This window comes from Capra hircus, chromosome 19 (assembly GCF_001704415.2).
Source record: "Capra hircus breed San Clemente chromosome 19, ASM170441v1, whole genome shotgun sequence".
Classification (NCBI taxonomy): Eukaryota; Metazoa; Chordata; class Mammalia; order Artiodactyla; family Bovidae; genus Capra; species Capra hircus.
In genome coordinates, this window is record NC_030826.1 from 31915995 (window position 1) to 31987857 (window position 71863).

The 71863-nt window shown below is 46.9% G+C and overlaps 1 protein-coding gene across 1 annotated transcript; it reads left to right on the forward strand.

Annotated features, from left to right (window-relative positions):
- Positions 473-43443, forward strand: LOC102184089 (heparan sulfate glucosamine 3-O-sulfotransferase 3B1). The gene is made up of 2 exons (XM_018064682.1): positions 473-1042; positions 39645-43443. Exons 1-2 carry the CDS (start codon positions 495-497, stop codon positions 40261-40263), a joined length of 1167 nt encoding a protein of 388 aa, XP_017920171.1. The 5' UTR covers positions 473-494; the 3' UTR covers positions 40264-43443.

Below are 71863 nucleotides of genomic sequence, written 5' to 3' on the forward strand. Positions count from 1 at the left end.
TTCTGGTAGGTGGAGTGACCCATCACTCCCGGTGGCCGGGCCCGCCCACTCTGCCTCGGTCTCCGGCGCTCTTCCTGCGCAGTCCTCCTTCGCAGCCTCCGCGGGGAAGCGCCGGGGCTGCGCTCAGAGCTCGGTTCACGGGACCGCGAGGAGGCAGCCCCGGCGAGCGGCCGTGCGGCGCGCACAGTCGGGAGGGGTCGGAACGCCGGAGTGCAGAACTCTGCCGGCCCCGAGCGCGGCGTCGCAGCCCCAGGCCGGCAGTTGCCACCACCCGACCTTCGTTCCAGTTGTGGCTCCTCCCGGCAACATGTCAAAAGCCGCCGGCCGTGCAGCTGCCGCCGCCACCTGGGGCAGAGCAACAGCGGCGACCGCGGGCGCGCGGGGCCAATAAGCCGAACCTCCCGGCGTCCAGGGAACTCTCGCAGCGCTCCCTGCTCCGGCGGGCCCTGCGCCATGTGCTGAGCCATGCCCCTCGCCGCGCGCGCGGGCAGCGCATGGGGCAGCGCCTGAGCGGCGGCCGGTCCTGCCTCGATGTCCCCGGCCGGCTCCTGCCGCAGCCGCCGCCGCCCCCGCCACCGGTGAGGAGGAGGCTCGCGCTGCTGTTCGCCATGCTCTGCGTCTGGCTCTACTTGCTCGTCTACTCGTGCGCCGGCTCCTGCGCCGCCGCGCCCGGACTGCTGCTGCTGGGCTCCGGGTCCGGCGCCGCCCACGCCCCGCCGGCCCCGGGTCCGGACGGGCCTCCCCCGAGGCTGCCGTTCCCGGCGGCGCCAGCCACCCAGTCGGCTGCGGGCGGAGAGGTGGCCGAAGGCGCCACGAGCCAGGAGGAGCAGAGCCCCGAGACGCCGGACTCCCCCAGCCCCATCTCTAGCTTCTTCAGCGGGTCCGGGAGCAAGCAGCTGCCGCAGGCCATCATCATCGGCGTGAAGAAGGGCGGCACGCGGGCGCTGCTGGAGTTCCTGCGCGTGCACCCCGACGTGCGCGCCGTGGGCGCAGAGCCCCACTTCTTCGACCGCAGCTACGACAAGGGCCTTGCCTGGTACCGGTGAGTGTCCCGGGCAGGGGCAGGGGCTCCAGCCGCGATCCTGACGAGGAGAGGACGCGGGCGTGGCATGTACACCGGGGAGCTGGCAGGGGTACAACTTCGGACCACCGGAGCGGGAAGGGGAGCCGAGCGACGACCGCGCGGTGCTGGCCCGCAGCGCCGTACGGGGTGCGCTGCTTCCGCTCTCGCCCCAGTCTGGAGACACTTCTCCAGACTATCTGGCGGCTCAGCGGCCCACGGTGCCTAGGGATTAATCCGGCTATCTTTCCTCAAGGAAGGAGGCCAGCAACTGGGAAGGTGCTCAGAAAAGCGCGCAACCCTCTAACTGCGGCTGCCTCCCAAACGAGTCTCGTGTTTTATTTTTCCTCTCGGGTCCGGGACGGTCTCCGCCCCAGACCAACTTCTAGAGCAGCTTCTGCTGTCCGGATGGGGATGGAGTGGGAGCGACGCCGTGCTGCGAAGGCCGCGGGGAGTCCGTTCACTTTCCGAAAGGGTCAGACCGCTCGCGGCCCGGCAGCCTGGGCTCCGGAGGGCGAGCGGGCAGGCGCGCGGCGCGTGGAGCGGTGCTGGTCCCTGTCGGGCAAAGGCGCGCACTGCAGCCGGCGGGAGGCGCGCCGCTTTGAAGGCTTCCCAGGCGCCCGGGGCACGGCCCACCGGTTTCCGCCTCCCCGGCCCGGACGCTGAGAGACCCGGGGCAGGGTCGCCTGTCTCCGCGGGCCCTTGACGCGCCGGGGTGCAAAGAATATTATGGGTGCATGAATTTGAGAAATGCGGGTTGCGTGGGCTTCCGTAAACTCGGTTCTCGGGTCGGGTTATGGGTGCGGTTCCAAAGGGACATTGCCCCTCCCCCCCGGGGGGGTCATAATCACGACCTCTTACCAAGGCCTCCCGCAGTCTTTGGGGGTGAGCGGTTGGGTTGGTTGAGCTTCTGGTGAGGCGCGGGTGAGCAAGGGATCCAGACTCCGGTGTCGGGAAGTCTCGTCGCCAACCAGGGGACCGGCCCTTCTCCCCGGTCACTGCCTCCGACCCCCACAAACATAACTCCCTCGACTCGCCGGCACCCCTCCAGGCCCAACCAGCCTGCAAGAGGCGGGGGATTTCGGAAAACAAAAGAAGAGAGTCGAACCAAACCCCATCCCTGCCCCCATCCCCTCTTTGGGGACCGGGAGAGCTCGAAAGATAAAAGGGAGCTGGGCGAAAGGATTAAAACCGCTCTCTCCCCAGCCTCGCCCTCCCCTCCCTTTTGTCCTAACGTTTTTATTATTGTCAGGAGTTGCCCAAGACTCGAGGTTTAGCCAGCCGTGACCATCACCCTTCCCACCGTCCCCAGGCCCTGGACACCGGTTGTTGCGAATGGTGGCTCTGGAGCCCGGCGCCTGGATGCTCGTCCCGACCCTGGCAGCTAGCTGGGGTCCTCGGCGCCCTCACCTGCGCTCCGGGCGGCGCGCGGAGGAGCGAGTGCGCCGGCGCGTGCGGGTGTCTGGCTGGCAGATGGGGGCCGCGCTAATTGCCGGCTATTGTCACCGACTGTATTGTTGTCATTATTCTAGCCACCACCGCTCCTCCTCCTAGGGGGATAACGATTCCGGGGGCTGGGCAGGCAGGCTTGTTACTAGCGCCCTCCAGGTAGAACCCTTCGGAGGCCGGAGGCAGTCTGGCGTTTTCTGAGATCAGACGCGCCAGGGGGGCGAGGCGGGGCGGGGCGCGGGCTGGGAGGAACTGACAGGAAAAGAACTGAATCCTTAATGTCGGGCGGTTCCAGCAGCACCTGGGCAGGCAGTGGAAATCCCCACAGGAAGACTCGCGCAGGCTCCTGGGCGGCCGCCCTCCACCTGCCACGTTCCTTTTGATTGACTCAAAATGCTTAATAAAGAACGAAGTCGCCCTGGAAAGGCTGGCCGCGCGCCTGCAGCCGCTCGCATGGTGGCCCCCGAGGTGGCTGGGCTTGGGGGACGCGGGGGCTTGGCCGGGCCTCGGGGCGGGAGGGGGTAGAGGGGGCGGGCGGAAAGTGCCTTTCCCCCGGTAGTCACCTGGCTACACTGATGGGCCAGACTGTCCGGCCCGGAGGCCCAGCGCCCGCGGCGATGACCCCGCGGAGCGCGGCGGGAGGAGAAAACTATAAACATCGCAGCTCACCCCCAAAGCTGGGTTCCGGGGCTGCCTCGATCCTCGCTGGGCGTGGCCGCAGGGTTAGTGGATTAAGGAATCTTTTCAATGCCATCTGCTTACTTACAACTTTTAAATTAACTTGGAATATTCTGAATGTCTGGGCAAATATGTGGACTTGATTATTTTGAAGGCGGCCGTTTTAACTTGAAAAGCAGACCACACCGGGAGAAGAAGCCTAACCCAGAAGGCTTTTCCTAAAATCCGGTGTCCAGGGAGCAAGCCCCCTTCTTCCCCCGCCCCGCGGAGTTCTGTCCGCGGGCCCCAGTCTTCTCGCTAGAAGAGCTCTGCTCAGCTCGGTCTGTGCCATCAGACACTGGATTGGAGAAGAGTATAAATAATAATTAGCCGGCGTTGCAGTTCAGAAGCAAGTAGTTAAATCCTCAAAGCTGGAAGATAGGAAACAGGGGAGACATTCCGAGGGCAAGGATGGATGTTTGAATCCAAGGGTCAGCATCGGTCATGGGTTGGAGAAGGAGATTCTGCCTGTGTGCGAGCGGTTAGTAAGTTTCAGGGACTGATACACAGCCCGGGTGCGGGCCTAACCGTAACCCAAGGCCTGGGCAGATTTGCTTGAAGGCTCCCAAGTTGATTGTAGTTCCTTTGCCCTGGCAAAACGAGACACGGGGCGGGATCGTGGTGGGATGGAGCCCACAATGGTGGCGATGCGGGGCTGACCTGCCATCCACCAGAAGTCGGGAAGTTTGCCACGTCCTTCGTGGGTGCCTGCTCAGTCACCACTTTCTTCACTGCTGCCCTTCAACCTAAGAGTTTGTTTTAGTCTGGGATGCAGACTCTTCTGGGTTTACTTTTCCAGTTCATCACTCAGCTTACTCTTGAATCTGGCCTCCCAAATTTAGCAGGTACTTATGTGGATCCCGCCGGAGGGGCTTATCTGGACTTCTGGTGAAACTGGCCCTTACCTTCTGTTGCAGGGGGTGATATTGTTTGAAAAACAGAGACAGGTGGTTTAAGAGAATCTCACACTTGCCAAGATGGAGAAACACCCACCGGGTACATTTAGGCTTTCAACATTGATTTAAACTGTGAACAGTCCGTCAGTACTGTCTGGCTCTTTGCAACCCCCATGGACTGTAACCCTCCAGGCTCCTCTGTCCATGGGTTTTCCCAGGCAAGAATATTGGAGTCGGTAGCCATTTCCTTCTCCAGGGAATCTTCCTCATCCAGAGATGGAACCCAGGTCTCCTGTATTGCAGGCAGATTCTTTATCATCTGAGCCACCAGAGAAGCTCAAAATTAAGTATATATTCTTTAATAAATTTCTCTTTTTGATTTGGTTTAGGTTTCGTAGATTGTCACAAATTTGAATGACCTCAGTTTGGGATTTAAGTTAGCCAAATATGGTGTAACTTTTTTTTTTTTAATATATGGAAATATTCCTTAGACTTTCCACCTTGACTCTTCTTTCCATGTTTGGCTATAAAAACTAAATTGACATTTTAATGCTGTGGCCACATTAAAAAAAAAAAAGTGCAGTGTGTGTAGTTTAGTACGGTTGGCAGCTAACACTTACTGAATGTTTTCCCTATGTGCCAGGAACAGTTTCAGGTTTTACAGGATTAGCAAATTTAATCCTCATCATGATCCTGGGAAGCCTGTACTTTTGCAGATGAGAAAACACAGGCACAGAGAGGTTAAGACACTGGCCTGAAGTCTCACAGCTAGAAAGTGGCAAAGCTTACACCAACCCAGGAGTCCTGCTCCAGAGGCCACTCTGTGCCATTCTCCCTTGCTTAAGCGACAAAACGTGATATTGGTTATATATGATAAATTCATATGATGAGTTGTTTTTTTTTTTTAAGGGTTTGAGTTTTCTGTTGTACCTCCAGTGACCTCAATGAGGGTTGCTCACTTTGTCATTCAGGGTAAAAAGAAGACCAGCTCCAGAACAGGATAGTAATAGTAAGGACATCCAAAGTTGGTTTATAACCAAAGTGAGGATAATTACATCACCCGGGCCAGTTTCCTTTCTCTGCCTGCACCAGACAGCAAGAATCAATGGAGTCACTAAAATGACAAAAATATCCCCAAGCATAAAGACGGAGAAAACATGGCAAGTGTCCCCACTGAAAGTAAATTTATTCTCCTCCATTTGTCCTCTTTTAATGCTGGGCGATGTGGGAGAACACAGGGTTAAAGGAGATGTTCCAGAAACTCCTGGAATGAATTTATTCATTTAAAAACGTGCAGTGTTTCAAATCAAGACTGAAAACATGGGCTTCTTAGCCGGAAGACCATTACAGAACTTACATTTTGAGTAGAGTGCTTTAGTATTAGAATCTAAAACCCAGTAACTTCAGAAATCTCTGTCTGGAAAGCTTATACCTGAAAATAGCAACTTTCCCTACATTTTAAATTTAACAAATGCTGAGAAAACTAATTTCTCCCCTCTTTATCTAGTCTGTTTTCAGAAATTTGGTGGCCAAGACTGTTTCTGTCTTCCCTAAGGGAACTTTAAGATAAGACCTGATTGGGGATAATCTTTTTTGCAGTAATTGCATTTTTTCATTCCAGTTTAAATCAAATATGCAGCTCACTTCAAGCTGCTGAGTGAAGATCAAAAATCTACATTTCTATGCAACAATTTGAAATACAAACCATCTTGTTACAAAGCTGTCAAGATTTATTAGCAAGACAGTGTAGCATGTGTTGGATTCTGTTTTCAATTAGGCACCTAAATTAGACCATAAAATGGTTGATTAATCTTTTACAAGTTGAGGGGAAAATATAACATAAATTAACCTAATCATAAGTGTTTTCCCAGATGCTCTGAGTTAATAAAATAGTCAATATTAAATAGCAACCTATTTGTTTTAGGTAAATAAAATGCTGAAGTTCATGAATTAAATTACACTTATTATTTTCCAAATGATATGCTATTATTGAACTCATCTCTAAAAATTAGGTTGCAACCCACGTTATTAAAAATATGTATCAAAATAGAATACTACAACTTGACTAAGCTACTAAACTAGATTTTGCTTTTTTAATGGAGCCAGATTATTGAAAATTTTCAACTTAATGTAGACTAATATTTTCTTTCCCAGCTAAAGTTGTATTTATTGCTAGATATTTATTAAAGTAACCCATCACAAACTTCTGTTTTTTTCCTGCTTTGCTGTTATTATTTTTTTGTCTGAAGAAAAACTTTTGATAGTTTGAAAAATCAATATGTCACAAAAACTCACTCCAGATATATATGCTGATGTACTGTTTTGTTGAAAATGTTCTAAGACATAAGGTTTTCTGATTATATGAGATGACTCTTTGAATCACCAAAATTATTTAGAATTAAAAGCACACCAAGAGTTAAAAAAAAAAAAAGAAAAAAACATTTATTTAAAGCTTCAGGACTGAAATACATGACCAGGACTGCCTGCCCATGGCTTTCTATGTCAGTGGTTTTTGAATACTTTATGCTCTTAATTCTGTGAACATGGAAATTAAGTTGATTGACAGAAACACAAAATGTCCAGTCTCAAGGCACAGCATAATGAGCACTTCTTTTGCTGTGAATAGACTTAGTTCCCAAATAGAGTGCTACTTCTCTCTTTTAACAGTCAGTGATTCCAGAGTAAGGGAAATTTCAGTGCTAAGCTGTTGGGATAGTCAGGCATCTCAGCAAAATGAATTCCCCAAGTATGTGGCATATTTTCAAGGGTAATGAATACAATATGCTGCCTACCTCAAATGAAAACATTTACCATGACCAAAAAGAAATAAGATACTGATATCTTTGAAAACTCTTTGGGAATAGAATGTAAAACTTTAAAATATATATATATATTTAAAAGATGACATTGTTAGAACTCTCATTCTCCTCAAACTATACCAAAATAAAACTAACATCAAATAAAACTGATATTAGCGTATGTTGCTTTTTCTTTTGGATTTTAGATTTGGGGAAGTTTAGGATGTTAGGAGCAATTACCAGCTTACTGATAGGTTAATGAATAATTTTCATTCCAGCCAAAAGACTGTGAAAATACATCTAATGCTAATAAAATCCCCCATTAATTTTCTCAGTATGGAGATAAGAGTGACATTGGTTTCCTTTGTATTATATCTGAAATTCTTCCCTAAAAACCCATTTTGTGACCTGAAAAATATTAAAAGTAGCCTAAGTTTACTGGGGCATTAAAAAATTGTGCTTCACTGTGTCAAGTATGAAGCATTTTTAAATTGCAAAGCTTAAGTGCAGTTTGTTGCCTCCCAAAGAGAGCTGTTTTAAAAATTATGAGTCCAGGTCTGGAGAGAGAGAGCTGGCATAAAGAGTACTACCAGCAAGGCATTTATATTTTCTGTGGCATTTTAAAAGTGTGTGTGTGTGTGTGTGTTTGTAGACAAGAATTTGCTGTGACTTTAAGTTGATACATTTGTTACAGAACAGATAAACTCTTGGCACAAAATACTTTTGTCCTAACTATGGCAGATGTGTTAAGGCTCTAATTTTTGTACACTGCATTTCAGCCCGAGCTAGACGACTGCCAAGGGGTCACGTCTTTTAAACTACCCTTTGAGTAGATGTGAATGATGCCATATGCGCACATCACGCAACTTGGGAGCACATGATCCAGAATTCCTGTTTTTTCCCCCAGATCTTTGCCACACAATACTTAACAGGATTATACTTAGAAACTCACAAAATTTGTAAAGATAGTTCTGGGCAACATGAAGCTTGGGGCAACAAACGGAGAGTGGAAGGAAAAAAGGTACATATACATTGGGAAGGTAAGGTTTTTCACGCACACTCGACTTAATGAATGGGGGCGGGAGGGAGGGTCTGGTGACAGAAGTGGCCAACAAGTCCCAGCAGGCCCGACAGGCCACGTGTCTGCTCTCTGGCAGCCATAGCGGTGTTTGCGAGGAGCCCCCGGATCTAGAGGGGGTGGGCGATGCGCAGTCAAGGGCGCGAGACGCGGCTCCTTGGCCGGCTGGCCTCGGGGACTAGAGCGCACGGCCCCTGGGTCGCGTGGGACCCCCGCATCTGGTCGGAGGAAGCAGATGGCGGCGCCGCCTCGTGTCGGGGGCGGGGCCCGCGGCCCGGCTGCCCCTCGGCCCAGCGGGTCGCCGGCCGCGGCCACGTGACCAGCCGAGACGCCGCGCTCCGGCTTCACCTGTTGGGCGCAGCTGGGTCAAGCATCCCGCGCTCGCGGGGGGTGGTGCCGGCGGGCCTGGACCCACGCTGATTGGCCCGAGCAGGAGCCTGGAGGCCAATGGTAGCCCGTCTTAGGGGTGGCCCCGCCCAGAGTGGGGCGGGCCCGTCTGCGGCAGGGCCGGGCTTCCTAGCTGCTGCGCATCTTTCCCGCGAGCTTCGCAGATGCTGTGAGCCGCTTTACAAACTGGGCTTTACTGCTGATCTGTGTCTCTTAGAACATTTGCCTCTGTTGGGTGGAGCAGTGAGGACGCCGGAGTCTGAGTCTGCCTTTCCATTGTCCTCGGTGTCGGACGTGGGTCTGAATGAATGAATTCTGTACATCTGGGTGTGGAAGCTTTGTCTTTTTAGGGCCTTATTGTGGGTGAGGAAGAGAGTGGGACCTTTTGCAACCTGCATGGTTCTTTGCTTTCTTCTCCTCACCACCACTCCTCACCTTTCTCTTTTGGGGATGGGATGGGGTGGGCTGGGGAAGAAATATGCAATTCTCAGTTCATTGACTTTTATAAGGGATATTTAAAATGCAATTCAGCAAGTAGAAAACCAAAAATAGGTTCATTCCTATAATGTGACCCTTTAAGTGACAAGATAAAGAGATGGAGAAGACTCCAGAGGATAGAGAGGAGGGCAAGGAAAAGCCAGTAATTATCAGCCCTTTTACGAATCCTGGGTCTCTGCTGGACTGAGGTCAGGGCTGGTCCTCCCCAGCCCATCCCCACGGCGCCCTTGCGGTCCTCGGGGACACGCTGTCCCAGGCACCCTCGGTCTCTCTGCCCCCTGCCCGCAGCCTGCAGCTGCCTCTGCCTTTAAGGGGAAGGAATTTCTTCACTGGCAGCCTGGAAGCCGCCTTTCTGCTCCTCCAGCCACACCGGCGGGCATCTGGGAAGTGGGGTTAGGGGGACCCTCACTAATAAGCTGACCTTGTTCAGGCAAAATCTGAGCTCCCCTCGGGATGAACTTTACACGGTGGCGCTGAGAATTCTGCTGTGGGTTTGGATGAGGGAAGTCATGGCTTTCTCAGGTGGCGCGCAATTGGTAAAGAATCCGCCTGCCAATGCAGGAGATGTAAGAGATACGGGTTAGGAAGGTCCTTTGGAAAAGGAAATGGCAACCTACTCCAGTGTTCTTGCCTGGAAGGTTTCATGGACAGAGGAGCTAGTGGGCTACACCCCATGAGGTAGGAAAGAGTCAGACACAGACACTGAGCACACACAGCTTTATCCTGAAAGATTTTTGGAGGTGCAGGAGATGACCTGTCCTAAAAGTGCAGGAACTCATTTAGGGCATTGCTTACTGCCACAGGAGATGCTGAAGGAACACAGGACGTGGCCCACATGTCCATTAAAGTAATCTCCCTGAGGGAGACCACACACCCAGCCGACAGAGAAAGGTAACCTCCAGATCACTCCCAGTGCCTCTCCCTCATCCCCAGCTAAAAGGTCTCTCCCTACTAGTCCTCCTTCTGGCTGGAAACCCTCCCCTTTCTCCCCGTTTCTCGCTGGAAATGCACCCTGGCTCAGCATGCCCAGCGATTCCAGTTGAATGCTGGTCCTTGCTCTGACTGTTTCGTTCTCCAGGCACTTAGCGTGTGCTGGTGCTGCAGTTAACACAGATCGACAAAGAAATAAACATCCTGTCCCAGCAAAGAGTGTTTATCGATGCCCAAGTATGTGTGTGTGATCTGGGGTAGGAGAGCAAGGTAAGGAGCTCTCCTCACATTGACATGGAGTTGAAATGCTTATTGGAAGAAGGGAAAGGTGACCATTTAAAGTCTTTTTCTATCGTCAATGAGGGCTTCCCAGGTGGCACTTGTGGTAAAGAATCTGCCTGCCAATGCAGGAGACACAAGAAATGCAGGTTCAATCCCTGGGTTGGGAAGATCCCCTGGAAAAGGAAATGGCAATCCACTCCAGTATTCTTGCCTGGAAAATTACATGGACAGAGAAGCCAGGAGTCCACAGGGTCAAAAAGAGTCGGACATGAATGAGCATACACTATACTGTTACTTAGTCAATGAATAATATGTTCTTATAAATCACGTGTACCTGGAAAACTTAGCCAGCAAACACTTACTTCGTTGTTGTTTAGTTGCTAAATTGTGCCTGACTTTTTCGACCCCATGGACTGTAGCCAACTAGGCTCCTCTGCCCAAGGCATTTCTTAGGCAGGAATCCTGGAGTGGGTTGCTATTTCCTATTCCAGATGATATTCCAGATCGAACCTGTGGCTCCAGCCTCATTTCCTGCGTTGGCAGACGGATTGTGTACCACTGAGCCACTGTGCTTACTTTATATATAGAGGGAGAGAGCTCGCATTTATTTATTTGCTTATTTGCCACACTGTATGGCCTGTGAGATCTTAGTTCCCTGACTAGGGATTGAACCCTTGCCCCCTGCTATGCAAGTGTGGACTTAACTGCTGGACCACCAGGGAAGTCCTGATTGAGTATTTCCTTTTAAAAATATATCCATAGTCTTTATTTTTTAGAGCAGTTTTAGATTCACAGCGAAATTGAGTGAAAACACTGTGTACACCCTGTGTCTCACAAGTACCACACGCTCCACCCACCATCACCCTGCAGCCCCAGAGCTGCACTTTTGTTCCCACTGATGAACCACCATCGTCCAAAATCCTTAGTTTGCGTCAGGATTCACGTCTGATGTTACACATTTTCTGGTTTTTGACAAGTATATAATGACACAGATCCATCTTTAGTGTGTCATACACAATAGCATCAATGGACATGAGTTTGAGCAAACTCGGGGAGATAGTGAAGGACAGGGAAGCCTGGCGTGGTGCAGTCCATGGGGTCACAAAGACAGGACTTAGTGACTGAACGACAGCAGAACCGTATCGGTGCCCTTAAAATGCCCTGTTTGAGCATTTCCTTTTATCAAGGGCTCTCCCAGGCAGCACTTGAGGTCCCAGGGAAGATCAAGAGACATGAGCTTGTCCTTGAGGGGCCTGTGTTCGTCGGTGAACTAAAATCTACAGGTTCAGAGAGGTGTCAGAGCAAGTTCAGGACAAAAACCATTAGTCCTGTTGAACCACTAATACATCTAAAAATCATTGGAAGGAGACAAAGGAGTGTGTAATAAAATAGTGAAAATTAAGAAATGTGATTTTGTATTTCACTTTTCTGGGGATGTTCCAGAGAAAGCTGAGAAGAAGGAAGGAGAGGGGATGTCAGTTACTAGCTGATGCAGTAGGGAGAGAAAACAGATCCTCCTTAGCGAGCCAGGCATGCTGTGTGCCAGCCAGCGGCTGGAGCCTGTTTCATCTTAGCAGCCTGTTTCTTGTGTGACTTCCTCTAGTCTGCAGAGGAGGAAAGGGGCACTCATAGAGATGACCACTGTCATCCACCTGTGTCTGTAGGTGGCTCAGCCCCTTGAACTCAAGGCCTTCCCTTGAGGGCCCTTCAAACTCTACAACTAGAAGCTTCTCTCCCAGGCTGAAATGCAACAGGACATTCCTTCTGGAGCAGATTAAGCCCTGTCCTTTGTTGTTTCTTACCCACCCCACCCCAAACACAGGCTTTTCTATATAAAAGGGTCCCCAAGATTATATTTTTTCCCTCTTTTTCTGCCCCAATTTATGCTCAGCCTGAGCCTTGTCTCTGTTGCAAAGACATTTGCATGGGTGCTGGTGGTTTTCATGCATGTCACTCCTGCACTGACCCCAGCCTCTGGCGTCATCCCCATGCCCTTCCGAGATAAGGTCTTTATCTCTGATGCTCCTTTTCTGACCTCAGCCCCCCTCCATATCCCCATTCGCCAGCCCATCTCTTTCTTTCACCTGTTCTGGAAGCTGCCCACCATGAGCAGAACACTGAGGTTCTTAGTTCTCAAGATGACTCTGAAACCCTCTGCGATCTTCTGCTACATCATCATCTGACACCTAACCACCCTTGCCCACGCTCTGTACGCTCCCTGTTGTGTATCATCCCCAGTAGCTGGCAGAAGAAGGTCTTCCCCCAGAGCAGCCCTGGCCCATGGAGTTCCTACCCTCCACCAAGAACTAGGACCTTACTCTTCAGGTCATTAGCCCTGCTATCACCACCCCTGACCCATGCCAGAACCACCACGTGCATTGATCCTTCTGAATGACATCCTCTGCCTGCAAGCACCTGTCAACACATCTCACCCCAGCCCCAACACTGGGAGAAACCGTATAGAAATTGAAGCACCTGAAGGAATTCTGCTGTTTTAGCCACCTCTCTGCATGGCCTTGATTCCTGTATACTTTATCCAAAACATCCCTCCATTGTTTCTAGGAAGTGTACTCTCTTTTCCATATTATTTGAAGAAAATAATATGTAAAGAAAATAAATTTTATCTGTATATCTGATCTATATCTGTGTGTATATTTACATATATATACTTAGGCTTGCCAGGTGGCTCTAGTAGTAAAGAACCCACCTGCCAATGCAGGAGGCACAGAGATGTAGATTCGATCCCTGGGTTGGGAAGATCTCTTGGAGGAGGGCATGACAACCCCCTCAAGTATTCTGGTCTGGAGAATCCCCATGGACAGAGGAGGCTGGGGGGCTATAGTCTCTGTGGTCTCAAAGAGTCAGACATGACTGAAGCAACTTAGCACACGCATATATACATCTATATGTATTTCTTTGGTAACTTTTATTCATATGCATATGAAAAAGTGTACCGATCGTTAAGTGTGCACCCTGATGAATTTTCACAGGCCACATCCCTGTCTAATGGTGGTGCCGGAGTCCCCAGGGCCACACCCATACTCCCTTCTGGACACTGTTCCTGTACCAGGGATGACCACTGTCCCACCTCTTACCACTACTGATTGGTTCACCTGTTGATGGACTTAAAGTAAATGAAATCTTTGAATGAATATTTATCAGTTCAGTTCAGTCACTCAGTGTCCAGCTGTTTGCGATCCCATGGACTGCAGTACGCCAGTCTTCCCTGTCCATCACAAACTCTTGGAACTTACTCAAACTCATGCCTGTTGAGTCGGTGATGCTATCCAACCATCTCATCCTCTGTCGTCCCCTTCTCCTCTTGTCTTCAATCTTTCACAGCATCAGGTCTTTTCCAATGAATCAGTTCTTCACATCAGGTGGCCCAAGTATTGGAGTTTCAGCTTCAGCATCAGTCCTTCCAATGAATATTCGGGACTGATTTCCTTTAGGATTGACTGGTTTGATCTCCTTGCTGTCCAAGGGACTCTCAAGAGTCTTCTCTAACACCCCAGTTCAAAAGCATCAATTCTTCAGCACTCAGCCTTTATAGTCCAACTCTCGCATCCATACATGACTACCAGAAAAAGCATAACTTTGACTATACAGACCTTTGTCGGCAATATTTATAGTGTTTTAAAAACATGCAAATTTATTGCCGATGTTGACAGATTTGGAGATTGCACATACGAATGCAGATTTTCTGTTCTTTTAACTTTTACTTTATATTGGAGCATAGTTGATTAACAATGCTGTGTTAGTTTCAGGTATACACAGTGATTCAGTTATACATGTATCTATTCTTTTTCAAATTCTTTTGCCATTTAGTTTATTACACAGTATTGAACAGAGTTCCCTGTGATATACACTAGGTCTTTTGGTTATCTATTTTAAATATAGCAATGTGGGACTTCCCTGGTGGTCCAGTGGTTAAGAATCCACCTGCTAATGCAGGGAACATGGGTTCAATCCCTGGTCCAGGAAGATCCCATATACCGCAGAGTGGTTAAGCCCACGTGCTTAGAACTGATGCTAAGCAAGAGAAGGCTCTGCGTTGAGAAGCCCGTGCGCCCCAGCTAGAGAGTAACCCCCGCTCGCCACAACTGGAGAAAGCCCAGGCACAGCAATGAAGATCCAGCACAGCCAAAACGACGCCCCTGCCAAAACCCCTCCCCTTTAGGAAAATAAATATAGCAGTGTGTGCATATCAATTCCAAACTCCCAGTCTATCCTCCCACCCCCAGTTTTCTGTTTTTGAAGAGGGATCTGACAGTTCTGGGCTTGCCTTCCTCACAGCAGCAGCTGGCTGGAGCTGGAGAACAGCTGGGTCTGTGAACCGGGGTGGGGCACGCGTCTGTCTCTCCCCTTGAACACAGTCCACACTGTTCCTTATTGTCTCACAGTCGGATCTGACTACTAGCTTCTTTCGCCAGCTTCCATCGCTGTGCCCTCGGCAGGCTAATTGCCGGTTCAGCTTTCCAAGAAGCTTATGATGTCTATTTTCAAAGGTAAGGGGTCGTCTCTGCGCTATTTATACAGAGCAGGATGTCTGATGATGCTGGGCAAAGGGGCGAGGCTGTTTTGCACCCTGCCTGGTCCAGGGTCACCCCCATGGTCTCCATCTGTGTTATCATCACCCCAGGCTGACTGTTCTCCCCGCACAGAAGCCTGAGAAGTAACTGCAGGGCCATGTGGAAACACTGGGAGCCTTGAGCCGCAAGCAAAGCCGATAGCCTTTTTTCTTAACATGCATTTTCCCCTCTTTGTGTCAGGGCTAAGGAGGGGACACTTAGAAGTCTTCTTTGGTGTCCCAGCGCTGGAAACGAAGGAAACTTTCAGATTGGGTGTCGCTGGCAAGGGAGATGAGTGAGACCTTTTACAGAGTGAGATGGGGATTAGGTTCCCTGTTGGTACAAACCTGGAGTTACAGGAGGGTGGATCTGCATTTCCCTCCGTGCGCTCTGCTTGCTCCAACGACCTTGTTATCTCCTGATGCACTTAGCAAGGACCCCTCCTCGTCTTGGGTGAAACCCGAGTGCCTGCGTGCATGGCCCCTTCACCCCGCCTGGAGGTGGGAGAGGAGTCTGGCTAGGGCATTTCCCATGGTCTGGAGGTGAACAGTTTCACACCATAGTGGGGTCCTCAAAGGTGTATTCTTGACTAGCTTTTCACTCTTATCACACTTCCTTTCCTATAAAGTTACGTATCTTTTACCGGGACACTTAATACCCACCTTCTCTTTCTGTGGGGGACACTTAATACCCACCTTCTCTTTCTATGGGGCTGTGAGCATCAGGCAGTAATGACACAGCCTTCCTGCCAAGTCATGACCAGAGCGTCTGGGTGGCCATCCTAATGGGACTTCCCTCGTGATTTGATTGCATCCACCAGACGGTTTGGAACAACTGGGATGGGCCAAGTGGTGTGAAAGTACTTGGAAAAATTAGATGTTAAACTGTTGTTAGTCACTTCAGGGAGCTCATGGTCTTATGCAATGGGCCGTAATGATAGATAATATAGAACAAAATGAGAAATGCCAGAGGAACAGAGAGAAAAGGGCCCAAAGGAGAGGTCACTGTTGAGCTGGGCTTTGATGTATGCATAGGAGTTTGTTGGCTGATTATCCCAAAAAGCATTCAGGGTAGAGCCGCTCTGTGGAAAAGGCCCAGAGGCCCAGAGCAAGGCCTGGTTGAGTGCTACGGACACATTGGGGATGGGGAGAGGGTGCAGGAAGCTGTCTCAGAGGCAGAATGTTATGTTGAAACTGGGCCTTCAACTCACTGGGAGATTTGGGAGTGAGCAGAGCCTCCCACACTGAAGAAATTCAGACTTTATACAAATTATGCATGAATCATATGAATGTATTTTTAAGGAAAATGAAATGATTTGGTCTTTCCAAAGCAGAGAAAGCAAGAAATGTATATGGATGCTTTTCTGGGGTGGACAACACACAGCCCCACTGGATGGTTTGTGCGAGGCTCTTGGAATTCCAGGATGAGTCTGTGTCTCCGTGGTGCTCAGAGGTGGACCAGAAGCCAGCATTCGTCTCTGGGGACTTGGATGACTGTCCCAAAGGGCTTTGGGGGAAAGACAGCCCTTCTTCCCAAGTCCCAACTGGATTGCAGATGTGGGGAAGGAACAGATGGCTGCAGCCTACAGGCAGGACCGCCCACCCCCTCCTCTGGTTCCTGGTTCTGCAGCGTGGTCAGCCCTGCCATCCCTCTGGGGTGAGGTTCTGAGCAAGCAGAGAAAGCCCGGGAAAGATGCCATGTGGCCCCTGCTCCCTGGCCCTACTGGGTAGGGCTAACCCTGGCCATTGTCTCAGAACCTGGGCGGATCTGAGAGAAGCATTCTAGGCTCCTGGTTTCCAGCGTCTCCAAAGTGATAATAGTCCTATTCCCACCACTTACCGTGAAGGAACTCAGTTAAGCTTGGGAGTGGCCCATGTTGGCTTATAAAAGTGATGGGAGTTATTGATCAAGCCTGGCTTAGAATTGCATTTCCCTGATCCAGAGGCTATTTCAGTTTAGAAGAACCAGAGCCAGAGGTCAAGGGGTGGATCCAGGAGAGTCTGGCCAGGGGCTCTGGGTAAGGGGGCTGCCAACGTGACCAGTGTCAGACCCTGTGCACCGGCCCCGTCTCTCTCCATCCGTCCCCTCCGGGGGATGTTCTGTCACTCATGGTTATTTTTAGGGTTGTTTTCTTACAGTCCCAGCTGGAAACAGAAGCAGGGAACAGGCCCGTGGCTTTGTGTGTGTGCTGTTAAAGGAGCATTTGTGCGGGAGAGAGAATGAGTGCCAGTTTCCTCGAGACTCAAGCTTGCATGTGTTTTGAGAACCTACCCCAGATGGTATCTTCGGGGGACTCATTAGCGGATGGGAAGTGCCAGGGCTTGGCACCTAGGGGCGTGTATCCTCCATGGTTGCTCACCCCCTAGCTGTGGCAGATGGGAGGCAGGTCCCAGATGCTGGAGCTGTGGACCTGGCACTAGTGGGCAGCTGTGGTCTGGGCAGCAGGTAAAGATGCTCTCGGGTGACAGCACCATTCAGGTTCAGCCTCACTCATTTATAGCACGTGACCTCCCTGAAGAATTTGCTGGCTGCTGGTTGCTTGTCGATTACATTCTAATTGAGATTTGGGGCTGTTTTGTCTCGACTCTAAAATCCTTTGGCTTCTGTCTCCTCAGTGAAATCTCTCAAGAGGACCACCTGGGGGTGGCAGGCATTAGGGGTATCTCCACAAACCTGATGCTGAAGCTGAAGCTCCAATACTTTGGCCCCCTGATGCGAAGAACTGACTCACTGGAAAAGACCCTGATGCTGCGGAAGATTGAGGACAGGAAGAGAAGGGGGCAACAGAGGATGAGATGGTTGGATGGCATCACTGACTCGATGGACAAGAATTTGAGCAAGCTTCGGGAGATAGTGAAGGACAGGGGAGCCAGGAGTGCTGCAGTCGATGTGGTTGCAGAGAGTCGGATATGACTCGGCAACTGAAGAATAACCACAGCACCAACCCTGTGGATTGTGTCGTTTGAAAACCAGCTCTGGGGACAGAGAATTCTGGACAAATCCAGTTGGTTTCACTTAGCTTGTGGTGTCCCTGGGTTAGAATGGCCACAGATGTCAGCTTTTTTCCTTATAGTTGCATATTGATTTTATTAATTTACTGAGCAGCTATTCTGTGCCAGACTCTGTGGATGCAGCCACTCATTGATCTCACAAATATTATTGACTGCCTGTTTTGTCAGCACTGATCCTGCCCTCCTATCACTTACATTCTACTAGGGAGATGGGTGAGAGACCGATACGCAAGCAAACTACCAGAAATAGAAGATCCCCTGCGGTGATAGGAGCCGTGAAGAGACATAAAACAGAGAGAGGGGATGGAGAGTTGTGGGGGAGAGGATGATGGGAGAAAAGGGCGATTTTAGGCCTTTTTAAAGGAGTGATGTTGGGCAGAGACCTGAAGGAAGAAAAAGGACATCTGAGGTCCCTGGCGACAAGAGCAGGCCCCTGTGAGCGGCCACTGTGGTCGAGATCAAAGAAAGAGGGCAGGTTAGGGGCAGAGAGGAGGCTCTCTGTGTTCTTAGCCTTGTTCTTAGTGTGAAGTGGTGCCCGTTGGGGTCTCTGTAAGTGAGGGAGGGGACAGAGATTAGCCTGTGATGTGGATATTGGGTATAGAATGTGCGAGCAAAGGCAGGGGGTGAGGTGGCTAAATACAGTCATGTGTAATGCAGGCAAAAAGAGAAGGGTGCTCAAGGCAAAGAAATATTGCAGAAGAAGGAGCGATTAAATCTAAGTGGGAAGGAGCTTCCCTGGAAAGGCTTCAGAGAGGAGGGTTTTGATGGGGGGGGGTTGACGGATGAATAGGAGTTCGTGTGCAGACCAAGTAAGGAAGGAGGTCTTCTTGGCAGAAGGAGCACACATGAAAAGGCAATGAGGTTTGTGTGAAAAAGTGTCGTGGATGAGGGAAGGATCAGAGGAGGAGAAAGGAAGGTAAGGAAAACAGCATCAAGGGGACTGAGGTCTTTGGTGAGCAAGCCTTTAACAATCAGGGGGCAGCTAGTACAGTTTATTGTGCATCTTTCTTTTCCTCTCTGTCAAGTATTTCAGCTTGGAAGAGGTATTTACAAGGTGCTGCTGAATAGTATGAAACAGGAATTGTTTTGCTGGTGATCAGAGAAGATGCCATCCAGAAAAAAAAAAAAAAGGCAAGCATTAGGAGCCTCTCAGGATGAGCTCGAAGGCCTATATCCTCTTAGCTGCGTGCTTTTTGCCTGCCTGGATGGAGCCTGTCATTAGGGTAAAGCCCAAAGCCGTGTAATTAGAAATTCTACTTCTCGGCTCACGGACCCGCGGCAGGAACAGCCCTGCAAAGGCTGGTTCCTGAAATCTTAGGATCTGCGTGGTCCCGGCTGCCAGAGCCAAAATGCCAAACCTGGTAATTATGAGGTGGCTTTGCAAGCACACACCTGTTGTGAAGGTGCAGGCAGGACCTGCTGCCCCCTCACTGGGCAGACGACTGTGCATGGAGCATCCCCAAGGATGCTAGTTGTGTGTGTGTTTATCCTCTCCCTCCTCACCCTCCCCTCTCTAATCTTTCTTTCTTTCTAATCATCTGAACTCTTGTTACTCTGTCTCTTTCTGAATGCCACATTCCTGACCATTTCGTCTCATGAAGCCACCTCTTTGGTTATTTTACTAGGAGCGGCCCTGGTGAACTGTGCTTTTCTCTGAAAACCAGAACCAAGAAAGTAGTCTTGCCCCTTTGGCTGTGTTGTTTTCCTCATCGTTCAGAAGAGACGCTGCACCAAGGGGCCCAGCTTGGAGGGTGGGAGTAAGCTGCTTGGGGGGTGGTGTTGGGTGGGGAGTTTTTTTCCCCAGGATGGTTCATCAGATACTTTCCACTCGACATTCCTGGTTTATAGCCAGGCTAATTTAATTTCCAGCGGAGAGGCGACTCCCCACATGATGGTAATCTCAAATAGTTAATGAGCTAGAAGAGGAGGCAGCCTATTGAGTTGATTCTTGGGGGCTCTGCTCTGTGGCTTCGCAGAACTAATTTATCAGACTGTTTTTCTTGGTTGAAGAGACTTGTTCAGCCTGGCACAGCTTTGTGTATCTCCCCGCTTCTAAAGATGGATTGAGCCATGACTTCTGGCCTCTGGACATTTAGAACCAGCTTGCTTTGCCTTCTGCACCTGGTTTGTTTAAAGAGAAGAAGGAGAGCAGAGTGGATGCAGCCTCTGTCTGTGGTACCTGAAAACACCTTGTGCGCAATCCTGGTTCTTTCTTTGTCCCCAGCAGAGTGGGGAGCAGAGCATTCTGGGCGAGCTGTATAGAACCATTTTGGTCTTTGAGGTTGTTCTTAGGATTTGGGGCAAGTGTTTTTTTCTCCTGCAGAATGCTGGAATTTGGAGAGACTGTTTTCTTTCTTGGCCTCACTGTGCAGCATGTGAGATCTTAGAGATTCCAGAGAACACAGCCCTTTCCCCAAATTCTCTGCAACCCCTAAAAGTGGGAGCACTCTGCTCTGAGGGCACGACTCTGAGCTTTGCATGCCCGTTTTGCAGGCAGCAAGGGTAACGTTCTGTAATGATAATTAATAAGCCCCATTTCTGACCTGAGTGAGAGGAGAACCCTCTCTCTTCAGAGGAGGAGGGGCCCCAGGAAAAGGGGTCCTTTCCTGGATAGACACTGTATTTGTCTCATAAAGAAATCTCTCAGAATTACACATTCATGGAAACAGCTTAAGGAGATGTGGTATATACATATACAATAGAATATTACTCAGCCGTAAAGAAGAATGAAATTCTGCAATTTGCAACAGCTTGGATGACCCTGGAGGGTATTATGCTGAGTGAAATCAGTCAGAGACAGACAAATACTGTATGATATCACTTTTATGTGGAATCTAAAAAATAAATAAACAAATGAAATTAATAAAACCAAAACAGACTCACAGAGAACAAACCAGTGGTTACCATTGGGGAGAGGGTGGGGGAAGGGGCAAGATAGGAGGAGGGGATTAAAAAGTACAAACTACTACACACAGGAAATCTGGCCAATAGTTTATTATTACTTTAAATGGAGTATATGTATGAAAATACAGAATCACTATATTGTTTAACTATAACTTACATGATATGTATCCACTATGCATGCTAACGGAGAAGGCTATGGCACCCCACTCCAGTACTCTTGCCTGGAAACTCCCATGGATGGAGGAGCCTGGTGGGCTGCAGTCCATGTGGTCGCTAAGAGTTGGATATGACTGAGCGACTTCACTTTCACTTTTCACTTTCCTGCATTGGAGAAGGAAATGGCAACCCACTCCATTGTTCTTGCCTGGAGAATCCCAGGGACGGGGAAGCCTGGTGGGCTTCCGTCTATGGGGTCACACAGAGTCGGACACGACTGAATTGACTTAGCAGCAGCAGCAGCAGCGTGCATGCTAAGTCACATCAGTCATGTCCGATTCTTTGCGACCCCATGGACTGTAGGCCACCAGGCTCCTCTGTCCAAGCAATTCTCCAGGTAAGAATACTGGAGTGGGTTGCTATGACCTTCTCCAGGGGATCTTCCAACCCAGAGATCAAATCCCCATTTCTCTGTCTCCTGCATTGGCAGGCAAGTTCTTTACCACTAGCACCACCCGGGAAGCCCAATGCTTCAATTAAAAAAAAAGGGGGAAGAGAAAAAAGATGGTCAGGACTCCAGTTCTTGGCCTCCTTACACAGTCAGTTGATTCCATGCCTCATTTTGGTACCTGGCGGTCCTGCCTGCCTCCATGTGACAAGTTAATTGATAATGCATTCAGCCAACCCAGGGAAACGGTGTCCTTGGGGGGAGTAGCGGGGGAAGGGAGGTATATTAACTTCCCAAATGTGCTAATGGGGCAGCAGAGAGGGCTCTCTTGTTCTGCTCTTTAGGAGTGTTTGCTCACAGGCTTAGTGCTGTGTGTTCCCAGCCCTGGACTTGGAAGTGGATTCATTTGGGAAAGTAGCATCTTAAAGGTCTTTATTTGGTTTTGTCAGTGAATGGAGGGCAGTGCTGAGCGTTGCAGGGAGAGGCAGTCATTGTTCACGACCCCGGCCTCCAGGCTGGCCTGCCAGGGAGCCTCGCACACCACCTGGGCTAATCTGTCTGGACCCAAAGCTAGCTTAGAATCTGGGGTCATGTTCACCTTATCTCCATTTCTGCTTTTTACATAGACACTGAATCCTAAACCCTCTTGTGTTTATTTCATTTCTGGGCTGAGCACCTTCATTGTGTCCTGACTTCCATCCTGAAAAATGGATTGGAAGCCACAGTTTCTGTGGGTGAACTCAGAACCCATAAGCGTCCCGCCCTCGATCCATCTTGCTTAAAAAACTGAAGGTCTTTCCTCATCTCTAACCTGCTTTCCTTTTTTTTCCTTCCTTCAATGTGTTTTCCAATCAGCTGTCCCGTTGTTTTTGCCCCCACACCCGCTTCCCATTCAGATCTACAGAATTGCATTTATTCTGTGTCCACCTTCTTGAACACGTACTTCAGGTGGTTTTTGAAGGATACTTAAAGGGCCACAAACATGTGAAATGTGAGAGTAAGAAAGGAGAATCCATAGTGGGGGCCACAAAGTGGACGTGACCTTCAGCTTCATGGCAGCCTTCACAGACAGGCCTCAGTTACACAAGTCATTCAGACAAGCTGTTTGCTCAACAGAAAGCGTGACTGTTCTTGGTACTAAGATGGAAAGGTGGTTGGTATCAAGAGGATGCTGTGGGGTAAAAACCACTGGTGTGGATAGTACTCTTTGTTTATATTTATTTTATTGAAGTATAGTTGATTTACAATGCTGTGTTAATTTCTGCTGTACAGAAAAGTATATATATATACATTCTTTTTTGTTTTCCTTTCCATTATGGCTTATCACAGGATATTGAATATAGTTCCCTATGCTATATAGTCAGAACTTGTTTATCCATTCTATATGTAATAGTTTACATCTGCTAACCCCAGCCTCCCACTCCATCCCCCCCCTCCTCCCTAGCAACCACAGGTTTGTTCTCTATGTCTGTGAGTCTATTTCCGTTTCATAGATAAGGTCATTTCTGTCATATTTCAGATTCCACATATAATTGATATCATATGGCATTTGGCTTTCTCTGAATTACTTCACTTAGTATGATAATCTCTGGGTCCATCCATGTTGCTGCAAATGGCATTATTTCATTCTTTTTTATGGCTGAGTAGTATTCCGTTGTATGGATGTATGTATGTACATGTATGAAACTGAAAGTGCTATTCACTCACTCATGTCTGACTCTTTATAACCCCGTAGACTGTAGCCTTCCAGGCTCCACTGTGTGTGGAATTCTCCAGGCAAGAATACTGGAGTGGGTAGCCATTCCCTTCTCCAGGAGATCTTTCTGACGCAGGGATTGAACTCTGGTCTCCTGCGTTGCGGGCGGATTCTGTACCATCTGAGCCACCAGGGAAATCCATGTGTGTATACACACACGCACACATGCATACCACATCTTCGTTTGGATAACATTCTTACGAAAAGCACATGGCTAATCCAGGCTTTTGGTAAAGGATAATTTTCTAAAGGCAAAAGGTAAAATCATGATTCATCCACTTACAATGTTAAGGATTATATTTCCTTAATGACCATGTTAAGGATTTTATTTTACTTACTATTAATGAGAGAACTTGGCAGCTGTTACCATTGGTCCAAAGAAGTCAAAAGAACCTAAGTTTCCTTGGAATAAAGGAACGTTGAGATGACTTTACAAGCGGGCAAAATTGACTTTTCCCATGTAGTGGGTAGTGGAGAGGGAAACCCACAGAAGTTCTACCAGAAAGCACTTATTTGCATGCCTGTGGTCAAGAATCATATTGCCTTGCCGTGTTGTTACCTACAATTTACACAGAGTTGCAAAATATCTCAAAAGCAATAAGAAAGCTATCTCCAGATAATGTGTTCAGTTTTCCATTGGAGACACCCAGTAATCTTTTCTGCTTATTCCAATGTTCTTTACACCTTCTTGTATCAAGCTTCAGTAGCCTCACGGAGTTTATCATCAGCTAACAGCCCGGATCTGTCCCCTCCACTCCTGATATACCTTCAAGTTGCTCACTCCCATGTTTGATGTGGCTTCTCATTGTCTGAGATCAAATCCAAGTCCTTTCTAGCAACTGTTTGTTTATTTGTGCACCCTTCATTCATCTAAGAGCCATTGAAATTGGCCACAGTGCAAATAAGGCAGAGTCCACGCTTCAACCCCCTGGAAGTGGATAATAGCAGATGGAGAAAGGGTATGCTAACGTGTGTGTGAGTGTGCACGCACGTGTGTATATTTGCAGGGAGGCTGTTGGCAGGATAGGATCATAAGAAGGGAGCAAGAATTGCTAACCCAGCCTAGGGTGGGAATGAGTGCTGTAGGAACGTATGAGAAGGAGGGGGACGCTGCTGCCCATGGCTGGGGTGAAGGGGAAGAATGGAGGAATGGGACAAGCATGTCCTTTTGGAAAGGTAGGGAGATTCCCGGCCAGGAAACTTGAACATCTTGTTCAACATCATGAGAAGCTGTGAAGTTTTCTGGGTTTGGCTTCTGGAAAAGATGTTGGGGAAGCAGTAGGGGGAGGGCTCGGCAGAGTGGAAAGGGGGCCACTCCAGCCACTTCCCAATCATTGTAGTCTTATTGCTCACCATTCCTCAAACAAACAAACTTCAGTCCAAGCCCAGTGTCTCAACCACTGCCTTATGTTCCTACGCTTGGGAATCTTTTCTTCTTGACAGCTTTGTTCCCCTTGGCCTTGGCACCAGCTCAAGGAAGCTGCAGACGTCCCGAAGGACATGACTTTTGGATGCTTGTTTTACACGTTTCAATGCAGTATCTATTGGGGAACTTCCTGGATGTGGAATTTCTCTCCAAATACACAGTGAGCCCCCGGAGGGCAAGAAACGTCTCCGTGAATGATACCTTCACGCCGTGTCACTGGTTCCTTAACTGTCCACGCGCCATCCCACCCACGTTCCTAGTCCTTCCCTGATTCTTTAACCACCCATGAGAGATCCTGCCCACATTCCTAGTCTTTCCTCTTGCGACCAGAGGAGAGACATCTGGGGTGTCTCACCCCACCATCTCTTAGAGAATGCAAACGAATTTTAATAATTAAAGCAAAATGATAAGTAAAATGACAATGAATAGAAATCAGCTCATTAGAGTCATTTTTCCCCCCTGTTAACCTCTGCAACCACTTATTCTTTGAATAGAGAAGGCTTTTTGTTACTGCTGTTGTTCAGCCGCTAAGTCGTGTACGATTCTTTGCGACCCCATGGCCTGCAGCACGCCACACTCCCCCGTCCTTCACCATCTCCCAGAGTTTGCTCAGATTCATATCCATTGGTGGTTTATTACCGGTCTCCCCCAAAACTCTGCGACATCCAAAGTCCAAAAGTGAGAAGAGCTCATGGCTGGCATCTGTCCCTCAGGTGAAATAAGGGACTTGTTCTTTGTTATAGCTTCGCATGCAAAGTCAAGACCTTCTTTATGTGGATGGCCTCCTGATGGAATAGTGTCACTTAATGTAATGGGTGTGATGGTACCTAAATGTTGCTCTAGGATTAATTACTTTGGGCATGCAGATCCTGATATGGTCACCATTTTCAAACCTTCCCCAAATGATAATTTATCATCCCAGGTTGCCCCCAATTCTCTTTACATATTTGCCCTGTGACCCCCAGTCGTTAGCTTTAAGCACCGCAAGTTAATTTCCTCTCATTCATTCCTGTGTTCATTCAGCAGATTATTTTCCAGTGCTTCCTATCCCAGGTTTTTTGCCATTTTTCTTGTATTTCTTTTGAAGATGTACCGTCTTACGAGGTACCATCCAAAGAAATACAAAACAAAACAGGGCAGGCCATAAGATTGAACCAAACATCTTGTTCTTAGAAATCATCATTAGGCTTAAAAGTAGTTACAGGGTTAGTTTTTCACTGGGGCTAATGCAGGGTAAAAGGCTAATCTCACTTGTAATTCTTAGCAGCCCTCTCACTAACCATTTGGTTATTTGATCCCCCTGGTGCTTGCAGTTTTGTTCCCTTGTGGGAGTTGGGGGGGAGGGGGAGGGAATGCTTTGTGTCAAGAACAGAAGCAAGGCTGGAAGTTTTAAGACTCACCATCTACCAAAAGGTTCTCACAGAATATGAACCGTCATGAGGGAATGTGCTCAAATAATCCAGAACACTTAAGCAAAACTTCAAGCCTCCAAGACTTTCCATTTCTCCTATCCTTGGACAAAATATACAGGCAAGTTGGACTCTGCTTAGCAATCTGTTACAGGTGTATTGAAGTTTTATTAAAAATGGTGACTGTGACAATAAGTGGATGAGACTCTGAGGAGGTTACACTTACCTTTCTCCTCCTGAAAATCGGCTCTTAGAAGCCTCCATCCTTTCCAAACAGAGAGTCTCCATAAGCGTAGGAGAGGGTGGACTTTGATGGGTGTCTTTAGAGTTTCCGTCAGCCTTGCGTGTCACTTCCTGTCTCAAGACACCTTCCGATCAGCTTCAAGCACTAGGTCAGACCCACTGGGAAGAAACAAGTGCTGCTGCTGATAGGTGTGTGAGATAAGAAACTGCCGGGTCTTCTTTGTCTGTGCGTCTGTCTCCAGCTTAATACACTCCCAGGGATGTTCTCTATGGGCAGAAAGCACCTCTTTTCTTCTCTAAAATGTTCTTAGCTATTTAGAGCCTGTGATAAGGGGGGTTTATTTGTTCTCATTTCCCATCCGTTGAGCTTTACTCAAACTTGTGTCTGGAGTTTTTATTGACCTAATTTACTTTATACTGTTTTCAGCTGATAACCATAAAATGGGGTTCTGTTTGTCAAGTGGAAGGGGAGCGGGGAGCAGGATGGAGCCGTCGTCTTGGACTTAAGAGTTGACTGGGGTTTCTCTCATCCCCAACTCCCGCTGGCCCCACAGTCAGGGGGCAGGAAGGTAACGGATTATGTCAAGTCTTCACTCTGTGGATCTGGTTTCAGCAGTTGGGTTGTTTCTTTTCATCAGCCTCAGATGGCTCCTGCCCCTAAACGGACTGTTTTACTTCCTGTAAACCTCATTCTCTGCCATGGAAAGAAAGAGGGAGAAAGAGAGAGGTGAGGAAGGAGAGCAAGAAAGGAAGAAAGGAAAAGAGGGAGGGGAAGAAGGAGAAAAGAGAGAGAAGGAATGAGAGAGAGAGAGGGAGAGAGAAGGGAGGGAGGGAGGAAAGAGAGAGAGAAAGAACCCTCCAAGGCTGGAAGTGTTCATATGAAAGGCTGCCTCATTTGCTGCTCCTTTTTGGCTTGGATCATCACATCCGTTCAGTAATGTCAGTGCAAGAGGGGGAGCTTGGTTTTTCTTGGTTGCCAAGGTCCTACCAGGGGACTAAGAAAGAAGGTCCACACACAGGATCCCTCCTGGCACAAATGAGAATTTCAGGAAATGGAGACTGTTTCAAATACTTGTTTTACAAGAGACTTTGAATGTGAGAACCACTGTGGAATTTCTTTTTCCTTAGCAGTATTTCCCTAGAAATCTCCCTAGTACCTAGAGCCATAAGTCAAAGGAGATAAAGTGGGGACATGTGTGGGGGTCATCCCACCTTACCCTTAGGTAGGGTTTCGCTGTGTTAGGAGCTTGTTCACATATGAACTACGACTGAGTCTTATTCTTTTTTTTTTTTTTTTTAAAGTATCTCCATTTTACAAATGAGGAGAGACAGCTCAGAGATATTAGACAAGTTGCCTGAGGACCCACAGCCTGACCTTGAGCTCTATTTTCCTTTCTGTTTTCTCAGGCACCGGGTTGCCTAGTTTGGGGGAGCCCTTGGCAGTAACCTCCATCTGAATTACATTCTTGGGGTTGACCTGTATCCTCAAGGTGCCTAAAGTACCCTTTGTACCTATTCAATCATTAAATATTTGTATAGATTCTCCTGTACCGACTTGTGCCAACCTACAACTGGCTGGGGAAGGAGGTGGCATGAGGGTGTGGTGGGAGAGATGGAGATTGTTTAAGGGTCCCCTTACAGAATTTTAGAGCCAACAACCCTTTTAAACCAGTCCATTCACTTTTTAAAAGATTTTTAGATGTAGACCATTTTAAGTCTTGACTTTTTTTTTTTTTTTTTTACAGCAGTGCTTCTGATTTATGTTTGAGGTTTTTGGCCACAACGCATGTGGGATCTTGGCTCCTTGACCAGGGATCAAACCTACACTCCCTGCACTGGAAGATGGACTCTTAACCACTGGACCGCCAGGAAAATTCCCATTAACTTTTTTTATTAGTGTCAAAATCAACTTTTCTTTTATGGCTAAACTTTTTATTTTGTATTGGAATATAGGCAGTCAACAATGTTGAGGTAGTTTCAGACAGCAGAGACTCAGCCATACATATACATGTATCCAGTGTCCCCCAAACTCCCCTCCCATCCAGGCTTCCAGGTAACACTGAGCAGAGTTCCCTGTGCTACACAGTAGGTCGTTGCTGGTTATCCATTTTAAATGTAGCAGCAGGTACATGTCCATCCCAAACTCCCCAGCTACCCGTTCTCCCTGTCCTTCCTCCTGGCCACTGTAAGTTTGTTCTCTAAGTCTGTGAGTCTGTTTCTGTTTTGGAAATAAGTTCGTTTGTATCACGTCTTTTTACGATGCAATACCACTCAGCTGTCAGAAAGAATGAAATCACGCCATTTGCAGCATCATGGATGGACCTAGAGGTTGTCTTTCTGAGTTAAGTAAGTCACCCATTAGTTTTTCTACACTGAGCCCGAAGCTTTGAGTGTCAGGTCTTGTCAGCGGCTGCGCAGGAACCAGAGCCGGGGCTTCAGGCGTCCAGCACCCTGTAGACTTCACTATGTTGGGAAGCCCCCTCCCCTTATCCAGGGTGCGGGTGGGGAGGGGGCAGGGGGGTGGCGCTTCCCTGGGTGGGGAAGTGATTTCCATGCACTCTGTGTTGACTGGCGGTGCTAAGTGGTTCAGTCTTGAGTGAGGGTCTGTTTACTAACATTTGTACCTGGTTGCCAAGAGCACAGGGGTGGGGTGGGATGGGGGGGGAGCCTTTCTTGGGGTGAAGCCTGAGCTGGGAGAGGATTTCAGGAGCCTGTGAAACATACCAGCCAGTGCAGCCGCCTGAGGGCTAGCCCTTTGTTTCTGGGGAGTCACCCAGGCAGAGCCGCGCTCCCAGCACCCTGGGGAGAAGAAGCAGATTCCAGAGGGGAAGCCCACACGGATCAGAGGTGAGGGCCGGTCGGGTCTACACAGAGAAGAATCTGTCCAGGGAGGGACAGCCTTCCCACAGCTGGCTGTGCTGCCGAGGTCTCCTCTCCCTCTGGGTCCTGAGCTCTGCCCCCACCCCCCTGCCCACGGACAGGCTGATTTTACTTTCTAAAGACTGCGCTTCCCAGAAAACTTTTTTTTCCTCCCTTTCTATTGATCAAAAACAATTTTTTTTTCCAGGAAACGGGGGGCACAGATTACTCTGATTTCACATGGTTTGTGCCCGCACACAGTGAGGCCTAATAAACACGAGCAGTGCCCCAGAGCGCCCAGACACAAAAGGCTATTAGCTTTTAATTGAAACCCTCCCTCTGTCCCCCAACTCCCCCAGTCCCTTCCAGGAACAGGAACTCAGGCCTTTGTGAAGCAGGGTCTATAGTGGAGGATTCTGCCAAAATGAAAGGAATCTTGGGTTGACCCAGAGCTGCGAGATGCTCTTTTGAGCACCACCCCCTTATGGCACTCAAAGGCTTTTCATTTTCTGAGCAGTATTGAAATTCTCATACAATGGAGGCCAAATCCTTGCGGTGGGGGTTGAGGGGTGGGAGGGGCGAAAGGGGCGAGGGCTGGCAGAGGAGGGGGTCTGGGGGAGTCCATCCTTTGTTATGTCTCTTCTTTCCTACCCATTACCTTTTTTAAAAAAAAGTAAGTAAAAAGACCCAGTAAACTTTATAATGAATAACGACATCACTTCCGGGAGCCCAACCGCTCCAGGGACCAGAGAAACTAGGAGAACAACAGACTATTTATAATCTCATTTTAAATTATTTTAAACACTCCCGAAGGAGTTCTTTGATATGCAAACATCTCGCCCAAACGGAGATAATTATTTATGGAGATGTGTGGCCCTTTGAAAGGGAGCTCTCGAATCCTTGGGCTCAGAGACTTCCTACAAAGGAAGAGGGTTCCAGATAAGAAGGGGCCGAGCTGATCCCCACCTTCCTCCCAGCCCTCCTGCCTTCTCCCTCCTCCCCAGGGAAGAAAACTGCTTTAAAGATGAAACTTCCCAGGGTTACCACTTACAGCTCGAGTTGCAAGTCTCAGGAGCAACCATGTCTCCTCGTCCACAGTCGAGGTTGCAGGCAGAGTTCCCTTCTCATCTCTGCAGCTCTCATCTTCTGGAAGCGAACAGAAGCCACAAGCCTAGACCTTTGTCTTTGTGCCCCGTCCACCTGAAGTCCACTGTAACTTACAAACACACAAGGGAGAAGGACGCTGCCCTGGGGACAGATTGGGGTACTCACCCGGGATGGAGGTTCAGGGCTGGTAGACAGGCCTTCGGGAAAGAGGACCCCAGTTGCCCACACTTGTCACAGCAGAAACCCCTCTGATTAGGATGGCAATGACCCTGGAGACTGCTCTTTTTCTTCCCCCTGGTTTTTCATTTTTGAAAATCTTTATTTATTTTTTTGCTTACCTTTGGTTCTGCTGGGTCTCCATTGCTGCGTGGACTTTCTCGAGGTGTGGCTCGAGAGCACAGGGGCTGCGCTCTAGTTGCGGTGCAGGGGCTTCTCACTGCGGTGGCTTCTCTTGTGGAGCACGGGCTTTGCAGGGCGCATGGGCTTCAGTAGTTGTGGCTCACAGGCTCAGCTGCTCCGTTGCACAGGGAGTCCTAGTTTCCAGACCAGGGATTGAACCCACGTCCCCTACACCAGCAGGTGGATTCCTAATCACTGGACAAACAAGGAAGCTCCTCTCCCCAGTTTTTCTTTTGAAAATGATTTAACTCCAGAGCACCCAGTGCCTGCTGAAGCCTGGGGACACGTCCCCTTGCCTCCCTCCCACAACCTGTCAGCATCTGTCACCTCCTGGACTGTCAGCAGCTTTGCACTTTTCCTCCAGGCAGCATCCCTTCCCCCCCCACGCCCCCAGCAGCCCTTTCTGCCCTTTTCAAGTTGGCCACTTGAGTGCTTCCCTGGCCTCAGTGATGGGAAGTTGAGGCACTCAGCTAACCTCAGCCTAACTCCCTCCCCTGCAGAACAGGCAGAGCAGTGGGCCTCTGAGCCCAGGAGGAAAGGCTAAGGTGGGGGCCTGGGCAGCCGAGCAGTCAGATCCCAAGAACCCAAGGGCATCCTTTCGTAAAAGAAGGCTTGTTGTTTTTTGTTTGTTTTCTGAGTTTATTTTTTGTCATACATTTGCAAGGCAGGAAGTTGGAGATTTAGTCCCTTATGCTGCTTACAGGTTAAGATGTTCTACCTGTGTTCACAGGTCAAGATGTCAGGGACAAACCCCAGGAGGAAAGGGTTTTCTTTCTTCCTGAGTGGTTGGGGAGGAAGGAGGCAGCATAGAGAATGCAAAGGTGCCGTGACCCCAGCATCCCAGGAGGAGCCCTCGGCCCGGAGTCGCAGGGGAAGGTGAGGGTACGGAAAGACTCGCGTGGGCATGGCACACCAGCGCTGGTGGCCCAGGCTGAGGACACGAGGGTGCGTGACCCCGTCCTTCCCAAGGAGGAAGCCACTGCCACAGACAGGAAGAGGACAGACAGGATCTCAACCTTCTTCTTTTTCTTCTTTTTTAAAGCAGTTTTAGGTACATTGCAAAATCAAGCAGAAAGGGCAGAGTTCTGGAAACCAAGCATGGGCATTCATACTGGGGTTCTAGAACATTCCCATGTGCTTCCTGCTCCCCCTCAAGCACAGCCTCCCCTACCATCGAGACCCCCCGTCAGAGCAGTCCGCTGGTCACGACGAGCTCATACTGACACATCAGGCATCATCACGCCAAGTCCACGGTTCACGGCAGGCTCCACCCTTGGTGAGCTGTGTTCTGTGGACTTGACGGTGTGACGTGTTGCCATGTGTCCGTCACGATGGTATCGTTCAGGGTGTTTTCACCCCTCTGTGCTCTGTTCAGCGTCCCACTCCCTGCATCCCTGGGATCCCAGGGCTTTTGAGTTTTGCAGCTGATACTTGCAATTTAACAGCTATGTTTTTTTTTTTTTTTTCAATTTAACAGCTATGTTTTTAAAATGGCACTTTATTTGTTTAACCCTTCTAAGGGGGGGGGATATCCCTTCTTCCCACACCGATTTGGGACTGTGAGAGGAGGTTTGACTATTTACTATCTGTTTGCAGGGAGGAGAGATGTAACCTTCCTAGAGATGCTGATTATTCTGTTTGTAAAGGTTTCTCCTGGCCGCACGGTGAGCTTTTGAGCTCTCAGAGGCTGGATGTGGGCTTTGAAAGTGAAAGTGTTAGTCACTCAGTCGTTTCTGACTCTTCAGTGACCCTATGGACTGTAGCTTGCCAGGTTCCTCTGTCCATGAATTCTCGAGGCAAGAATACTGGAGTGGGTAGCCATTTCCTTCTCCCAGGGATCTTCCCAATTCAGGGATCGAACCCACATCCTCCACAATGCAGGCGGATTCTTTGCCATTTGAGCCACCAGGATGTGGGCTTTGGGAACAGCTAAAGATGATGTGGCATCATTGCTTCCTGGCCTGTCCTCCCCACCCTGAGTTTGACCTCAGGGCAGTTTATCAGAATTTGACCTCCTCCGTGGTACTGATTTACAGACCAGGAAGCCAAGGACGCAGGGATGTGGGGGTGGGGTGGGGGATGGGGACAAGCTAGTTAGGAGCCAGAACTGGAAGACAGACAGTGACCTGGAAACAACTTGTAGCTTCTTCTTCTCTTAAAGCAACGGTAAATAGATTTGTGATGTCAAAATGTCTAAGTCTATTGACCATCTTCTCTTCTCAATCAATATTTCCGTCCCAGTGGTATCAACACAAGGATTTGGGCAGCCTAGGGCCATTTGTAAAGGGATTTGCCTCGTGCACAGAGTTCGATTTTCGATTTTGATGGAAAGGAGCAGTGCAAGAGAAAGAGTGAGGCGTGATGGAACTAAGCTGGATCATGACTGTGAGGCTGGCTGTTAGACAATTCTGTGCATTTGTCCAAAGGCATACAACTGGACAGAATGATGATTTGTGTATGTAGGTTAAAAAGTAGGTTCTAAAAAGGAAGAAAAAAGATCTTTATTGGAGGTCAGGAAACATGAGACTATTTCTTTTATTTATTTATTTTAATTGGAGTATAGCTGATTTACAACTAATTTATGTTTCAGGTGTGCAGCAAAGGGATTTAGTTATACATATACCTGTCTCTATCTATTTAACTCTATTTCAGATTCTTTTCTCATATAGATCATTATAGAATATTGAGTAGCATTCCCTGTGCTATCCAGCAGGTACTTATTTATCTATTTTATCTATACTAGTGTGTGTGTGTATATATATATATATATATATATGGTGTTTCTGGAACCAAACAAAGAGATCATCCTCCCCTCTTTGTAGTTTTCGTCAGTCCCAGAGGGAGCTGGGCCCACCCCACCCCACTGTGGCTTGCAGCTTTGTCTGCTCTCTGAAGTTCAAGTTCATTCACTTCCATCATCTGTTTTGTGTCAGTGTCTCAGCATCTGTTTGGCTGTAGTGCGGTGGGTTACACCCATCTCAATAATCTTTCTTTTTTTTCTTGCGTAACTTGCCAGTTCCAACAATAAGTTCACTTGCTGGACTCTGGGAGCCGACATGCCATCCAAAGAAAGAAAAGAAGCAGAAAAAGAAAATTAGGGCCACATTGGCCGCTGAAGAACATCAGAATTACAAGGCTTTTAGAACTTGTCTGGTTCATTCAAATTTCCTCCGCCTGTTGGCTTGAAGGTTTGTTTTTAAGAGTCTGCTTTCCAAGGTAACGCATAAGAGCCCCGTCGAGATGTCGGCTGTTCATTGTAAACACTGGGCTTCTCCAAAGCCCGTGACTGCCATGCCCCTCAGGAGGCTGAGTCCACAGGTCGGCTCTCAGCTACTCCTGAGTCTGGCAAAGGCACAGGTGCAGGTGAGCGCCCAGACCTGGGGCTGAGATTCTACCATCCTCAAACCTGACTCTAGACATCCTCCTGGTTCACCTGCCACAAGCCTGTGAAAGAGGAAACGGCCCAGTGGTCGTTTTGACCTCAATTCATCTTAGTTTCATGAGCTTTTCAAAAATGAAGAGACCTTAGTTTCATTTTAAGCCATGAATTTGGCAAAAGCATAAATCGGATGATTCGAGGCTTGTACTATTCTTCACCTGTTTGTTTTTTCCTTTCCTCTGTTTATGTTGATATTATCTAACTTCAGATGATGAAAGAGTTAGATGCGCCTTAGTCTCTCATCACTCGGGTTTCTTCTAGTTCTTTCAGAGTGCCTCATTTTGTTTCAGTGAGAGCCTGATTTGTGTTTGATGATTAGCTCGGTGTAGTGTGTGTGTGTGTGTGTGTGTGTGTGTGTGTGTGTGTGTGTGTGTGTGGGCATCTCTATGCATCTGCACACATGCATGTCTTTGTTGTTGTTTAGTTGCTCAGTCATGTCTGACGCTTTGTGACCCCCATGGACTGTAGCCTGCCAGCCTCCTTTGTCCAGGGGATCTTCCTGACCTTGGGAGGGAACCTGTGTCTCATGCATGGGCAGGTGGGGCAGCACCTTCCCTTTGGGGCCTAGTCTGCTTTGGCGGGGAGGATATGACCCCGAGTTCTCTAGACTTCACTCCAGGAATTTGGTTCAAATCCTGCCTTGGATTAGCTGAACAGCTTTTGTTCTGTTAAAAATATTATTTTCTTGATTTTTTTCCACCATGGGGGGCCTCCATCACCACCCAGCACCATGCCCCCCGACATAGGTGCACAGGGCATCCGCAGAATAAGGGGCTGAAGTGCAGGGCAGCTGCCAGGCTCATGGATGCCCCAGGGTGACAGCTTCCAGCCTGGCTGCAGGTTGGCATCATCAGAGAGATTCCCCTGTCAGGGCCCCACCCACAGGGGCCTGATTCTATGGGTCTAGGGCAGGGCCCGGACATCCAGCACCCTCGGCATCAAGGCTGAATCCCGCCACTGCAGAGGGCGCATTGCTTTCTTTTGAGTTTCCTGAAAGATGTTGAAAGCCTGAAATACCTGCTGCAAATCCTCCAGTTTCCCAGGTTCCTGCTCCGTGGTCCAGGTCTTTGAGGGCCCTGGTGCTCCCAGACTGGTCATCCCCAGGCCTGAATGTCGTGGGTGTCACCTAAAACCTCTGCTTAGCATCTCTTCTTCTTGTCCTGAGGATGGGTGGGTGGGAGCATGCATCTTCCTGAGACTTGCCCCAGAGAGACCTCCAGGTCCACTGGCTTCATAAGCAGCCTGGGGAATGTGTGCCAGGTGTGGAAGAGTGTCCCTTCCTGCCCATGAGGTAGAGAGGGGAGGATGGGGCGGGGGGCGGGGGCGCGGCCTCTGGCAGGAGGAACTACTGTTCCATCCTGTCCTGAACCCCCAGCCTCATCCTATGCAGTTAATAGCAAGCATGTGTGAGCCTAAGACATCTATTGTTTCGAAATCTGACTCATCTTTGAACAATTATGATCGTAGTCATGTGATTCTAGCCCTGGAATACCTATTATTAAGATGCTAATCTCCAAATGAGAAGAAGAAATACAGATATCTCTTTAAAGAAAGGACAGGTGTGTAGCTCTTTGTACATTTCATCATAGTAGGAAAAACTCAGAAGGCTGGGTGGAGGAGGTGTGGTGATGGGGGTATCAGAGGGCCCGACTCTCGGCCTACTGGCAGCGGGTGACCCTCCCTGTCAGCCCCAGCTCCCTCCTCAGTAGGTTGGGGCTGGCAGTGCCCCCTCGAAGGCTTGTGCATGAGGGATTAGGTGAGGCGCAGTATGTGAAAGTTTCTCTGAGAGCCCCAAAGCGCCGCCTAGATTATTAGCTGCGGCTATCAGTTTGAGAAACTGGCTTTCCTAATGAGCTGCTCAATTTAACTGCAATCCACCTGCTGGCTTGCGAGGCCCGCCTGTGGCTGGAGCCACCACCAGCGGGGTCACTGGGGTGAGCTGCAGGGCCCACGTAAGGGGGGTCACCCTCGGCCATATCTCCATCTTTTCTTCTCGGAGCCACTGCTGTGCCCAGAGAGGATCTGAGTGTCCGGGCAGAAGAGCCTGGCCAGTGAAGGATGGGAGTGGGAGGAAGCTGGGCCCAGAAAGTGACTGGAAAAGGGCTTCACTCCAGGACCAGGGGTGCCGGGAGGCAGAGGGGGTGGAGGGTGACAGAAGAGCTGACAGAGGAAAGAACAGGGTCTTGCCTCTAACTGCCCAGAAGGGTCAACAGCACACTTCTTGGGCCATGCTGGGGAGGTGCCCCACTCTGTCTGAGCCCAGGCCTCAGGACCAGGGGAGAGGAGGAAAAATAATTTTCCCTCCTCCCTTCCAGGTTCTTAGCTGAGACACCCCCACCCCAACCCAGTTCCCTGTAATAAAAGACAGTCAACAGAAGAAAAACAAACAAGTTTAATAACATGCGTCCCTCCTGTGTACAAGGGAGATGCCCAGGAAACCTGAGCAAGTCTTGGAAACAGCCCAAGCCTCCATCTTAAATGCCATCTCCAGCTGGAGACAAAAGGTTTTTAGAAGGGGGAGGCCAGTTCTGGGAGGTGGCGGGGAAAAGTCCAGTAGATAAGGGCACAGCTGTTGGGCAGACTTAACTCCATGGATACGAGATTCTAGAGATATAGCCAGTCTTCTCCTCCTGGTACAGACAGGAAGACAGTCTTGTTATTCAGTTGCTCAGTCGTGTCTGACTCTGTGACCCCGTGGACTGCAGCACGCCAGGCTTCCCTGTCCTTCACTGTCTCTCGGAATTTGCTCAGACTCATGTCCACTGAGTCTGTGATGCCATGCAACCATCTTATCCTCTGTTACCCTCTTCTCCTGCTTTCAATCTTTCCCAGCATTTCCCTTATAAATATAAATGTCTCTTACTAAAAGTTAGCATTCCCTGGTTTTCAGAGCTTTTCAATGTCCATTGTTTCTTAAAAATAATCAGCCTAAAATAATCCTTAACCCAAAGAGACATATTTCTTGTGGCTTATTCTACTCCCCTCCCCCTGCCACAGAAATGCACCTGGAAACCCATGGAGAGGACTCAGGGAGCACCTGCTGGAATGATGGAGAATCCCGTAGCGTATTCACCCATTAGCTGCTCTGTGTCCACACCACGCACGCCCAGGGGAAGGTGGCTGTGGAGCCTGCAGTGAACAGGGACTGAGACTCGGTGTCAGCAGTTCCCCAGCTCTTATTGATAAACAGAGAAAGTCTTAAGACCCTGAGTGCTTGTTGACATCTGTGTGCAACTTCTGGACTGCCCTAGGGAGACGGGGTCCTTTGGAGCCTATACTGCAACGTGGTAGGGGGTCACCCGAGAATCTGACCCCGGTCCAAGGATGCATTATGGCTGAGTAGGCTGTGCCTTTGGACTGTAAGATGGTGAGCGTTTCCTGTTCCTTTTCTGTTCATCCTGGTACGGGCTCTCTCACTTGGTCATTTTGCTCCGTGATCGCCGGGCCCTTGTCTAGGGTTGTCGAGGGGATGCATGCAGCAAAGGCTCAGAGGTGGTTCTGGAGCCCAGGTGGGCAGAGAGCCACGTCCACTCTTCCTGAAGCTTTGCTTGTCCCAGAGGCATCCCCATGGCTCCTCTGCAGGTGAACCAAGGGAGTGACCAGTCCCTGCGTGCAAGCCTTGCCTCCTTGCACCCTTTCCCTGACGCTGTCAACAGCAGGGAACTGACAACCTTTCTTTGGCAACGATTAGCTCCCAGGCTCAGTCCCAAGGAGAAACCCTGGGTGGTGGACATCATCCTTTATCTCACGGACCAGTTGAGGAAACGGAGACATGGACAGGTGAGGGGCACACACCTCAGTCCACAGGGTGCTGAGAGTCAGACCAGGGGCTGGACTTCAGTGCCTGTGCTTGGTCACTCAGACCCTCTGCAGACAGACCCCAAACCTGCCCCGTGTGTGGCCCTGGAGAACGTGGCAGGTGGGGTTTTCTTCGGTCATAGGGACAGCACTTGGATTTTGACTATTGAATCCTTTCTTGTAGACTCGGTTTAGATGTAGGTGGCTGAACACAGGGAAAAAATTCGGACTTAATCAGGCTCGACCTGCTTTTGAGGGAAATGCAGAATAAGTTGAGAGCCGGGCCCTCTTTAATCCTCCATCGAATTAGCCTGATGACAGGGCTACCTTCATCTAAGTGGTAAATGGGCAAAGTGGGTCAATCCAGCTTTAGCTTAAGCTGGGGCTGGTTGCAGGGTTGCGCGGCCACCCCCCATCAGGGAGAAGCCTGCTTCTTCTAATTTGCTGTGAAGGAGGAGTCTGCTGCCCTTTCTTGCTCGTGTGATAGAGTTTATATCATCATTTCTCTAAACATCTCTGTAAAGCAATTTTGGTCTCAGTAGTCTAGGGACGGCTTGAAGCTGGGCGTTTAGAATATCCGGAGTGTTAGTTGCTCAGTCACGTCTGACCCTTTGTGACCCCATAGACTGCAGCCTGCCAGACTTTCCTGTCCTCCACTATCTCTTGGAGTTTGCTCAAGTTCTGCCTGTGTAGTTACATTTAAATCATGTGGCAATAAATAAATATCATACAAGTCTCTCTCTCCCTTAAAAAATATTTATTTATTAACTTATTTATTTTGGCTGTACTGGGTCTTAGTTGTGGCATGTGGACCCTTCATTTCCTGACCAGGGATCAAGCCCAGGACCCTGCATTGGCAGCGAGGAGTGAGTCTTAGCCACTGGACCACTAGGGAAGTCCCTGTCTCTTTTTAAATTATTTATTTTTATTTGGAGGATAATTGCTGTACAATATTGTGTTGGTTTCTGCCATGTATCAACATGAATCAGCTATAGGCATTCACACGTCCCTTCCCTCTTGAACCTCCCTCCCACCTCCCACCCCATCCCACCCCTCTAGGTTGTCACAGAGCACTGAGTTTGAGCTCCCTGCATCATACACCAGGGATCTATAAAAAATAGATTTCCACCAGCTTGCTATAAAATGAAATCTGAAGTAGTTTTGGAGGCTTCTAGAGTTGTGTCTCAGCAAATTCTCTCTTCGCATCAGTTTATACTTCATCTGACTCCTCCCGATTTTTTGGCAGCTATGTGCCTCGAGGCCTTCAGGGATGTGTTTCACAGTGAAGGCGTTTGGTCAGTGGTCACTGTGGCGATGCTAGTACACCCTGACTGGCTCAGGGGACATTTTCCTTCTTGTGTCTACCGGGCTTTTGTCCCAGCGTGATAAGCAGAGCAAGGCAGGAAAGTGAGGACACGTGGACACAAAAATCTCTGGGCGCTCCAGGTGATATTATTTTGAAAGGCACGTATCCAGAGGCCAGAGGTCTCTGTGTTCTGAAGTCAGATATTCTGGGCCATCTAAAAGCTGGATACTCCCCAAAATAAGGGAGAGGTGACACTGGGGAGATCTCAGAGAAGGTCGAATCTTACTCCTACCCTAAATTAAAGTGCCTTCCCATCTTAGGTGGAGAGCAGCTGGCCTCCAACCTTCAGATGGGACGTACCTATATCTCTTAGCTCTGAAATTCAACTTGCATTTTTTTTAACGTTTCTACAAACTGAAATTAGATGGAGCCGGGATTAAAAGTGCTGACATTGCCACTAGGTGCTCTGTGATGACCTAGAGGGGTGGGATGGCGGGAAGAGTGGGAAGGAGTCTCAGAGGGAGGGAATATATGGATACATATGGCTGATTCACGGGTGTTGTACGGCAGAAATTAACGTATTGTAAAGCAGTTAACCTCCAATTAAAACAAACAGAAAAAAAAAGGCAAGAGTAGAGAAAAAAAAGTATTGCTATTGAAACGTGTGGCCAAAGAGCTGTGACCTCTGACCCGCCCTGGTCTGTTTGCTCCGCGCAGGGACCTGATGCCGAGGACCCTGGAGGGCCAGATCACCATGGAGAAGACGCCCAGCTACTTCGTGACGCGCGAGGCGCCCGCGCGCATCTCGGCCATGTCCAAGGACACCAAGCTCCTGGTGGTGGTCCGGGACCCGGTGACGCGGGCCGTGTCGGACTACACGCAGACGCTCTCCAAGCGGCCCGACATCCCCAGCTTCGAGAGCCTGGCCTTCCGGAACCGCTCGGCGGGCCTGGTGGACCGCTCGTGGAGCGCCATCCAGATCGGCCTGTACGCCGAGCACCTGGAGCGCTGGCTGCGCCACTTCCCCGCCCGCCAGATGCTCTTCGTGAGCGGCGAGCGCCTGGTGCGCGACCCGGCCGGCGAGCTGGGCCGCGTGCAGGACTTCCTGGGCCTCAAGCGCATCATCTCGGACAAGCACTTCTACTTCAACCAGACCAAGGGCTTCCCCTGCCTCAAGAAGGCAGAGGGCAGCGGCCGCCCCCACTGCCTGGGCAAGACCAAGGGCAGACCCCACCCCGAGATCGACGCGCAGGTGCTGCGGCAGCTGCGGGATTTCTACCGGCCCTTCAACCGCAAGTTCTACCAGATGACGGGCCACGACTTCGGCTGGGACTGATGGCACCCTCTTGGGCGTAGGAAATATTGAGAGAGATTATATGTATGTAAAATGTACAGAAATCTATTTTATAATAATTTATTTTTAATTCATAAGCAATTAATTCACTAAGCTGCCTAGCCACACTCTTTTAGAGAGTCACGTAATCTGTTAACATTCCAAAGTGTTTTCTAATATTTTCTTGTCCTCGAAATGGATGGTGCTTCCATTTTTTTTTCCCCTCCTTTGAGTTTCCTTTCTACCCATTGTATTTAAAGAAAAGCACAACTTGAGATTTTTGTTGTTACGGGTATGCAGCCTTCGATCGCTGTCTGGGTGCATTTGTCATCTCCTTCTTCTGAAGCTCCGGTTTCCCTGGCTGCCTGGCCACCTCTGGGAGCTCTGAGGAGACAGACTGCCACGTGGCAGCTTCCTCGGCCACTTTCTGACACGTCCAAGGGCGCAGACTCCAGACCACAGTGCTAGGTCTGCCCCAACCCCCACCACCACACACACATCCCCTCAAGTCCGCTCAGCACCGGGGAGAATTGCTACTTTGGCAGGGACATCCATGTCCTCTTAGAGCCTGCTGGTGAGGGGTCAAGTTCATGGACTTTGGCTTTTGATTTTGAAGGCTGCCCCCTTGCCTTCTCTTCTGCCCCATCCCCAGTTCATCAACCAGCTTGAAGTGTATGCAAATGTCAGCCCCCCCCCACCTTTCCCAGGTCCTGTGCTTGGCTGCTGCTTTAGAAATAAAGATGTTCCCTTCTAATCTGCATGTGAGTGCATCATGCTCCGTTCTCAGGCAGACAGTTTCTGCCTTGACACACCAAAGAACCCCGCCCCGACCCCGGCTAGCAGAACGACCAGCACGAACCAGGGGTGCCGGGTGTCGAGACCTGAAGGGGTCAGGTGCCTCCCCTCCTGACTCCACCAAGATGCCAGGACCAGCCTGCGCTTGGGGTCTGGAATTCCTCCCCTTGGATTTTCTAGCTCATCTCAGACAACACGGTCTGTAGCCAACAGCCAGACAGAACCAGGAGTGGCTCTTATAAAAAGAGACTGGGAACGCTGGCCCCGTGTTGCCTTGTGACACTTGAGCCTGGGCTGTCTCTTCTAGCCAGGCCCTGGCAGGAGAGGTACCAGCCTTGTAGCTGCTGTTGTGGAATGCTCTCCTCTACTTCTCTCTGGAGGGAGTGGTGGGGTGGGAAGGCCGGGGGAATCATTTGATGCTGATCAGCTCTTGGGTAACCATATAGCAATATGACATAATAATAGTGTCTTCACTTGATCCTCAGTTTTCTAACCCAGAATGGGAATTGTCATTTGCATTATACTTTCATCAAGGAATATATGGGAAGATGTTGTCAGCCTGGTTGGGTTACAGTCATTACAAAGGACACTTCTGTCTGTTCTATGCGATAACTCGCTCGCTAGAGAAACAAAATACTGGTCTTTAAAGGATGTCTTGTGGATAAGCTGGTTTGTCTTTGCCCACGTAGCTAGCTTGTGCTTAGCAGCAAAACTGTCATCCTGTAGGTTGGGTGTAGGAGGATGGACATGGGGTGGGGGCAGGGAGCTATGCATTCCTGAGATGCTGTAATCATCCCCTAGCTTTGTTACTGCCTCTACCAAGCCGAGGTGAACGTGCACTTAGGGGAACACCCATAATCACGGGGTGGTTCTCCCTTCTTGCTGCTTGGGTGTCAGAGACATCCTCATAAGGGTGCTGACTGATCATACATTTCTCCAGTCAGAAAGCTAATTCGAAATAAACCGGAACACCGCCTCTTTTCCGTTACAGTAGAACATGGCTTCAAGTCCGAGTCAGTCCACAACCACCACCTGCTCCTGCCCCATCTGCTTTCTGGCCGCTCTGGTGCCCTGCGTGGCACGTGATGTCCAGTTGCAGAGAAGTTCAGAGAAGGGCTTGCCACAAAGCCGTGGGGGAAATGCACACAAGCTTCCCTTCCCCTCCGGGTCCCTGCTTGTCTTTTCAAGCTGGACCATTTTTGATTAAGTTGTTTATTCTCTGCCTTAAAACTGAAACAGGAAATCCTCAGCTTGAAGGAGGGTCATTTAGTCATGAACACTGAAGTGAGTCAAGGTTCCATTCTAGGTCAAATCCTTGAATCCAAACAGATGTTGATAATTAGCACTGAAGGACTAGAGTGAGTTTTTCCGTGGAAGACAAATAAATCAGATTTCTTGTGCATCTCTTCCGAGGGGTCTGAGGGCTTGCGGTTTCTGACTGCTCCTGACGGCTCCCAAGGTTACACCCCATCGCGTGATACGTATTACAGGGCCCACATGTCTTCCCCTGGAGGAGTCAGGCAACACGTAAAATCAGGCCTTAACTTTCTTCCTGTCCCAGCCATCTGCAAGACCACCAACTTAACTTTTTCGCTGCTAGAAGGCAAACACCATATCATCTCTTGGCAAATTTTGTCCTAACGTACGTTTGGGGTTTCTTCCAGGTTACAGGAAAAGCTCTGATATTCATGAGGTACTCTTCACTGCACTCAGTGTGTTTAAAAACAAACAAAACTGCTGAGAAAAAAGTTGGAGGTTTCTGTTGTTCCTATCTAGCCCACGCTGTCTTTGAGGTGTTTGTCCAGGAGTCTGTGAACTTGGTACCTGGGACCTGGAAGGTGTTTAGGTACACGGACTGCACCATAAGCATCTAGTTGGAAGATGAAGGAGAAATTGTCTCCTTCCTCCTAGAAAGTCACTCCGAGTGACAGGTACATTTATAGACATTGGAGAAACAGAGTTCCAGATCCTACCAGGATATTTTCATAAGAAAGGAAAAATGGAAGAGTCCATTCAGCTAGAAACACTCAGTGTCAAAAAGGCCGAGGTGGAAGCCGATGTCTTTTTCTTTTCAGTTGATCAAGAAAGATGGTCAGTAAAACTTCAAGGTGTGGTTAGATTTTTTTTTCACTTTTGTAACATTAATTTATGACTGAGTTTCATTCAGCCCAGTAATCTGAAATACTGTGCAAATCCTAGCTGTTTCTGCTATAACCTGGATGTTAGAATAGCCAATATGTACAAAAAGGAAAAAAAAAATTAAATCAAGTATTTTGTCCTATGTATAACACAAATTAATTTTACACAGAGAAAGATGTTTCTAGGAAAATGAAATTCTGGTAATTCATACTATTTCTTTGTATGAACAAATAAAATATATTTTACCAACTCGTGGGTATTTCTGTGTTTTATTGTGTGTTGTGGATGGACAGGGAGGTGGTGGTTGTTGTTCAGTCACTAAGTCATGCCCAAATCTTTGCAACCCCATAGACTGCAGCGTGCCAGGCTCCCCTGTCCTCCACTTTCTCCTGGAGTTTGCTCAAATTCACACCCATTGAGTCTGTGATGCTATCTAACCATCGTACCCTCTGGCACCTTCTTCCTTTTTCCTTCAGTCTTTCCCAGCATCAGGGTCCATATCTTTAGCAAACAACCTGTTTTCTATTAACAAAGCCACCATCTCCATGGTTATATGGATTATTATTTACTACTTTAAACATTCAGTTCATTCTTCTACTTGATATTTTTGAATTTTCAATTGAGATTTACTTTCTGGTTGCATTTTACTTTATTGTTATTTTCTAAAAATATTTATTTCTTTGGCTGTGGTCTTATTTGGTCTTAGTTGCAGCATGTGGGGTCTGGTTTCCCGACCAGGGATCAAAGCTGGCCCCCTACATTGGGAGACAGAGTCTTAGCCACTGAACCACCAGGGAAGTCCCTCTGGTTGCATTTTAAAGTAGCCGACACTAAGTTAATAAATTAAGGCTCAAGAATCCTGACCTCTTTTTTTTGTTGTTGTTTTATAAGGCACTTTATTGAGGCGAGATTGGTATACAAAAAGTGTACATGTCTAATGTATAGCACTGGACGAGTTTAGTCTAAGTACACACCCGTGAAACCAATGCTGTAAGCATAGCCATCACCTCCAAAAGTTCCCCCCACCACCATTTTTATTTATATTTTTGTGGTAAGAACATTTTACACAAGACCCACCCTCTTAGCAAACTCTTAAGAATTCAGTATAGTATTGTTAACTGTAGACACTATGGTGTATCTTAGGTGTCTTGGATTTAATTCATTTTGTGGAACTGAAATTTTATTCAATTTAAAAAGGAAACATCTTAACAGTTTCAGGTGAATAGCCATTCTCTCATGCCATAAAGAAGCGATCTTAATTAAAAGCATAAATATTAATAGAACAAAAACTAATTGATGCTAATAATTTCTAGTTATGTATAACTCAAACCATGTTTGCCATAAGCTAACCTCTGCTCCTGGCAAAGGTCACTCCTGTTAAAGGCTCGCATTTAACCTGAGATGTGCGTCTTGCCATGAAGGAGGGAAGAGAATTGAAGACGGAACGATTTGCTTTTGGGGGTTGAGTCCAGCTTACCATTTTGGAAAGGCAGTGAGAAGAGCACCCCTCCAAATGGGGGGATGTCCGCTGCTCAGCTAAGAAACAGGTCTCCGGTTAACACTTGGTGTTGAAAAGCCTGCGTTTTATAGAGCTCGCTCCTACAAACCCAGGAGTATGCCACTGGTTGATGTATTCGTGGGTCTTGAGTGCTGACCTGACCTCGCACCCCAGCCCATCAATTTCTTGCTTTTTCTACAGAAAGGTAATAAAAGGGACCTAAAATCTACTCATTAACCTGATGGCACAGTTTAGAGCAGTATTTCTCAAGCTTGGGCAAATACTCGGATGACCTAGAGAGGTCTTAAAAATTACTGACGCTCTAACACACCTCGGAACAATTACATTAGAAACTCTAGGGGACAAGGCCCTGACACTGGTACATTTAAAAAGCTCCCTGAGCTTGGACCTGGAGGGCATTGTGCTTAGTGAAATAAGTCAGACAGAGAAAGACAAATACTGTCTCATCTCACTTAGGTATGGAGTCTAAAAACGGCAAACTTGGAGAAACAGAGCAGAATGGTGGTTACCAGGGGCTGGGAGTGGAGGAAATGGGGAGATATTGGTCAAAGGGTACAACATTCCAGTTATAAAAGCGTGAGTATTTAACATATAGTATGGGGATTATAGCTTATAATACTGTATTCTGTACCTGAAAGTTGCTAAGAAAGCAGATCTTAAAGGTTCGTTCCACAAAACAAAAAAGAAATGGCAGTTATGGGACAGGATAGAGGAGGTCGTGGACTGTAGCCAGTCAGGCTCCTCTGTCCATGGGGTTTTCCAGGCAAGAATACTGGAGTGGGTTGCCATTTCCTCCTCCAAGGGATCTTCCCCACCCAGGGATCTAACCCAGGTCTCCTGCATGGCAGGTGGATTCTTTACCTTCTGAGCCACTAAGGAAGCCCAGCTGATACAATGGTGGTCATCAAATTGCAGTTTAATTAATTAATTTATTTGGCCATGCTGCATAACCTGGCAGGTGGGATCTTAGTTCCCTGACCAGGGATCAAACCCCATGCCCCTGCAGTGAAAGCACAGAGTCCTAATCACTGAACCACCAGGGAATTCCTTAAGTTGCAATTTACAAACATATTCAATCAAGACATACACCTTCAACTTACACAATGTTATGTGTCAGTTATATCTCAGTAAAGCTGAAAAAGTTTTTATAATATGAACATCTCCCCAACTGACTCTGATATGGAGCCCGAGAGCCTTGGTTCTCCACATCGGCATTCCCTGGGAACTTGATAGACACACAAATCCTAGGGCCTGTATCAGATCTACTCAGTCAGAAGCTCTGGATTTCACAAGCTTTTCAGATGATTCTGATTCCTGCTAACGTCTGAAAACCAGCGTGTGAGAGCCTAGACTTCACTTCAGTTTAACACTGGAGAGCTTGCATTCCTCTTCAGGTACCTTTTCCTCTGCCCTGTGTTCTTTACCGAGAATAGCACTAAGCAATCACCCCTTGGAACTCTGGGTCTTCTCTAAGGGAAAGTCCATTTCAAACAGTGGGCATACCCGCCTGGCGTCCCTCACTCCACTGTGTCCTCTTTGATGTGGCTGCCCTCAAGCTATCATCGCTAACCTGTTCCTGCTGCTGCTGACAAGCGCTCAGTTGTGTCCGACTCTTTGTGACCTCATGGACTGTAGCCCTCCAGGCTCCTCTGTCCACGGGATTCTTCAGGTAAGAGTACCGGTGTGGTTGCTGTGCCCTCCTCCAGGGCATCTTCCTGACCCAGGGATGGAACCCTGGTCTCTTATGTCTCCTGCATTGGCAGGTGGATTCTTTATTACTAGTGCCATCTGGAAAGCCTGACCTGTCCCTGAAACTGCCCCAAAGTGGGATGACAGATTTTTCATCAGGGATTTCAAAAAGAGAGAGCTCAAACCCTTGAAATCCCTAATGTCACCTTCCAGTCTCAATTCAGTCTTCACCAATATATTTCTGGCACTTTGTATGGGATCTATTGTTATTTCTCCTTATCCTTCACAACTGAATACACAGTTGACTTCCTCAGGGGCTGATGGGCCATTCAAAGTGGAAGATTCCCCCAGGGTCACCTTCTCAATTACAAGAAGTCATCTGAACAGACAATGTCCTTCACTAGCATCTAGATTTATTTTTTCATTCCCACTCATGTTTATTATTACTGGGGGTTAAAGTTGATCAAGTGCTCACGATACTGCCCAAGACTTGCTGTAGTCATATGTCTGTGGGCTCAAGCCTGTGTTCTCCAGTTGAGAGCCTGGGATCGTCTATCTGATGGGAACTAAAAGAAGCTTAAGGACCCCAGGGCACAGAGTCCTGAGAAAGGTGAGTAGAACACACTGATGCTCGTCCCTCCTGCCTACATATCTGTGCAGGTGTCAGAGGCTCTTTTTCATCTTTATAAAGATGAAGCTGTGACCATTCTCCACAGATCTTGACCTCAAAACGTCTCAATCTTGTGAGCTTTCTCTTTCGATATTTTTAGCAGAAAAAAGAGCACCAGAGGCCACCATGTCTCCATCGGAAACATCAACAACAGAAGGCTCCGGAAGTCCTCAGGAAGGGGAGTCGTCTGATGGGAGAGAAGTTCAGAGATGTGGGGTGCGCTGTTCCCTATGACTTGGAGCAGGAAGAGGCTGGGGCAGAGATGAGTTCATTCATTCAGTAAATATTTACTGAGTGGTTATGGCTGCTCTGGACACAACCTAAACAAGACACATTTCCTGCCTCGAGGAATTCCTGGGGGAGGCAAAGATGCAACACAGTGTGATAAGGGGCCGTGAGGAGGTACTGTGGGAAGCCAGGACAGCAGGGCTCCAGCCAGATGTGGGGTGGGGGAAGGGAAGAGCCAAACCCTCCCCACCAGTAGGATGCTGCCAGGTGATTGGCTGGACGGTGGTCAGGAGGCAGAGGGAGAGAATCAATCCTTGCAAGGATGTAGATGTTCAGGAATCCAGCCAATTGGGAACCGTAGGCAGAGCTTGGAGTGTATGGGGGAGGGGCAAGAGGGTTCTAGAGGGGCCAACAGAAGATGGTATCCCAGGCACATTCAAGCAAGCAAGTTCACTGCAGTCCAGCTACTTTTGAGCTGCAAACTCCTCCAGCCAGTTGCGCCCCTCCACACACACCTATTTGGATGTGTCCCTGAGCATCTCTAATAAAAGCATGCCCCCAGTCGAAATCCATTCAATAGGTTCTCCTTCCTAAATCTTCTCCCCTTGTCTCGCCTGCTTGCAGCGCTCAAACTAGAAAACTTGGAGGCTTTCTTGGCATCTCTTCCCTGCACATTCCTCGCGTCCAAGCCATCATGAGTCCTGTCAGGACGACTTCCAGAAGTCTCCCATATCCATCCACTCCTTCCTCTCTCCTCTGACACCTGGTACAAGCTGCCAGGAGTGCATCTGTGCACCCCTGCAGTCGCCCTGCACCTGGCCGCCCACGCGTTTCCTGCTGCTCCCTGCAAGCTCTTCTGCTCACAGAAGCTGGCAGCATCTTTTAACACAACTCAGATTGGACAGTGCACTCCTCTGGCTAAAAGCACTTAAACAGCCTCCTGTTACATTTCAGATAAACCCGGACTCCTTCATTTGTCTTGGACATCCCTCCTGGTTCCCTCCTTGGTCCCTGTGCTCCAGCTGCGGTAGTTTTCTTTCTCTCTGCGGATACTATTCTCCTAATTCCTTGCCCTGCTAACCAGACACTCACCTTTCAGATCTCACCCCACCCCCATCTGCTTGAATTCCTCAGGGAGGGTCTCTTCTAACTGCCTGTGGTGGATGGTGACCTCTGTGAGCCACACCTCCTGGCATTCACATACTTGGGTATCATGCTGACTTGCTGATGTTACTACTTTAACCAATAGAAAGAAACCCGGGTGGAGATGGGAAATGAAGAAGGCTTTGCCTGTTGCCATAGTGATAGGGGAGCATCAGAATGAGGGCCTGGTTGGGGTGGTGGCTGGGGCAGGTCCTGGCTTGCTGACTAACCCCTGCCTTTCCAGTTGACCTGCTTCCCCAGATGTTACACTATGGGCACCACCAGTTCGAATGAGCTCTTTAAGTATCTGGGAGCCTGGAAGGGCAGGTTGAACTGTTGGAAGTCAGAGAAGATCTTAGCCAGACTGGGGACTCTGGGGGAAAATGGTATTATCCCACTGAGTTTTTAAATAGTAATTGTTTCTTTTTTAAACAGTTTTGTTCTGATACTATTGATATGTCAACTGAACTCTTTTTCCTCAATGATCCATGAATGGAACCAAGTGTCCAATAATAACTTGGTCAATAGCTGTGGAACATTCTCACCTTGAATGTCTGTTCTTCAAGGCTTCTTGGCCTCTTAGGGATCCAGGCATTTGCATAGCATCAAACAATCTACTGGAACTCTCCAAGTGGTGCTAGTGGAAAAGAATCTGCCTGCTAATGCAGGAGATGCAAGAGGTGCAGATTTGACCCCTGGGTTGGGAAGATCCTCTGGAGTAGGAAATGGCAACCCACTCCAGTGTAGTTGCCTGGGAAATTCCATAGACAAGAGGAGCCTGGTGGGTTACAGTCCATGGAGTTGCAAAGAGTTGGCCACGACTCAGCACATGCATACGCATACATAAACAATCTACTGCATGAGGCATCAAGTGTTTAAAATTGCTGACTGATGACTTGGTTTAATGCAATATATCATTAAAGATTTTTGTTTATTTGCTAAGTCATGTCCGACTCTTTCAAGACCCCATGGACTGTAGCCTACCAGGGTCCTCTCTCCGTGGGATTTCCCAGGCAAGAATACTGGAGTGGGTTGCCATTCTGAACTTCCCATTCAGGGGGTGCAGGTTGGATCCCTGGTCGGGGAACTAAGATTCCACATGTCTCTCTCTCAGCCAAAAAATACAATTAAAAAATTAATGAAAATAAAAATCAGTAGCTAAAATTGCAGAAGTTGGAGATTTTTTTTCCCACTGTTGGAAGAATCCTTATCACCATATGTATACTTAGTCACTCAATCCTGTCTGACTCTTTGTGACCCATGGACTGTAGCCTGACAGACTCCTCCTACCAGAGAATTCTTCAGGCAAGAATACTGGAGTGGGTTGCCATGCCTTTCTCCAGGGTATCTTCCCAACCCAGGGATCAAATCTAGGTCTCCTGCACTGCAGGCAGATTCTTTATTGTCTGAGCCACCGGGGAAGCTGCCTTATTGCCATACCAGGGATAAACTCAAGTCTATCAAGAGAGGTGAAGCAAGTATCTAAATAGTTACTCACCTTTCAGGTGGTCTATCCAGGACTTACCCTCCTGTCTGACCCTGAGTCTGTATCTTTTCCAGTAGAATAATCAGCCTCAACTTTTAAAGCGAATGTGGATAGAAACAGTGCCTCCCTGGGGCCGAGAGCTGCTCCCTTCTTTGCAGCCAGCTCACCAGGCCCCGTTCAGGGGTCTGCTCTCGCCCATGGCCTTGTGGGTTGGCCTGCTTGGAAACTTTACTACTGATAAGAAAACCCATTTAAGCTCTTCATGGAACATTAGCATCTTTCTCTTTGGCAGGCTGTTCTGTGCACTGACTGCCCTGTTTCAGAGGCAAGAAACATAAATATGTCCCTGAAAAAATAAATTTTGACTTGAAGAGTTGGTAAAATTCAATCCTCTATCATCTCGATCATCTTCAGTCCCTAAGATGGTGAAATAACATTTCAAAAGTGTCATAAAGAAAAAAAAATGTGGTCTGGAAATGCCGTGATTGATCTGGAGGGTCTGACAGCTCTAGTACTTAGCTTGGAATTTATGAAGCAAAAGCTTTAAAACTGAAGCCAAGAAAGTTTTTTTAAGTACTACTATTTCCACCTAATTAAGGACTGTCATACAAGTATGATTTATCTACAGTTATCACTCATGTATAGTGTAGAATTATCCAAGTCTTTTTTTTTTTTAATTTCTAATGACTTTTCTGCATTAACTCAATCAAGAAACTTTCTTAAAATATTATCTTTCCCCTTCTGGATAAGGAAATTAGTGCCTACTTATTATGCAAAATTTAGAAACTATAGAAAAATATAATGGGAACATAAAAATCACTTGATTCCTACCACCTGGAATTAATCATGCTGAACACCCATAGGTCAAATATTCAGTTTTATCTGCTCATAGTTGTATATAAATTTATTCATGTATATTATATAGACTAGATAAAAATATATAATTTTGTATCCTGCTTTATTTAATGAAACATGTTTACACATTAAACATGCTTTTGACAATACACATTATTAGAAAACATCATTTCTAATGACTGCAAGGTAGTCCATCTTATACATTTATCATAATTTCTTTAGCCTTTTTCCTGTTACTGGAAAATCTACCTGTTTCCAATTTTTTTACTATTACAAATAATGCTTCAGTGAAAATTCTAGACATAAATACTTATCCATTTTGGATTATTTTCTCAGTCTAGATATAAGCAGAATTAGTAGACAGACACAGAATCAAAGGCTATGACCTTTATAAAGACATCATGGAAATGTTTCCCTCTTTTAAAAAATTTTTTAATGTAATTTTTCTAAAATATTTGTTTATTAGCCTTAATTGCGGCACTAGGATCTTTTTTTCTATTGTTGAGGCAGGAGGGCTTAGTTGCCCCTTGTCATGTGATATCTTAGTTCCCTGACCAGGAACTGAACCTGTGTCTTCTGCATTGCTAGGCACATTCTTTAACCACTGCACCACCAGGGAAGTCCCACTTTCCCTCTTTTTTAGCCATAGTTATCTGGGAAAAAATGGATTTTCTGTAGTATCAGATGAAAAAGAGTAGGATATGAAATTGTATCTTCCTTGTTATTGCAATGACTTAAAACACATGAAAATATGTGTTATGCAAGAATATTGTAGTGATTGCCTCTGAGTAGTGAATTCTTTTACACACTTTTTTAGACTTTTAAAGTTTCTGGTGGACAGTCTTTCTGCCCTGCCCCCCATGACATATTATTATGGGCCACCATAGTAAGCTGTGTTCACCTCTAATCATGCTCTGCTTTTGTTTGCCTTAAATTCTCCATTCACTTTTTCTTTTCTTTTTTCAAGATGTTTGATTTTATAAATGAAAGTTATGCATGCCAGTGAATTTCAAGGCTTCCAACCTAAATGACATCTCCCTGAGTCACTGCCTCTTTCCACGCCTCAGAAGCACTCAGGTTCAACTCGTTTTGGGAATTTTTTTACATTGTGTCTCTGTCAAAGCCTTCTGATGCCAGATTACTCCAAAATCACATTTTATTAGTAGACACACACTTAGTGCTGAAGCCTTAAAGTTTTCTTCCCATAATTCATGTCAAAATAAAGTTTCAAGATAAATTAAAATGAGCTTTTCTCAAGCTTGGTGCGTGGCCAGGATTAGATCCATCCATGATTCAGAACCATTTAATTTTAAAGAGAAAAGTATTAAGTTATAAGTACAATTACAATTACTTAAGTTGCATGTAATTACTAAAGAGTTTTAAAGCATACTGCTTTTTAAAAGGTCTTAGTTATTACAATACACTTATTCAGAATATATTTAATGATGACCTATGATATTCTGACAGTGGGTGTGATCCTTGACCTCATGCAGGTAAGACTCTGTTGAGAGGTAAAATAATTCTAGTACTGAATGGGTTTTCAAGCACCACCAAGGAGATGGCATCAGATCCACCAGTGAGTTCTCAGTCTGATCAGGTTGTCCTACCTCCCTGCTCCAGATGGCAATCACAAGTCCAGGTTGTCACCCAGCCTCCTGACCACCTGGCTATAGGTGGGAGGATCTTACAAATCCCCTTCGTGGGTTCAATTAATTTGCTGGAGTGGCTCACACAATCCAGAGAATTTTACTTACTAAATTGCCTGTTTGGGCTTCCCTGATGGCTCAGTTGGTAAAGAATCTGTCTGCAAAGTGGGGAGACCCCAGGTCAGAAGATCCCCTGCAGAAGGGATAAACTACCCACTCCAGTACTCTTGGGCTTCCCTTGTGGCTCAGCTAGTAAAGAATCTGCCCACAATTCAGAAGACCTGGGTTTGATTCCTGGGTTGGGAAGATCCCCTGGAGAAGGGAAAGGCCGCAACAACCTGTGGAAAATTCCTAAAGAGATGGGAAAACCAGACCACCTGACCTGCCTCCTGTGAAATCTGTGTGCAGGTCAAGAAGCAAAGTTAGAACTGGACATGGGACAACAGACTGGTTCCAAACAGGGAAAGGAGTACATCAAGGCTGTATATTGTCACCCTGCTTATTTAATTTATATGTAGAGTACTTCATGTGAAATCCTGGACTGGATGAAGCACAAGCTGGAATCAAGATTGCTGGGAGAAGTATCAATAACCTCAGATATGTAGATGACACCACCCTTATGGCAGAAAGTGAAGAGGAACTAAAAAACCTCTTGATAAAAGTGAAAGAGGAGAGTGAAAAAGTTGGCTTAAAACTCAAAATTCAGAAAACTAATATCATGGCATCCTGTCCCATCATTTCATGGCAAATAGATGGGAAAACAATGGAAACAGGGAGAGACTTTATTTTCTTGGGCTCCAAAATCACTGCAGATGGTGATTGCAGCCATGAAGTCCAAGCTTGCTCCTTGGAAGAAAAGCTATGACCAACCTAGACAGCATATTAAAAAGCAGAGACCTTACTTTGCCAACAAAAGTCTGTCTAGTCAAAGCTATGGTTTTTCCAGTAGTCATGTATGGATGTGAGAGTTGGACTATGAAGAAAGCTGAGCACCAAAGAATTGATGCTTTTGAACTGTGGTGTTGGAGAAGACTCTTGAGAGTCCTTTGGGCTGCAAGGAGATCCAACCAGTCAATCCTAAAGGAAATCAGTCCTGAATATTCATTGGAAGGACTGATGCTGAAACTGAAATTCCAATATTTTGGCCACCTGATTCAAAGAACTGACTCATTGGAAAAGACCCTGATGCTGGGAATGATTGAAGGTGGGAGGAGAAGGGGACAACAGAGGATGAAATGGTTGGATGGCATCACTAACTCGATGGTCATGAGTTTGAGCAAGCTCCAGAAGTTGGTGAGGGACAGGAAAGCCTAGCGTGCAGCAGTACATGGGGTCACAAAGAGCCAGACACGACTGAGCAACTGAACTGAACTGAACTGACTGAAATTGCCTGTTCAGTAGGTCCCCTACATATGAACCTTCAAGTTTCGAACTTTCAAATGTGGAACGTGTGTTCCATCCATGTCAGGCATGAGTGACACTGAAGCTTGTCCTCCAAGCCTCCTATTGGACAATCCTTCAGCTCTCCCGTCTCCCGCCTCCTCTCCCACCTCCAGTCAGTAACTCTTCCTGCCTGTTCATGGATGCCAACCCCTGTTTGCCAGCTGTTGTACTTGACTACTGTACTTTTCAAAGTACCATACTGTAAGATTAAAAATATCTTTTAAAAAAAAATGTATCATATGTGTAGAAAGTTTTATAAACCTATTACAGTACAGTGGGGTTTCCTAGGTGGCTCTAGTGGTAAAGAACCCACCTGTGATTTCCCTGGTAACTCAGTTAGTAAAGAATCCACCTGAAAACAAAAAGAAAACGAACCTGCCTGCAATGAGGGAGACCCTGTTCAATTCCTGGGTCTGGAAGCTCCCCCTGGAGAAGGGATAGACTACCCACTCCAGTATTCGTGGGCTTCCCTGGTGGCTCAGATGGTAAAGCATCTGCCTGCAATGTGGGAGACCTGGGCTCCATCCCTGGGTTGGGAAGATCCCCTGGAGGAGGTCATGGCAACCCACTCCAGTATTCTTGCCAGGAGAATCCCCATGGACAGAGGGGCCTGGCAGGCTACAGTACTTGGGGTGGCAGAGTCAGACCCAAATAAGCGACTAAGCACAGCACAGCCAATGCAGGAGTTGCGAAAGATGCACTTTCAATCCCTGGGTGGGGAAGATCCCCTGGAGTAAGGAAAACCCACTCCACTATTCTTGCCTGAAGAATCCCATGGATAGAGGAGCCTGGTGGGCCACAGTCCCTAGGATCACACAGAGTCAGACACGACTGAAGCAACTTCGCATGCATTATGGTACAGAACTCTATAGCCTGTTGTGCTGATTTGGTAGCTAGGCTAATTTTGTTGGACTTATGCACAAATTGGACTTACAGATGTGCTTTCAAACTGGAACCCATTCATATCTAGAGGAGTTGCTGTGTTGTAAAAGGTATCACTCCCCAAAGGAACTACCAGATGGAAGAGAGGCGCAAAGCAAAAAATAGGAAAAGGATGCATGGATGAGATTAGTGTCATCTAAAGGAGACTGGACAGAGCTTCTCGGTCCTTCCCCCAGCTAAGGACACGGCAAGAAGTCCATGACTTGGAAGAGGACCCTCTCCAGACCAGGCTAGCTCCCTGATTTCAAAATTCCAGCCTCCAGAACTGTGAGAAATAAATGTCTGTTGTTCTGAAGCTGCCCAGAGAAGGCTGAATGCCAGAGAATTGATGCTTTCAAATTGTGGTGCTGGAGAAGACTCTTGAGAGTACCTTGGACTGAAAGGAGATCAAACCAGTCAATACTAAAAGTCAACTCTGAATATTCATTGGAAAGACTGATGCTGAAGCTGAAGATCCAGTATTTTGGCCATCTGATTCGATGAGCCAGCTTGCTGGAAAAGACCCTGATGCTGGGAAAGATTGAAGGCAAAGGGAGAAGGGAACAACAGAGGATGAGATGGTTAGATATCATCGCTGACTCAATGGACATGAATTTGAGCAAACTCCAGGATAGAGTGAAGGTTAGGGAGGCCTGGCATTCTGCAGTCCATGGGATCACAAAGAGACAGACAGGACTTAGAGACTGAACAACAACTGTGATATTTTGTTATAGCTGCCTGAATGGACAAAGACCACCTGCCAGTTTCATTGTTTGAGCTACTTGCCTGATCCCTGGAGGCACTGAAAGATGTGGAGGTGTGTGCTTAATTTTTAAAAAGTTGTTATAAACTTTACCACATTAATCATTTTAAAGTATATGTTCAGGGGTATTAAATTCATTCATTTTGTTGTACGACATTCACCACTGTCCATTTCCAGAACTTTTTTCATCTTCCTAAACTGAAACTATGTCCCTCTTATACATGAATCACCCGTTCCCCTCCCCTAGCCCTTAGCAAACTCCATTCTACCTTCAGTCTCTATGGATTTGACCCCTCTACGAACCTTACAAAGTAGAGTCATACAGCATGTGTGACTGGCTTAGCATCTATCCTCCAAGTTTATCCATGCTGAAGGAAGTGAAAACTCTCTTCTTTTATTGGTAGAATATTATTTAGTTGTGTGTATGGACCACAGTGTTTGATGCATTCATCTGTTGCTAGAACCTGGGGTAGCTTCTACTTTTTGGTTGCTATGAGTTAAATATCTGAGTCCCTGCTCTGAATTCTTTCCAGGTATGTACCTTTAAATATTCTCTTGCATCTAGAGAAGGGCCTGGCAACCCACTCTAGTATTCTTGCCTGGAGAATCCCATAGACAGAGGAGCCTAGCAGGCTACAGTCCATGAGGTTGCAAAGACTAAAGACACTTAGCACACACACCACAGCACCTTCTCTGGTGAGGGTTCACATAAGGAGGTGTTCCCCTCCCCGGGGGTTTGCATGGGTGTTTGACTCCCAGCTTGTGGGTCCAGGCAGCCAAAGGGTCTTTTTCCCTAATGAATCTCAAGGGTGCACCATGTAACAACCTACAGGGCAGTAATGGGAACAGGATTTCATGGCTGACCTCCACCGCCTCCCCACTAAATGGTTGTAAGAATTCAGGAGTGTGTGGGTGAGGGATTACTGTTACCTTAATTATTTTTGAGTCTTGAGAAATTAATCAGTGTCCCAATGATTGTTTATATTCGGCCATATAAGAACCAATCCCAGCTCTGTGGGCTTGTCCAGCTGTTCACAGATGTTGAAAGCAGCCACCAAGAAAATTAGGAGACTCGTGAATGGGGGAGCTGAAATATCTTCCTAATGATGTGTAACTAGTCAAAAGTGACCTACGTGATTTCGACCCCATGACCTTTATTCGCTCGGAAAGGAGGGAGATCAAAAATACACTGTGACCACGGTGGTCCTTTGAAAATGGTGGCTCTCTTCCTGGTTGGAATGATTGCTTCCGTTACCTGGAAAAATATGGCTATAATACTGCGGCCTGGGTTTTGGGGAAACATGCTTTATTTATTAACACAAGTAACTTATATGCGTTCTCAGTTACTCAGTCATGTTTGATTCTTTGCAACCCCATGGACTGTAGCCCGCCAGGCTCTTCGGTCCATGGGTTGTACAAATAACTTATATAGCACGAAATTGTTCTATGAAAAGAAGTAGATGCAGGTTTATCCTGAAATTTCTTTGTGTTGATTCCTTTTACCACAGGCTGGTTTATGGTAATGATTTCTCACCCTTTCTGAGAAAAGGATTTGCCAGACACTGTTAAGCCCAAACCAGGCACAGTGAGAAGTTATTCACTCGTCTATCCAATCCAGAAATGTTTACTGAAAACCCACTGTGAGCCAAGTGTCCCCATTGGGCTCACTTGAAAGCAGAGCCTGAGGCAAGGATGTGGGTGCAGGTGTTTCCCATTCTAGGTCACCCCAGGAAGTGGGAGAAGAGGAGGGGTACATGAGGCCGGGAAGGAGAGAGATGATGGAGGGCTATGCCAGTGAAGGGGACTCAGTCATACTGTGGGCCCTGCGGAAAGAATTGTCCATGTCCAGGGTAAGGACAGTGAAAGTCCCTTAGATGTGTCTGACTTTTTGCGATCCCATGGACTGTAGCCCACCAGACTCCTCTGCCCATGGAATTCTCCAGGCAAGAATACTGGAGTGGGTAGCCCTTCCCTTCTGCAGGAGATCTTCCTGACCCATGGATCAAAACTCGGTCTCTTGCATTGCAGGCAGATTCTTTACCCTCTGAGCCTATATATATATATATATATATGGCTTATATGTATGTGTATATATATGTAGTACATATATTTACTATAAGGGACTTCCCTGGTGGCTTAGACAGTAACGAATCTGCCTGCAATGCAGGAGAACATAAAATAATAGTAGTGATTTTATATAATATTTTATTTATTATCGTAATAATCAGTTCAGTCGCTTAGTCAGGTCTGACTCTTTTTGACCCCATGGACTGCAGGACGCCTGCCTTCCCTGTCCATCACCAACTCCCAGAGCTTGCTCAAACTCTAGTCCATCAAGTTGGTGATGCCATCCAACCATCTCATCCTCTGTCGTCCCCTGCTCCTCCTGCCTTCAATCTTTCACAGCATCAGTCTTTTTCAGTAAGTTAGTTCTTCCCATCACGTGGCCAAAATATTGAAGCTTCAGCTTCAGCATCAGTCCTTTCAATGAATATTCAGGACTGATTATCTTTAGGATTGACTCCTTGCAGTCCAAGGGACCCTCAAGAGTCTTATCCAACAACACACTTCAAAAGCATTAATTCCTCTGCTAGTAGTGATTATATATATGTTCTCTCCATATATGTATATATATATGTACATAATATCACTCCCAAGAAAAATGTGTTGTTTAAGGGTAATTTCCCTCCACTCCTTTTTTTTTTCCCCTCAGGTCCTTTTCATTCATATATATTTGCTAAGTCATTGAGTCATCAATTGAATGTTTGGTTTCCCTTATCCTTGGATATTCCTGAAAATTCATTGAATGTTGTGAGTTTTAAAACCACAGAAGTGTGTAACAGAATCATGTACTGAGTGAATGAGTCTCACCAACCAACCCATGGGTAAGGCTCATTTTAATAGAAAAGTTCTGTTCTCTGTAAAGTTGGGGAAACACAAAATTTCCAGGCTTCTGTCCCTGTGAACATCATCAGTGTGTCAGCTGTGAATGACAACATCACATGTGTGTATATATATTGCTCATAAGTTAGTTGAAATTATACCAACTATGCAGTTTTACATCCTATTTTATTTAACATTACTTTTGAGCATGATTACAGTTTTTTCAGTGTGATAATTTTGATGATATTCTATAGCATAAATATATTATAATTTGCTCATGTCTAATTCTAATGTTGGAATGTAAGTTGCTTCCAGCTTTGTGTTATTATAGTCAACACTGCAACACTACCCCCTGAGGTGGAAGCTGCTGTTGCTGCTAAGTTGCTTCAGTCGTGTCCGACTCTGTGCGACCCCAGAGACAGCAGCCCACCAGGCTCCCCTGTCCCTGGGATTCTCCAGACAACAGTGGAGTGGGTTGCCATTTCCTTCTCCAATGCATGAAAGTGAAAAGTGAAAGGGAAGACGCTCAGTCGTGTCCGACTCCTAGCGACCCCATGGACTGCAGCCTACCAGGGTCCTCCGTCCATGGAATTTGCCAGGCAAGAGTACTGGAGTGCGTTGCCAAGGTGGAAGCAGGAAATCCTAACCACTGGACCACCAGAGAATTCCCCAGAATAAGTATTTTTAAAGTCAAATTACTTTCCAGAAAAATTGAAACATGGATATAATTTTTTTTAATTACTCACATCTTCAATTATATTGATGAATCTGTCTTGTCAAAATAATCAATTTGCTGATGTATTCAGAGCTTTTAGATGCTTTTAGTTTCATTGTAAATTGGATGTTATTGTTGGTTTTAGACACTAAGTCGTATCCAACTCATTTTTGACCCCATGAATGGTAGCCCACCAGGCTCCTCTGTCCCTGGGATTTCCCAGGAAAGTATACTAAAGTAAGTAGGTTGCAGTTTATGAATTTATTAAATGATGCTGGGAAATGAAAGAATGAAAAACATTGCCTTAGCTGTACCCCAACAGATAAAACACCAAGGTGTGTGTTTTTCTTAATATGTTAAATATATTTTAAAGTATTTCTATTTTTCTTTTAGGGGATATAAGTCCCAGTTTTTTTAGGTGACTGATGCATAAGCCTTATTTGGGAGTCTACAGGGAAAGTCCATACCTATGTGCATGTATGGGTGTGGCTGATGGAATTCTGGACTTTCCCCTCACTTTGTCCCCTCCACTGTTATGTTTTTCTTTGAAGATTTTTTTTTTTTTAAACCAAGACTTTCCAGGTGGTTTCAGGATGACCTATTTATCTGCTCAGTGAGATCATTTTAAGACCTAACATACCACCCAAAGCATGGATGCCTTTGGGAGAAATTTGCTTTTATTTTTCTAGCAGAGATTTACAGAATGTTTTCGAAACCCCAGAGAAGATGAAGCTGTGTTTCTTCAAACACGACTGTTTCACGGAATAGAGAAGGTCCATTGACAGTACAAGCTTGGAATCTCCTCTTCTTTGGTAGCAATTTTTCTCACTCTCAGATCAGAAGGAGGGAAGGATGGGAGGCCTTGAACTCTTTGCTTTTTCCCATTTGTTTACCCAATTCTATCGGGTTGACCGTCAGAACCGATGAGTCGATTAGGTCAAATGGTTGACCAATGCAAGTTAAACAAGTTACTTGCTTTTTAAAAAAGAAATAAAAGCAACCTCTTTTCTTCTTAACCACTCAGTTGACCACATGAAATGCCCCCTCCTTCTGTGTTTGTGTGGTGATGACGGCCGGTTCAGGCGGTCAGGACAGAGCGGAGATGAGGACAAAAGAGCTTGATAACACTTGAAGTTTGGGCCGACAGAGGGGTCAGGGGCCAGAAAAGCAAACTGAGATCAAGGATACACAGCGGGTTGGGAGGGGAGGCTCGTGGAAACCCGGGGTCACTGCAGACAGGCAGGGCTGCAGAGCCTGGCGGGCAGGCACACAGTCACCCCGGGGGGAGGCTCCTGGCAGAGGCCATGCGGGCGGGCCCAGCTGTGCTTCAGCCTGCTCCACCCTGGTGAGAACCCATTCTCCCCCATTTGTGCCTGGGGACCCTGTAGGTGCAGACAACTGAAAGCAGCTGGCAGAGAGGAGTGTGGAGCAGAGCAGGGTGCTGGGGTAGGTCGGGGAAAGGATGAGCTTTGCTCTTCTTGTCCACTGTGGTTCTTCCTGAGAGATGATGCGGGATGCCTGGAGCTGGGGTCTCAGTGTGGGAGAGATGCTCAGCTATGTTCCACCAGTTCTAAGGGGAACCAGGGAGAGAAAAAGAATAACTTAAGACTCTACTTTTGACATGCGCTTCTTTTTAAAATGTGTTTGTCTTATTGAAGTATGGTTGATTTACAGGCTTCCCAGGTGGCGCGCTGGTAAAGAACTCACCTGCAATGCAGGAGAGGATGCAGGATCGATCCCTGGGTCGGGAAGATCCCCTGGAGGAGGACACGGCAACCCGTTCCAGTTTTCTTGCCTGGAGAATCCCACGGACAGAGGAGCATGGCTGACTATAGTCCATGGGGTCACAAAAGAGTCAGACACAACCTAGCAGCCGAACAACAACAACTTAGTTGATTTACAATGTTGTGTCAATTTCTGCTGTACAGCAAAGTGACTCAGTTAAACATATATATATATATATACGTTCTTTTTCATATTCTTTTCCATGATGGTTTATCACAGGATGCTGAATATAGTTCCCTGTGCAATACGGTAGGCCCTTATTGTTTATCCATTCTATTTATAATAGTTTGCATCTGCTAATCCCAAACTTTCGACACAACCCCTCTCCCCTTGGCAACCACAAGTTTGTTCTCTATGACATGTGCTTCTTTAAATCGAGTCCTAGTTTGGGTTTCCCAGAAGCTGTTCTCAGGTGAAGATTTTGTGTAAGTAGTTTATTTGGGAGGTGATCCTAGGAAACATCAGCTGGGAGGAGGGGGACAGAGACGTGGAAGGAAACCAGTGCTCAAATGGCTTGTGGACACAGCCGGGGAAGGAGAGGGTGGGGAGAGTTGAGAGAGTAGCATTGGCATATATCCCCTGCCATGTACAAAACAGCTGGCTAGTGGGGACCTGCTGTCTAGCACAGTGAGCTCAGCTCGGCACTTTGTGATGACCTAGAGGGGTGGGATGGGGATTCGGGGGGAAGCTCAGGAGGGAGGGGATGTATAGATAGATAGATAAATAGATAATATGACTGATTCACATTGATGCACAGCAGACACTACCACTACATTGTAAAGCAATTATCCTCCAGTTAAAAATAAAATTTTTAAATGCATTCATTATTGAGCAGTTCTCACAGGGAGTACCTGAGCTCAGTGCCTCTGGGGATCCCCAGGAGACACTACAGAGCAAACTCCAGAGTTGCCCCACCCAAGAGGAAGGAGAACAGAGCTATTTACCCGTAAGTCTTCCCTGCCAGGGGTTGAGGGGTTCCTTCACTCTGGCTGAGGGGGCTCCCAGGGGCCAGGCAGAGGCCGATGGCAGGGGCTAGTCAGGGTGAGGGCGGTGGGAGTTGCTCCAGGCAGTGTCCATGGCCATGGTGGATGCTGCGGGCCATGGAGGAGCTCCCAGGGTGACTGCTACAAAATCCAAGTGCGTGTGCTTAGCCATTGAGAAAACTCAGCGTCCCATTCACAGAGGCAGACGAGAGAACCACCCAGGAAAATCCTCATCTCTTACTCCCCTAATCATCATTCCATCAATTTCATTGATCCAAAGAGGCAAGAAGGCCCTTCCAGGGGCAGCCCCGACTCCAGCCCATCTATCTGGATAGTTTTTCTCGTAAACCTCAGAAATGTGTCTCAAGTAATGAGGGTATTATTTTAGTATTAATCACGCTTTTGTACAAATCCGGGATTATATGGCAGTGCAATAACGTTATAGCAACTAAGGCAGCAAAAATCTGGATAAAGCAATCAGAGAAGGACTCAGTGTACAGCCGTGGAATCACACGTATCTGCTTGGCGAGTCTGTTCATCTGTGGGCTAGCAGCCTTCTGACAGTGTTGGTTTGTGTTTTACAGAATCATCTGTCACCGTAGCGTGTAAGGTTTCCGTTAAACGCACCCCGGGGCACATTCTTTTCAGAAGCTCAATTAACGTGCAGTTAGTTGTTTGATGACACTTTTGGCAAATGGTTGTTATGAGCGAAGGAACTGTGTGTTTGATGGGCAATAGGACAGGCTTCTGACTGGTGCCTGGGGAGGGGACCAGGCTGCAAGAACCACCCTGCAGGTGTCCCACCAGATGTACTGTGCTCATCAGCGTGGAGACCTAGGAGTCCTGGCTGTTCACTCGGTTCTCAACCAGGAGTGGAGAGGCGAGGGTCACCAATAAGTATTTGTTGAGCTTGGGGTTCAAAAGCACTCTTGAAAATTGGAGGTCAAACCAGTCAAAGGATAGGCTTCCCTGGTGGCTCCGTTGGTAAAGAATCTGCCTGCAATGAGGGAGACCTGGGTTCAATCCCTGGGTTGGGAAGATCTCCTGGAGAAGGGAACGGCTACCCACTCCAGTATTCTGCCCTGGAGAATTCCATGGACTGTACCATCCATGGGATCACAAAGACTCAGACACAACTGAGCGACTTTCACTTTCACTTTTTCCTTTCCTAAAGGAAATCAACCCTAAATATTAATTGGAAGGACTGATGCTGAAGCTGAAGCCCCAATGCTTTGGCCACCTAATGCAAAGAGCTGACTCATTGGAAAAGACCCTGATGCTGAGAAAAATTGAGGGCAGGAGGAGAAGTAGGTGGCAGAAGATGAGATAAAGAGCATCACTGACTCAATGGACATGAGTTTGAGTAAATTCTGGGAAATAGTGGAGGACAGAGGAGCCTGGCATGCTGCAGGCCATGGGGTGGCAAAGAATCACACACGACTTAGTGACTGAACAACAAACCGTTCTTGTGCCTGAAGTGTTGGATATATACTCATGTTTTCTTCCTGACTATAAATTCTTCTAAGTGGAGCTGGTAGATATGCGATCTTCAAGTTTTAAAAATAAAAATGCATTTTGTCTAGTTGTCCTCCAAAAAGCTTTCTCTACTGTAGGAAAAATCTCTGTTGCCCAATGCTGTTCTATGACCTCTGACCTGCAGTGTAGTCTCCTTGGCCCTGTGTTTATCTCTGCTCTGCTCAGTTGTGTAAACTCACCCAGTCCCTTCACACACCCACTCACACACACAGGCCACAGTCCTGTGCCTCCACTCACCGTGATACCTGGGGTCTGGTTGAGGAGTAAGGTTCTGGATCAGAGGAACTGAGTTCAGCCACATGGAAGAAAATTAAGCCCAAACCACCTTCCTCTGTATTTTCAGGCTTAAATATTGGACTGCATTCAGCATTTGCAGAGATAGAATGGAATTCATTGTGCTGTTGTTGTTCAGCTGCTCAGTCATGTCCAACTCTTTGCGAGTTCATTGTGGTTCACTGTTTTTTTTTTTAAAGTTCCTTGTTGTTCCATTGCTGTTGTGTCCAGCTCTTTGCAACCCCATGGACTATAGCATGCCAGGCTCCTCTGTCCTTCGATATCTCCCAGAGTTTGCTGAAATTCACGTCTATTGAAATCAGTGATGCTATCTAACCATCTCATCCTCTGTTGTCCCCTTCTCCTTTTGCCTTCAATCTTTCCCAGCATCAGGGTCTTTTCCAATGAGTCAGCTCTTTGCATCAGGTGGCCAAAGCATTGGAGCTTCAGCTTCAGCATGAGTCCTTCCAATGAATATTTAGGGTTAATTTCCTTTAGGATTGACTGGTTTGATCTCCTTGCAGTCCAAGGGACTCTCAAGAGTCTTCGCACCACAATTCGAGTTTTTGTGGTAAAATATGTATATATATATTGGAAAGGCACTGGCACCCCACTCCAGTACTCTTGCCTGGAAAATCCCATGGATGGAGGAGCCTGGTGGGCTGTAGTCCACAGAGTCTCAAAGAGTTGGACATAGAATGAACCATTTTAACCATTTTAAAGTATATAATTCAGTGATATTAAAGGCAGCTACACTGTTGTACAACCTATACCATACATCTCCAGAACTTTCCATCTTCTTCAACTGAATCTCTACCATTAAACAATAATTCTTCACTCCCTTCTGCCAGCCCCTAGCCCTCACCATCCTACCTTCTGTGTCTGTGAATCTGACTCCTCCAGGTCCCTTACACAAATGGAATCATCAGTATTTGTCTTTTTGGCCCCGGGCTTCTTTCACTCACCTTAATTGACCCCCTGACTTTGATAAACTCTTTTTATGAGCCTCTGTTTGATAGCATCAGGATGGTTGGATTTGAGAGTGTTTGCATGTGGATAGCATCAGGATTTCCATGTTCTTGAGTAAATTTGCTCAGGAGAGAGGAAGTATAAACAGAGTTCTTGCTCTTGAGAAGAATCATTTCTCTAAATGCACTTTTAGAAAAAATGGCCCAGCATTACTGTTGATGAGGCTTCCTTGAATGTCTATTGATTTATTTTGAAATTCACTTGTTTACGTATTTATTTTTGGCTGTGCTGGGTCTTCACTGCTGCACATGGCTTTTTTCTAGTTGCAGCGAGCAGGGGCTGCTCTCTAGTTGTGCTGCACAGGCTTCTCGTTGTGGTGGCTCCTCTTTTGGAGAGAACAGCCGTAGGGCACATGAGCTTCAGTAACTGTGGCTCCCGGGCTCTGGGGTACAGGCTCAGTCAGTGTGGGCTTAATAGTTGTGACTTAGTTGCTCCATGGAATGTGGGACCCTCTCAGATCAGGAATCGAACCCACATCTCCCACACTGGCAGGCAGATTCTTTACCACTGAGCCACCAGGGAAGCCCCAAATGTCTATTGATTCAAGCAACAAAACTAGCTTTTCAGGCACATATTCTCTTGGCATTTCTGAAACAAGGAAGATTTCACATCCATCCTGGACCAGGAAGATTTCAGAATCACTGGGAACTAGTTGTCTTTATTCCTCCTCTAAACCAGAAGGATGGCTCATTCTGAAGACTGGTCTGGACCTACTGTTCTTTTTCTGAGGCAGCATACAGTGGAATGTTGAAGAGTTGGGCTTATCTTCATGGAAGTTCAGGTGTAGTACAAGGATTCTTGCACCAAAGCCCTGTGTCAGTGGCGTTCCACTTCGTCATTCAAGGCAATTCAAGCCATCAGCACAGTCTACAGCAGCAGGGACGGACCCAGAGATTGTCATACTGAAGAGTCAGCCAGACATATACGGACAGATGTTGCATGATAGCACATATGTGGAATCTAAACAAATGGTGGTGGTTGTTTTTTAGTCTCTAAGTCGTGTCCAGCACTTTGTGACCCTGTGGACTGCAGCACACCAGGCTCCTCCATCCTCCACTATCTCCTAGAAGTTTGTTCAAATTCATGTTCATTGAGTCAGTGATGCCATCTAACCATCTCATCCTCTGCTGCCCCCTTCTCCTCTTGCCCTCAATCTTTCCCAGCATCAGGGTCTTTTCCAATGAGTCAGCTCTTTGCATCAGGTGGCCAAAGCATTGGAGCTTCAGCTTCAGCATGAGTCCTTCCAGTGAATATTCACGGTTGATATCCTTTAGGATTGACTGGTTTGATCTTCTTACAGTTCAAGGGACTCTCAAGAGTCCTTAGACTGCCGAGTATTTATTAGATTGACCTATTGAAGAAAAAACTTTTTGAGTGACATAACCATTTTATTTACAAATATTCATAAAATATGAAGAGCTGGAAGTGATATTTTTGTGATTATGTAAATGTACAAGAAAAGGTTTTTTTAATAAATGCTTTTTTCAAGATATTTTGGATGGGGCCCTGCCAGCAAAAGCATTTGAAAACTGTTTTGCTTATAAATGATTTTGGAAAAGGATGATAAAAATAATCTAATTTGATTAAGAATGAGAAAAGATAAACTGTTTAAATCTAATAGATGAAAAACAAGACTATGAATATTATTTTAATTATCTGGGGGTACACTAACACAATATTAGTCAAAGGCAAAATAAGGGACCGTTTTCAGTATAGTACACAAAAATGACTCACATTATGAAAAATAGAATCCGTTCTGAGAACAATGTTATTAAACAAAGTAAGTGTATATGAGAGGCAAAAAGTGACCACAAACCCAGCGAGTGTAAGTAAAAATTTTAATGGCCTTTCTTCCTTGTTAATAATGATATATGAAGCTATGCACTACTTTTTCAACCACACAATCAAACTCAGCAGGAGAAGCCTATGCTTTTCAACCAGGATTCTGACAGCAGATTAGGCAAGACCCATAAAGAGGGGGCAGCTGGTCATATGACTCCCAAACACCTACTGAAAATTTGAAGGCATTTTCTGCTTTCAGATCTCTATCACAACCCCTCCTTCACTGAAAGAAGTAGATGATTACTGTCCACCAAGAGCTAGTCAGAGGGACTTCCGGGCAAAGAGGTTATTTGATTTGATTACAAGAATATTTGATGGCTATCCGCAGGGACCTCAGAGCAGTGTGGCTGAGGACAGTTTTGGGCTACAGAAAAGATGGAAAAGATGATGGCTGAGTTGTTAAGGAGTGTACGGTCTTTTCAGGGAAAAGAAAAAAAAAAAAGCCATCAGGTAAAGAGAGAGCAGGGAGGGAGGAAAATGGAAAGTGAGGGTTGTAGTCAGCAAGAGCCTGGAAGAGAGAGAGAAAGAGAAAAAGAGAGAGTGAGAGAGAGAGAGAAGGGGCTGTGTTTGGAGGCGTGAAACCCAAGGTGTGCAGCCATGGCGTCTGACCTCAGGATAACGTGAGTCTCCAAGGAAACAAGCAATGTGATTTGCTCAGAACTAGGAACTATAAAGTAAGAGAACATTCCTGAAATACAACAAGATTAGAAATTACACATTGAAATTCACCGTGTCTTTGAGAGTATCAACCCGGAATGACCAACACAGACACATATTCGAGCAAAGGCTTTGGATTGAAAAAATAAAGCTTTTGGATGAGAGGTAAAAGTAGCCAGGGACTCAGGAGAAGAATTCAGTTATTATCAGCTTTTGACCATGAGGTTTTATGCTGCAGGGAAAGGCAGAGCATCTTTAAGACAATCCCTTACTGAGGAATGTTCTAGAAGATGAGCGCTGAGAACTGAAACAGTCAGAAGCAGTGGCATCTGGGCTAGTGCAGAGCTTTCAACATCAAGTTACCGTGGAACTAAGATTAAAGGGGAGTTAAAAAGCGGATAGGACGGCGCTTTCCATGGCTATATGATCTGACAGTGTGTACAGACTGACCCTAAAAACAAGCAAAGAGGGAAAGTGTGTGCAGAAAAAAAATTTTTTGGTGGGGGCGGGTAGCACCTTGAAACATGTGGGATCTAGTCCCCTGACCAGGGATCAAACCTGTGCCCTCTTTCATTGAAAGCATGGAATCTCACTCACTGGAACGTCAGGAAAGTCCCTCACTTTGACTTTTGAAAAATTCATGTTATATCTGGGAGACAGTTCCATATCTATGCATAAAAAGTTTCCATGTTTGCTACTGACTGAATATTGTACACATTTACAATAACATATTTTACTAGACGTTTAGGTAATTTCCAATCTTCTGCTGTTTGAACAAAGCTACAGTGACTAGGTGATGTCATAAATCGGAGAGTGTGTGTATCTGTAGGGCAAATTCTGAGAAGTGAACTTCGTGAACAAAGCATGTATGTGTTTGCGATTCTGAAAGATTTTGCTCTACTGCCCACTGTAGAAGTTGTATCAATTTACACACTCTAACCATTTATGACAGCTCTATAATCCCCTTTAATGGGCATTTGGGACCTCATATGTGCCCAGGAGGGGACAATTAAAGCACCAAAGACTTGGATGTTGTCTGTACCTAGGTGACCACAGTTTGGGAATAAAAAATTAGGACTTGGGCAAATATGTTTATGGCAAAAACAGGCTGGCATATTTCTACTTGAGAGTGCTGTGAATTTTCTGGAAGGTATCGTCACATTGCCAAACTCAGATATGCATGTAAGTGCTTATAGGAGCTATAATTCATGGAGTAGGTAGGTGTCTACCCTCTAAAATATGTCTTGGCAGAACTCGTACAAAGACATTTCAGAACCTGGGAGGCTCAAGCCAAGAGCTCTTTGACCACTGGACCAATAGATACTGAGCTGATGTTATTTTGTTTGAAAGAAGGTGGCTGGGAGGGGCCACGTATCAGGAAGTGATTGTTGTGTAGTCGATGAACTCAGCAGTGGCACAGGTCCAGTTCCATCATTACAGCCATGTGTACATGCTGTGAAAACAACCTGTGAATTCCCTGTGTTCAGATATTGGGTCTGTTCCATGGGGAAGGGACAGGGGAGGTGGTGAGATCAGTTAAACTGATGTTAGATTTAATTGACTATTTGGATGGATGAGACAATTCCATTAAAATGGTCGATCCAATTAGTCACGTGAGATGATTGAAATACTGGATCAATTGCTCCATTCAAGGGAGGCTTCTTGGCAGTAGAAACCACAGCCCTGTGTACATGCAGTGTTGGAGGGGCCTCGGTTTAGCACCTGGGTGGCCAAAGGCATGACTTGGGCTTCCAAAGTGTGCCATTTAATCCCAAGAAAGCCCAGGCAATGCAAACAATCTGCCTCAATAATAATAGCAGTAAGTGCAGTTTATTATTATTTTCTATTGTATTTTGAATCACAAAGAGATGGGGGGAGCAAATCTTTCAAAGAGTCTAAGCTCTCTAGAGGTCTTCAGTCAGCCCTGTAAAAACAGTGATGTGTGTTTGTGTTTGTATTTTATGGGTGTATGCTCCTAAGCTCATTGCCTAAGAAACTCTTGGTTCATTTCCTTAAAATGTAGGCACAAGCTATTACCAGGAGTAACACAAAACCATGCCATTTGTCAGGGGTTAGGGGTAGTAATGTGTGCGTGCTCAGTGGCTGACTCTTTGCAACCCCATGGAATGTAGCCCACCAGGTTCCTTCTGTTCCTTCTGTCCTACTGGAATTTTCCAGGCAAGAATACTGGAGTGCCATTTCCTACTCCAGGGGATCGTCCCGATCCAGAGATCAAAACTGCATCTGCTGTGTCTCCTACACTGGCAGGCAGATTCTTTGCCACCGAGCCACCTGGGAAGGTTGTGCTGTGCTGTGCTTAGTTGCTCAGTCATGTCTGACTCTTTGCAACCCCATGGACTGTAGCCAGCCAGGCTCCTCCAGCCATGGGGTTTCTCCAGGCAGGAATACTGGAGTGAGTTGCCATGCCCTTCTTCAGGGGGTCTTTCCAGCCCAGGGATGAAACCCAGGTCTTCTGCACTGCAGGTGGATTCTTTACCACTGAGCCCCCTGCAGAGGTTAGATGTCAATAATAAGCATCTCAGGATGATCTTACAAACAGTCCAGAGTTGACTTTTTCATTGTGTGGGACCCTACAATTGGAAGTAGAGCCTTTTATTAAAAACAACTCATCTTGGCAACATTCAATAACATGTTATACATCATAGGAAAGCTTTTTGATTGTGGAAGAAAATAGCCACACCAAATTAGGAAAAGAAAGAAAGAAAAGCCCTCTCGAGTCTATCTATGAATTTTAGGGGGTAGGAGGAAGAGGTGGGTAAAAATAACTCTTATCAAATCTGTATTTTAGGATTATTTCTCCTTGTAAGAAAATTGAGGGTTAACTATCAATAAAGCATGTAGGTGGGTCTTCCCTGGTGGTTCAGTGGTTAAGATTTCACCTTCAAATGCAGGGGTGCAGGTTCAGTCCCTGGTCAGGAAGTTATGATCCTACATGACTCGCAGCCAAAAAACCAAAACATGAAACAGAAGCAATATTGTAACAAACTCAATAAAGGCTTTAAAAGTGGCTCACATAAAAAAAAAAATCTAACAATAAGAGACAATCTAAGTACAAATTGGTGCCTTTCTAATCCCGACTGAATGCACATATTTTATTATAAAGTTGAACCTAGGGAAAGGCTTTTTTACCACTCTCAATCTGCTAATCAAAATATTTCGTATCTGGGATTTCACTCTCTCAGGTGTAAGAGTTTATTTAATATTCCTTTTTACAAAAGCGAGGAAAAAACCCTCGCTTTTGTTGCTAGCATTTACGTTAACTCCTCAAGCTTAAGAGCCAATGAAACTTTTTTCTCTGTGACAGGTGAGTGTACAAGGCAGGTGGGACCCCATTTCAGTCTCGGGATCCCTGTGGTAAAAACTGTCAATCAGACAACTGGTGTGCCTCTGGAATTGGGGATGATATGAGTTGCTTTTCTCTTGGCTTTCTGCTGCTGTCTCTTATGAGTTGAATTCTAAATAAAATTATCCTCTTAATAGGCTATTTTAAAAGCCTGCTCCCAACACTGACTGTGTTGTGAACATATCTCATTGTAGGACGAGAACAGGTTCTGAAAGAACCAGACTCTCTAACAGTAAAAGTAATTTTAAATGCTTTTATTTGAATGGAAAAATAAAATCAACAAGATAGAGAAACTGTAGCAAACTTGTGGCACCCTAGTCTCACTTATACACAGAGTCGTGGATGGGAGGGAAGACCATTTAATTGAGCATCTGCTATGAGCAGGCACTTCCTCTCCCATTCCCATGTTTAAGGATGACATGGGAAGGTGAGCGTTCCATTGGAGAGGAGAAGAGAAACAGGGTGGTTTAGGAAGGAGGGAGGAAAAAGCAGAAGAAAGATTCCTAAAGTGCATTTTCCCTTACTTTAGGGGGTATTTTTATTGTCATAAAATACATAATACATAACATAAAATTGACCATTTTAACCATTTTTAGGAATCTAGTTCAGTGGTGTTAATTTTATTCACGTCATGCAACTATCATCATATCACCAAAAAATGTTTTCACTCCTCCAACAGAAACTGACCATTAAGGGCTAACTCTTCGTTCTGTCTCCATCCCAGGGCCTGGTAACCTCTATTTTGATCATTGTCTGATGGCCCTGACCATTCTGGGCACCTCATGTGAGTGGACTCATGTGTTGTCTGTCCCTGCGTGTCTGGTTTATTTCACATGGTATAATGTTCTCAAGGTACGTCCATGTTGGAGCAGACGTCAGAGCTTCATCCATTTTTACAGCTGAGTAATATTCCACAGCATGAAAACACCCCATTTGGTTGATCCACTCATCCCTTGATGGATACTTGAGGCACTTCTATCTTTATTCTGTTGTAAATACTGATATGAACACTGGCATACAAGCTTAATCTGTTCCAGTCCCTGTTTTTTGATTCCTTGGATGTGTATGTGCACCTCAGAGCAGCATTTGCCTTTCAAACCCTACCATCCTGGGCTCTCTCTGGGTAGACGTGTTCTCCCTGGCAGGGGTGGGAACCGCAGACTCAGAATACGGACAGCAAATCAAGAATTAGCAACAAGAAGGTTCTCTACGTCCGCATCTCTTTTCCTGCCCTGCAAA

Bases quoted from the DNA above. Each gene is read 5' to 3' on its own strand.
- LOC102184089 (XM_018064682.1), top strand. From the start codon at position 495: ATGGGGCAGCGCCTGAGCGGCGGCCGGTCCTGCCTCGATGTCCCCGGC. The intron at 1,043-39,644 runs GTGAGTGTCCCG...TGCTCCGCGCAG, and splicing joins AAGGGCCTTGCCTGGTACCG to GGACCTGATGCCGAGGACCC.